General features: G+C 42.7%; 1 protein-coding gene and 1 long non-coding RNA gene across 2 annotated transcripts; both read right to left on the bottom strand.

Annotated features, from left to right (window-relative positions):
• Positions 1-37,396: 37,396 nt before the first annotated feature.
• LOC101464896 (nuclear assembly factor 1 homolog (S. cerevisiae)) lies at positions 37,397-59,241 on the bottom strand. Its single transcript, XM_024802931.2, has 9 exons — positions 59,089-59,241; positions 50,907-51,157; positions 50,711-50,834; positions 44,195-44,288; positions 43,997-44,079; positions 41,016-41,176; positions 40,396-40,447; positions 39,570-39,654; positions 37,397-38,295 (listed from the first exon to the last, which is right to left on the bottom strand). The coding sequence occupies exons 2-9, from the start codon at positions 51,152-51,154 to the stop codon at positions 37,946-37,948; spliced, it is 1,197 nt and encodes a 398-aa protein (XP_024658699.2). The 5' UTR covers positions 51,155-51,157; positions 59,089-59,241; the 3' UTR covers positions 37,397-37,945.
• A 3,012-nt stretch (positions 59,242-62,253) lies between these two features.
• LOC143419125 (uncharacterized) lies at positions 62,254-67,378 on the bottom strand. The gene is made up of 3 exons (XR_013099106.1): positions 67,049-67,378; positions 66,744-66,797; positions 62,254-62,472 (listed from the first exon to the last, which is right to left on the bottom strand). It is a non-coding gene; the product is annotated as an uncharacterized LOC143419125 (long non-coding RNA).
• Between the last annotated feature and the right edge of the window lie 4,711 nt (positions 67,379-72,089).

Raw genomic sequence — 72,089 nt, 5'->3', positions numbered from 1 at the left:
GGGGTGCAGGAGCCAACCCTGATGCGCGGCCTGTGAAATGCGACCCAGGGGTACTTTGGGACCCCCGGGGTCTGGGGCTTCCCCGAAGGGGAGCACAAGGGTTAATAATAATACACACCGTTACAGATCCGAGTGAATGACTTTATTTTCTCTGGAAATACTTCACATATATCAGACATTTTAGGATGATTCATACAGCTGTACGGTTAGTAGAGATAACTGACTGACATAAGTAATCTGATTACATAAGTAATCTGATTACATAAGTAATCTGATTACTTACTTATACTTAATAATAATACACACAGTTACAGATGCGAGTGAATGACTATTTTCTCTGGAAATACTTCACATATATCAGACATTTTAGGATGATTCATACAGCTATACGGTTAGTAGAGATGACTGACTGACATAAGTAATCTGATTACATAAGTAATCTGATTACATAAGTAATCTGATTACATAAGTAATCTGAATACCTACTTATACTTAATAATAATACACACAGTTACAGATGCGAGTGAATGACTTTATTTTCTCTGGAAATACTTCACATATATGAGACATTTTAGGATGATTCATACAGATATATGGTTAGTAGAGATAACTGACTGACATAAGTAATCTGATTACATAAGTAATGTGATTACATAAGTAATCTGATTACTTATACTTAGTAATAATACACACCGTTACAGATGCGAGTGAATGACTTTATTTTCTCTGGAAATACTTCACATATATCAGACATTTTAGGATGATTCATACAGATATACGGTTAGTAGAGATAACTGACTGACATAAGTAATCTGATTACATAAGTAATCTGATTACATAAGTAATCGGATTACTTACTTATACTTAATAATAATACACACAGTTACAGATCCGAGTGAATGACTTTATTTTCTCTGGAAATACTTCACATATATCAGACATTTTAGGATGATTCATACAGATATACGGTTAGTAGAGATAACTGACTGACATAAGTAATCTGATTGCATAAGTAATCTGATTACTTACTTATACTTAATAATAATGCAGACAGTTACAGATGCGAGTGAATGACTTTATTTTCTAGGGAAATACTTCACATATATCAGACATTTTAGGATGATTCATACAGATATACAGTTAGTAGAGATAACTGACTGACATAAGTAATCTGATTACATAAGTAATCTGATTACATATGAAATGTGATGACATAAGTAATCTGATTCCTTACTTATACTATAATACACACCGTCACAGATCCGAGTGAATGACTTCATTTTCTCTGGAAATACTTCACATATATCAGACATTTTCGGATGATTCATAAAGATATACGGTTAGTAGAGATAACTGGCTGACATAAGTAATCTGATTACATAAGTAATCTGATTCCTTACTTATACTTAATAATAATACACACAGTTACAGATCCGAGTGAATGACTTTATTTTCTCCGGAAATACTTCACATATATCAGACATTTTAGGATGATTCATACAGCTATACGGTTAGTAGAGATAACTGACTGACATGAGTAATGTGATTACATAAGTAATCTGATTACATAAGTAATCGGATTACTTACTTATACTTAATAATAATACACACAGTTACAGATCCTAGTGAATGAATTTATTTACTCTGGAAATACTTCACATATATCAGACATTTTAGGATAATTCATACAGATATACGGTTAGTAGAGATAACTGACTGACATAAGTAATCTGATTACATAAGTAATGTGATTACATAAGTAATGTGATTACATAAGCAATGTGATTACATAAGTAATCTGATTCCTTACTTATACTTAATAATAATACACACAGTTACAGATCCGAGTGAATGACTTTATTTTCTCCGGAAATACTTCACATATATCAGACATTTTAGGATGATTCATACAGATATACGGTTAGTAGAGATAACTGACTGACATAAGTAATCTGATTGCATAAGTAATCTGATTACTTACTTATACTTAATAATAATACAGACAGTTACAGATGCGAGTGAATGACTTTATTTTTTCTGGAAATACTTCACATATATCAGACATTTTAGGATGATTCATACAGATATACGGTTAGTAGAGATAACTGACTGACATAAGTAATCTGATAACATAAGTAATCTGATAACATAAGTAATCTGAATACTTACTTATACTTAATAATAATACACACAGTTACAGATCCGAGTGAATGACTTTATTTTCTCTGGAAATACTTCACATATATCAGACATTTTAGGATGATTCATACAGATATACGGTTAGTAGAGATAACTGACTGACATAAGTAATCTGATTGCATAAGTAATCTGATTACTTACTTATACTTAATAATAATACAGACAGTTACAGATGCGAGTGAATGAATTTATTTTCTCTGGAAATACTTCACATATATCAGACATTTTAGGATGATTCATACAGATATACGGTTAGTAGAGATAACTGACTGACATAAGTAATCTGATTACATAAGTAATCTGATTACATATGTAATGTGATGACATAAGTAATCTGATTCCTTACTTATACTTAATAATAATACACACCGTCACAGATCCGAGTGAATGACTTCATTTTCTTTGGAAATACTTGACATATATCAGACATGTTAGGATGATTTATACAGATATACAGTTAGTAGAGATAACTGACTGACTGACATAAGTAATCTGATTGCATAAGTAATCTGATTACTTACTTATACTTAATAATAATACACACCGTTACAGATGCGAGTGAATGACTTTATTTTCTCTGGAAATACTTCACATACAGTATATCAGACATTTTAGGATGATTCATACAGATATACGTTAGTAGAGATAACTGACTGACATAAGTAATCTGATTACATAAGTAATCTGATTACTTACTTATACTTAATAATAATACACACAGTTACAGATCCGAGTGAATGACTTTATTTTCTCCGGAAATACTTCACATATATCAGACATTTTAGGATGATTCATACAGCTATACGGTTAGTAGAGATAACTGACTGACATGAGTAATGTGATTACATAAGTAATGTGATTACATAAGTAATCTGATTAATTACTTATACTTAATAATAATACACACAGTTACAGATCCGAGTGAATGAATTTATTTTCTCTGGAAATACTTCACATATATCAGACATTTTAGGATAATTCATACAGATATACGGTTAGTAGAGATAACTGACTGACATAAGTAATCTGATTACATAAGTAATCTGATTACATAAGTAATGTGATTACATAAGCAATGTGATTACATAAGTAATCTGATTCCTTACTTATACTTAATAATAATACACACAGTTACAGATCCGAGTGAATGACTTTATTTTCTCTGGAAATACTTCACATATTGTAGATATTTTAGGATGATTCATACAGATATACGGTTAGTAGAGATAACTGACTGACATAAGTAATCTGATTACATAAGTAATCTGATTACATAAGTAATCTGATTCCTTACTTATACTTAGTAATAATACACACCGTTACAGATGCGAGTGAATGACTTTATTTTCTCTGGAAATACTTCACATATATCAGACATTTTAGGATGATTCATACAGATATACGGTTAGTAGAGATAACTGACTGACATAAGTAATCTGATTACATAAGTAATCTGATTACATAAGTAATCGGATTACTTACTTATACTTAATAATAATACACACAGTTACAGATCCGAGTGAATGACTTTATTTTCTCTGGAAATACTTCACATATATCAGACATTTTAGGATGATTCATACAGATATACGGTTAGTAGAGATAACTGACTGACATAAGTAATCTGATTGCATAAGTAATCTGATTACTTACTTATACTTAATAATAATGCAGACAGTTACAGATGCGAGTGAATGACTTTATTTTCTAGGGAAATACTTCACATATATCAGACATTTTAGGATGATTCATACAGATATACAGTTAGTAGAGATAACTGACTGACATAAGTAATCTGATTACATAAGTAATCTGATTACATATGAAATGTGATGACATAAGTAATCTGATTCCTTACTTATACTATAATACACACCGTCACAGATCCGAGTGAATGACTTCATTTTCTCTGGAAATACTTGACATATATCAGACATTTTAGGATGATTTATACAGATATACAGTTAGTAGAGATAACTGACTGACATAAGTAATCTGATTACATAAGTAATCTGATTACTTACTTATACTTACTAATAATAAACACCGTTACAGATCCGAGTGAATGACTTTATTTTCTCTGGAAATACTTCACATATATCAGACATTTTAGGATGATTCATACAGATATACGGTTAGTAGAGTTAACTGACTGACATAAGTAATGTGATTACATAAGTAATCTGATTACTTACTTATACTTAATAATAATACACACAGTTACAGATCCGAGTGAATGACTATTTTCTCTGGAAATACTTCACATATATCAGACATTTTAGGATGATTCATACAGATATACGGTTAGTAGAGATAACGGACTGACATAAGTAATCTGATTACATAAGTAATCGGATTACTTACTTATACTTAATAATAAAACACACAGTTACAGATCCGAGTGAATGACTTTATTTTCTCTGGAAATACTTCACATATTTTAGACATTTTAGGATGATTCATACAGATATACGGTTAGTAGAGATAACTGACTGACATAAGTAGTGTGATTACATGAGTAATGTGATTACATAAGTAATCTGATTACTTGCTTATACTTAATAACAATACACACCGTCACAGATCCGAGTGAATGACTTCATTTTGTCTGGAAATACTTGACATATATCAGACATTTTAGGATGATTTATACAGATATACAGTTAGTAGAGATAACTGACTGACATAAGTAATCTGATTACATAAGTAATCTGATTACTTACTTATACTTAGTAATAATACACACCGTTACAGATGCGAGTGAATGACTTTATTTTCTCTGGAAAAAACTTCACATATATCAGACATTTTAGGATGATTCATACAGATATATGGTTAGTAGAGATAACTGACTGATATAAGTTATCTGACTACATAAGCAATCTGATTACATAAATAATCTGATTACATAGTTAATCTGATTACATAAGTAATCTGATTACTTACTTATACTTAACAATAATACAGACAGTTACACATGCGAGTGAATGACTTTATTTTCTCTGGAAATACTTCACATATATCAGACATTTCAGGATGATTCATACAGATATACGGTTAGTAGAGATAACTGACTGACATAAGTAATCTGATTACATAAGTAATCTGATTACATAAGTAATCTGATTACTTACTTATACTTAATAATAACACAGACAGTTACAGATGCGAGTGAATGACTTTATTTTCTCTGGAAATACTTCACATATATCAGACATTTCAGGATGATTCATACAGATATACGGTTAGTAGAGATAACTGACTGACATAAGTAATCTGATTACATAAGTAATCTGATTACACAAGTAATCTGATTACATAAGTAATCTGATTCCTTACACACAGTTACAGATCCGTGTGAATGACTTTATTTTCTCTGGAAATACTTCACATATATCAGACATTTTAGGATGATTCATACAGATATACGGTTAGTAGAGATAACTGACTGACATAAGTAATCTGATTACATAAGTAATCTGATTACTTACTTATACTTAGTAATAATAAACACCGTTACAGATCCGAGTGAATGACTTTACAGGGCTCTAGAGTGCGACCAATTTGGTCGCAAATGCGACCAAATTTTTCAGTGGTGCGACTAAAAATAAATATTTGGTCGCACAGGTGCGAACAACTGCTCCGGTAACAAAAAAAAAATCTCTGTAACTCTCCGTGTGGTCAACAACAGACACACATTATGCCCCTATCGTGGACTAAACCAATCAGAGATAGTCAGGGGCGGGACCTCTCTGATTGGCCGTGGTCCAGTTGAAAGTGCAGGTGGAAGAGAGAGGTGAGTAGCTTGAATAAAGCGATATCAATTCATTAACGGATTCCACACAAAGACCTAAACACGGAGCGGACCCAACACATCAGAATCAGCTTCGTCTTTCTCGGCTTTCTCACCCGACGGCCCGAACACGGACACGCTGTCGGAGCTTAGCGATTCTTCGGGTCCGCGCTGTGTTTACGTCTTTTTGCGCTGATTCTGAGCTGCAGGTTTTGCCTCTCTCCAACCAAAATTCACCGAGCCAGCAGCAAAAGAAGCAGCAAAAGAAGCAGCAAACTGCGCTTCACATTTGATCAATGTCGTCATGAATTCCCTCTGACTTTTGCTGTTTTGCTTCCACCACGATAAAAATCACACTTCCTGCACAGCTCTCTCTCTCTCTGTACTTCAGGAACAGTTTCCCGTCTCAAATCTGTTTTCTGCATTATTCATTCGCTTATTACCCACCAGTCTAGCGTTGTTTACAGCGCTTTTTCTTTTTTCACTTAAATGACCTCGGACAAGAAAGCCTAATTTCTGCTGTTCAATACTGAAGAAATTTAAATTTCTTAAAATTATGCAAAATTGCAGAATATTGCAGAATATTTTTAAGGTTATCTGCTATAAAAAGCCAGACCAGGAAAATCTCCTTCATGTTTTCCTGTGTTTTATTCTCAGTTACTTTCACACAAAGGCCTCTGCTGTGATGTTCACAATTCTGATGAAGTCAGTACTGATAAATGATCAGAATTATAATATTTCTGACTGTCTGAGGCTAAGTTGAATCAAATCAGGACTTTGAGAACCGGAATTGAATGGATTATAGAAATCAGTGATGATACTCAGCCCTAGTGAGCAGCCTAGGCCTGAGAGAAGTGGATGTAGCTGTGGGTAATAAGAAAAGATGAAAAGAACTATTGATAACTTTTTTGTTAAGTTAAGGCCTGATCTGTCTGAAATTCATAGCCAGTGCTCTGACACGGTGCCATCAATATTTGAATGCTGAAAAAGCACAGTGTATCCAGAAAACACATTATATGCTGCAATAAATGCACTGCCCAAGTGTCCCCTCTCCCCACGGCCTTTCAGCAGCAGACAGCAGCAAACAGGTCGTCAGAGGAGGCCAAGATGATGATTAAGTTTAACATTTTCTACAATATTGACAAAGCACTTTAAGCACAAGTTTGTTAGTTAATAATTTAGAAATTAATATTGTCTGTATGGACTCCCCCCCCCCCAAAGAAAGTGCACATGTAAAACTGCGGTGTTAAGCGATGCGGTTGAAAAATTTGAGTGCGCCTAACTTTTGTGCCGGTACGCCTAAATTTTTAAAGTTAGGCGTACCGGTGCGCCCATGTCAAAAAGTTAGTCTAGAGCCCTGCTTTATTTTCTCTGGAAATACTTCACATATATCAGACATTTTAGGATGATTCATACAGATATACGGTTAGTAGAGATAACTGACTGACATAAGTAATCTGATTACATAAGTAATGCGATTACATAAGTAATCTGATTCCTTACTTATACTTAATAATAATACACACAGTTACAGATCCGAGTGAATGACTTTATTTTCTCTGGAAATACTTCACATATTTTAGACATTTTAGGATGATTCATACAGATATACGGTTAGTAGAGATAACTGACTGACATAAGTAATCTGATTACATAAGTAATCTGATTTCTTACTTATACTTAATAATAACACAGACAGTTACAGATGGGAGTGAATGACTTTATTTTCTCTGGAAATACTTCACATATATCAGACATTTCAGGATGATTCATACAGATATACGGTTAGTAGAGATAACTGACTGACATAAGTAATCTGATTACATAAGTAATCTGATTACTTACTTATACTTAACCCTTGTGCATCCTGGACCAAAAAAAAAAAAAGAAGGGGTGGGGGGGTGGGGGGGGTCACGCAGACCCCGGCAGCGCGGACCCAGGTCTCGTCGCGAAACAGGGCGCCGGTTCGCAGTGGGGGCAGATGGGGGTCAGGCGGACCCCCGGCTGTAGCGGGTCTCGTCACAGCGTCGGACAAAGGCACCTAATTGGTTGTAACCCTCCATCGATCGCGTAAGTTACGATGGCAAACCTTGGGGTCTGGAGGGACCCCAAAGCGCCAGGGCAACAACTCTCAACTTCACATCATCATCATCGTCTCCTCGAGAGTGTTCGCGTACACCAGCCTCAGTGAGGACCTCGGACTCTCCGTTCGTCCTCGAACTCCTTCCTCCTTCTTCCCCATTCTCCTGCTCCCGGTAGGCGAGCGCTTAGCCGGATGGTTACGCGTAAACAGGACCGCGGGCGCTCCGTGCTCCGTGGGTACTCTGTGACCCCTTAGTGATCATGATGGGGTATTTCGCCACCCCACACAACATTCGTAAATTACGATGGCATATACAGGGGTCTCGAGGGACCCGAACCACTGGAGCAAACATCTCTCAACTTCACATAATCATCATCATCATCATCGTCTCCTTCCTCCTCCTTGGTCCTTCTACCCTGCGCTTGCAAACGCTCAGCTTTACAGAGGGTAGTCTTCACGTAAACCGGCCCTCTCCTCAGTTCTCAGTTCTGGGCCTCGCTGTTGGACGCTTGGCTTTACAGAGGGCAGAGTTCGCGTAAACCGCCCTCCTTGAGGGCCTCAGACTCTCCCTGCCGCCTTCCTACCTCCTTCTGCTCCATTCTCCTGCTCCTCGCAGGCAAGCGCTTAGCCGGGTGGGCCCCAAGTTACGCGTAAACCGGCCTTCGCGAGGAATGTGGGTGCTCTCTACTCCGTGGGTACACTGTGACCCCTTAGTAATGGCAATGGGGTATTTCGCAACCCCAATACACATTCGTAAGTTACGATGGCAAACACTGGGGTCTGGAGGGACCCCGAACCGTCGGAGGAAACAACTCTCAACTTCACATCATCATCATCGTCGTCTCCTTCTCGGCAGTGTTCGCGTAAACGGGCCTAAGTGAGGACCTCGGATTCTCCCTGCCTCCTAGTCCTCCTTCGTCCTTCGTCCTTCTCCTCGGTTCTGCTGCTCCTCGCGGGTGAGTGCTTAGCCTTATGGGCCTCGGGTTACGCGTAAACCGGCCTTCGCGAGGACCGGGGATGCTCTCTACTCCATGATTACTATGGGGTGAAAGTGTACCCACGATGAGGTATTTCGCAACCCCAATGCACATTCGTAAGTTACGATGGCAAACACTGGGGTCTGGAGGGACCCCGAACCGCCGGAGGAAACAACTCTCAACTTCACGTCATCATCATCATCGTCTCCTTTTCGGCAGTGTTCGCGTAAATGAGCCACAGTGAGGACTTCGGACTCTCCCTGCCTCAGCGTCCTCCTTCGTCGTTCTGCTCCGTTCTCCTGCTCCTCGCAGGCGAGCGCTTAGCCGGATGGGCCCCAGGTTATGCGAAAACAGGCCTCCGTGAGGACCTCGGACTCTCCCTGCCTCCTAGTCCTCCTTCCTCCTTCTGCTCCGTTCTCCTGCTCCTCGCAGGTGAGTGCTTAGCCTTATGGGCCTCAGGTTACGCGTAAACCGGCCTTCCCGAGGACCGGGGATGCTCTCTACTACACGATTACTATGGGGTCAAAGTGTACCCACGATGAAGTATTTCGCAACCCCAATGCACATTCGTAAGTTACAATGGCAAACACTGGGGTCTGGAGGGACCCCGAACCGCCGGAGCAAACAACTCTCAACTTCACATCATCATAATCATCATCATCATCATCAATGTCTCCTTCTCGGCAGTGTTCGCGTAAACCGGCCTAAGTGAGGACTTCGGACTCTCCCTGCCTCCCCGTCCTGCGACCTCCTTCTGCTCCGTTCTCCTGCTCCTCACAGTTGAGCACTTTGCTGGATGGGCCTTGGGTTACGCGTAAATGGGCCTAAGTGAGGACCTCGGGCTCTCCGTTGCTCCTCGTCTTCCTCTCTCCTTCTCCATCGTTCTCCTGCACCTCGCTAGTGAAAGAGCAGCTGCGTGGCCTGCCTATTATGCGAACACCGCCCTCCAGTTGGACCTCAGGCTTTCCGTGCCTCCTCGTCCTCCTTGCTCCCTCTACATCCTTGTCACGCTCCTCGCTAGAGTACGCTTAGGTTTGCAGAGGGTGGGTTTCGCGAACACCCCCTTCAGTGAAGACCTTGGGATCTCCGTTGCTCCCCGTCTTCCTTGCCCCCTCTATATTGCTTTCAAGTGCCTCGCTAGTGAAAGAGCAGCTGCTTGGCCTGCCTATTACGCAAACACTGCCCTCCCTTGGGACTTCAGAAACTCCTTGCCTCCTCCTCATCCTTGCTCCCTCTACATCGTTCTCATGCTCCTCGCTAGCGTACACTTAGGTCTCCTGAGGGCCGGTTTCGCGAACACCCCCTTCGGTGAGGACCTCGGGATCTCCGTTGCTCCTCGTCCTCCTTGCTCCTTCTCTACCGTTGTCATGTGCCTCGCTAATGAAAGAGAAGCTGTTTGGCCTTCCTATGACGCGAACACCGCCCTCCAGTTGGACCTAGGGCTCTCCGCGCCTCCTCGTCCTCCTTGCTCCCTCTCCATCATTCTCAAGTGCCTCGCTAGTGAAAGAGCAGCCGTTTGGCCTGCCCATTATGTGAACACGGCCCTCCGTTTATGCTCCTCACGAGCGTACGCTTAGGTCTGCGGATGGCCGGTTTCACGAACACCGCCCTCTAGTTGGACCTCGGGCTCTCCGTTGCTCCTCATCCTCCTTGCTCCCTCTACATCGTTCTCAAGCGCCTCGCTAGTGAAAGAGAAGCTGTTTGGCCTGCCTATTACGCGAACACCGCCCTCCAGTTGGACCTCGGGGCTCTCCATGCCTCCTCCTCCTTCTTTCTCCCTCTACATCGTTCTCAAGCGTCTCGGTAGCATACGCTTAGGTCTGCGGAGGGCGGGTTACGTGAACACAGCCCTCCGTTTGGACCTCAGACCCTCGCTCTCACGGGCCCCGCTGGCGAGCCCTTATCTTTGGGGAGGGTGGGTTTTGCGAACACCACCGTCTGTGAGGAACCCAGTACCACACACACACACACACACGAGGCAGTGAGGAGTAGGAGGAGGTTGTTGCTATGCCTGCGTCGCGAAGCCAGGGCTCATTGTGTGTGCGCCCGGAGCAGCCACGGGGGAAACACATGGGACAACCAACCAGTTTGGGGCCATGGTTTATTCAACGTGTATTTTCAGTGTGGTTTAACTTGCTAATCTGATCTGAAATACTTTCCTTGAATGTGCCTTAATTTCACCTCTTTTTTCTTTCTTATTTTCTTAGCTTACTGAAAATGTTGGCGACCAAAGGCCGGATCCAGGGATGTGTGCTGCTTGTGCTACTGGCGTTATGTGGGCAAACTGCTCGCTGTCAACATCGATACAAAGGTAAAGTGCAATCCCAGGGTTGTGTGCTGCTTGTGGTACTTGCTTTATGTGGACAAACTGCTTGCTGTCAACATCAATACAAAGATAACAAAAGAAAAGCCTAGCGTAACGTAGTGTTTTATGGGTTTTTATTTCTGGAATGATTCAAATGTTACCATCATTTCCCCAACCCCGCAGGCTCTGCGACCCGTGAAGAACTGAGACTCCTTCTGGTCGGTAAAACAGGATCGGGAAAGAGTGCGTCTGGAAACACCATCCTGGTGGATGCGATCGCTTTCAAAGAAGACGTTTTGCCCGAGTCTGTCACCGACGGCTGTCTCAGAAAAGAGGCAGAGGGCAAAGATGGAAGAAATATCGCTGTGATCGACACTCCGGGGCTGTCTTCTGGATGAAATAGATGAAATGGTGGATTTCAGTGGAGTAAACCACTACACCGACGAGATGTATAAGGCGGCCCAGAAGAAACTCGAAGGAGAAAGGCTGAAGGGGAGAAAGGAGGAAGAACAAAGAAAAAGGGAAGAAGAGGAGAGGATCGAATTGAAGGAGCGGTGTAAATTCTTCGGCCTCCCTTCCTTGGGATTATTTGGCGCAGGAGCGTACTTTACATCTTATGTTCTCATGGGGCTCGGTGGAGCCCTTGGATATTCTCAATTAAATTGTACACTGTCAGTGTTCGCTTAGCTAAACCCACCCCATTTCTCCTTGTTAAACTATGAAGGCTGAGTTTCATTTCACTTGTTTTCTAGGATTTCTAGTTCCAACGCAGTCTATGTACTTACTTACTTACTTAGTTACTTACCGGTAGTTACTGAATGTTTGCCTATGCTGTAGCTGTTCTATGAAGTCGCTATAAAACAACAAAAAAAATAGAAAAAGATGGACTCTGCACCCCTGCATCGCGACGAGGAGGACCGTTCCTCGGACGGCTCAACTGACAGTTCCTCGGAAGAGGGGGAGATACTGTCCGACGCGGAGTGTGATGCGGCGGCGGGCGAGCGGCAAGACGCCAAGCTTGACGGTTGGGCGTCTTCTTTACTCGTCGATACCGTGAAAACTGCGGTGCATCACCTACTCGACCTAGTGATCAACGAGTACCGCACCGAAGCGTGCAACGGGTGCAAGACCAATCACCCCAGCCAGAGACAACACGAGTGTCTGCGAGTCTTGGAGGATGACTTTTACGCTGAACATTATTACAGCATCAGGAAAAGACTCCTCACGCCTCGTTTCATTCCTTCCATTCAACGTCTCCTGATCGCCCGCAACATGGAAGCGGACGACGCCAAGGTCGGCACCGTGGCGGAGACGCTGTTGCATGAGCTGAAATCGGCGAGGAAAATCTTCGACGCCATCACCGAGGCCTACGACAAACTGGTGGGAGAGGATGTGGTGAAAATCAGCCAGCTGCGGCTGGTCACAGAGTGTTACAAAGGAGATTGCTGAGATACATTTGTCACGAAAGGCTGATTCTTTCAATGCACGCATCCTACGGTGACATTTTTATCATGTATTCACAGCCACCGAGCGCCTGAAACACGGACAGTTTGTTGATATTGTAATCAAAAATACAGCCCCGGGGGGAGGGGGGGGGGGGGGCGTTTTAAAAATGCACCTCCCCTTTTGCGCATGTCCCTAAATGGTATGGCCTGGATAGGTCATCATTTCCCTCTGTGGCTGCCACTCCCGTTTCAATTTTTCTCCTAGTTTCGGGCAGGCTCTATGACGTTCGTCCACAGGAGGCGCTGTACAGCACCGAGCACCTGAAACACGGACAGTTTGTTGATATTTTTTCATGTAAACCTTTTTTTTTTTCATGTAAACCTGTTCTTGACATATCTACTGAGATTCGTTTGTCTTGAAAGGCTGAGTCAACCCCGTTGTTGACTTTTATTTTGCCTTCCAGATTGCCTCAGTTGTATCGTGAGTGTAATTTCAAATAAAATAAAATAAAACTCAGAAGCGTCTGTGTGTTGTATTCTTCTTCTTCTTCTTATTATTATTATTATTATCATCATCATTATTATCATTATTATCATTATTATCATTATTATCATTATTGTGATTATGCTTCATTTTCATGTACTGGGGTATCAATGACCCCCACGCTGCCGCAGCAGCTTCTGTGCATGGCCCCCAAGTGCTACATTTTCTTTCCCGATCCCCTGACGAAACCCATTAGAATCGCTCTGGGGCACTCGACGACCCCAAATGATCGTTCTGTTTTTTTTTCTTCATTTTCATTCACCTGTCTCTACTGAGGGTGGGGTACTCTGGGACCCCCGGGGTCTGGGGCTGCCCCGAAGGGGAGCACAAGGGTTAACAGCGGCCTCCCATGGACGAACGTGATAGAGCCTGCCTGAAACTAGGAGAAAAATTGAAACGGGAGTGGCATTCAGGGAGGGAAACGTGGGTGTACGGGGCGCGGGAGCCAACCCTGATGCGCGGCCTGTGAAATGCGACCCAAGGGTACTCTGGGACCCCCGGGGTCCGGAGCTGCCCCGAAGGGGAGCACAAGGGTTAAAAATAAAAAGTCCACTGACTGTTTTGGTATTGACATGATATTAGTTAAAAGTATTATAGAATATATAGTGCAACCTTTCGCATACATTTGTAATCTGTCCTTTCAAACTGGTGTATTTCCCTCACAAATGAAAATAGCAAAAGTTATTCCAATCCATAAAAACGGAGAGAGATGTCAGTTTACCAATTACAGGCCAATATCACTACTCCCACAGTTCTCAAAAATTTTAGAAAAGTTATTTGTTAATAGACTTGATAAATATATTGAGAAGCACACTGTTAGCCTTTGCAGTAATTTCCATAGCTTAGTACTGCAAAATCAACAGTAAAAAACTCTAAAGGATGTTTGCAGTTTAGTACTGTAATTTGCATGTAATTGTGGGAAAATTCCATGAGATTACATTATTTTTACGGTAACTCACCGTACTCAAGGAAACAGCTGTAAAATACAGCAAATGTAACAATTGGTGATGTTACTGAGATTATACTATTACACCATCCGGATTTCTGTTGTTTTCTACTGTAGATCTAAGAGTAATTACTTAAATCCTCATTCAGAGTGTATTACTATAAAATGTGATTCACTGTGAAAGTAGTATAACATATAAACTACAATATACAGCATATTTTTAACTTAAGGAGTAAGTTGCAGCCACACTAAAATTTAATTCCTTGAACTGAATGGAACCTCATATATTAATAAATGTATTTGTTTATTCAAACAATGTGAAACATTATTAATACTATTAATTAATAGTATACTTGTAAGGTTAGTATTGTGCTAGAGTCGAGTATATTTTAATTATACTCTTGTAGACATTATGACATTATGCTAGTACAATTATGGTGAACAAAAAGTACATTTAAAAGTTAATTTCAAGAATACCGTTATGTACTAAAACGGGGGCCAATATAGTCCCAAGAAGCATTATTAGTATACGTACTAGGTAAGGTATACTTGGGAAATATAATTGAAGTATACTTGTTTTTTGTATGGCCAGCAACAAAAACTAATGGCTACATTTAGAGTAATGTTTAAAAATGACTTCATTTAGCAGGGTGTTCCTTTTTTCTCTTCTTATTCTTTCCTATACTGGACCTTCATTTATTTTGTATAAGGTGGTACTTTTTAAGACACCTCTGCCTAACTACAGTGAACTGACCTAATAATATGCTCTGGTCGTCATTTTAAACAAGTTAAGGTGTCACATTCATGAAACCTACACCACTAACCAGCATCAGTCCTACAACTTCACTCTCAAAATTAATAAATTCTGGGACAAGCAGAAACTGTATTTTTGGCGGTGCATTTTGTTGCAGGCCAGACTGCTATTAAATGCACTCTCCTAAAGAAATAATTCCTTTGTAGCATCACTTCGTCTTGGTTCAGAAGAGATGTCCTGATATACGTGATAATGTGACACATTATCACAGTTTAATGCGTTTGGTTGTGTTTTTAAAGCGATTGTTACGTTTTTAAAGCTTTTTAATGCGACAGGTGCGATAGCCGACACCACCTTCACCTGATGTACAATGTGACGTATGACGCACACGTGAAGTGAAGTATTGAAATTATTTTATGTTGCATAATGACAACATGTTGCCCTGGGACCACTGTGAAGCGAAAGGTTGTTCACATTAACCCTCATGTCACAACTTTCCTCCAGGCTTACTGAATTTGAGTGGAGAACTTCAAATTAGGTAACTGTTTTTGCCATTTTTAGTGATTTTCTTGTATAATTTAAGTGACCAATGTGTTGTTACCCATGTCTCCACAGATGATCCATGGCTCATGCTTTCTGGACATTTACACAAAACGAGCAACAATGAAGACAAGCTCTCTTGCCATCTTGCAAGACGCTGTCTCTGTCCAATAGGTTTTTTGAGTGCAACAGTTTTGATTTTTTTTCCTTCTTTTACCCGTTTGTTAAAAATTATTTCAGCTACTTACACTTTAATTGTCACATGTATTGGCTCACCCTACAAATCAATGAACTCAGTCCACAAAGCAAGATCAGGGTTCAGTGCAGGTCAGTCAAGTTCCTTCACACCACACACGCTCATCCATGTCGTGGACCCTGCTTTGTGCATTGATTTGGTGGTGTGAGCCAGTATTTTGGACAAAGTGTATATAAAGGCAGAAGTGTGGGGCTTGATATTATATTCATTATAATTCAGTTTATTTCTATGGTGCCAACAAAATGAATGCCAAGGCACTTCACATTGTAGGTTTAAGACCCTACAAAATATAACTAAGAAAACCCAACACTTGAGCATATGTTGTCTGCCATGATATGGATATGACATAATATCGTTATTGTTTGTACAACCATCTGAGAAAATAATGGATTACATGGTTTAGTAAAAACAAGTGCTTCCTCAATGAAAATATGTTTTCAGTTCTTTTCAGTTTTTGATTTTGGAAATGTGTATTTCAGCAGGGAAGAATCAGAATTGAAATAAAGTGGTGCAAAGCACATGAATTATATTTTGTGTGTGTGTGTGTCTGTCTGTCTATCCATCCATCCATCCAATTTTTTTGGAACCCTCCAGTCTCTTACAGTATGTTACTGTTAACTGAAATTACGGTAAATTCCGACCTGTTAAACAGTAAATGACCGCCTGTTGACGGTATCCTCTAGTAGAGATGAATATTTTTGGTACTGATGATGCGTGATAACGGTAAGTTACTGGTTAATATATTGCAGTTTATCACCTTGCAGCGGGCTTACAGTGACATACCGTGAATAAACGGTAGTATACCAATTTCTTAATCACAGTATGATGTTACTTTGTTGACGTAATTTACGACATAACGGTATCTCACTGGCGTCACTGTCGCCAGTGAGATACCGTAAAAAGGGCTACGGTGCGTTACCATAATTTGTCCAAGAGTATTATACCACACCAGCAAAAAACGGTATCATCCTGCAGAACGGTAAGCTACCGTAACACAGCTTCACAGTATGACGCTGGCAACAGTGACGCCAGTACGACATTCAGGTTCAGAAGTCATGACGCTGAGGACACAGTCATCTTTATTGCTGTTAGGATTGTTAACTGCTTCATGGATGCTGTAACCTGCCGAATCAGCCAGGTCACAGTCAGACAAGAAGTCTTTATTCACAGCAGCCCTTGAAACACTCTCCTTTGACTTGAGGTCTTTGGCTATGGGGCTAGACACAATGTCAGAAACTGAGTCAGTGGTACTCACGACTGGATGGCTGATGGAAGTTAAAGCCTCAGATGGCAATAACTGAGGGACCTCCTTAGGCTGAGGCTCAGAGTGCCGGTGTTGTGCCAAAAAGTGATTGTCTGCCAAAAACTGATTTCCAGTGTTTCTGTGTATTTTTTATGTGTAATATCTTTACGTATGTTCGTAAATAGACTTCGGTGAACAGGGGATACAAAGGGGTTACATAAAGAATTAAAACATTATCTGTTTTTTAAGTATCTTTACAACTTGTACTTACATTATAACCAATCCGGTCCTTTATCCCCACTTAAAATATTTTTACAGAACTATTGTAATATTTGCTGCCATTTCTGCTGTCCTGTTGGGCAACTTACTCTTACAAAATACATTTTTAATGTTAATGAGATTTTTTTTACTGCATAAATAAAGGTTATATAAAAGTCGCTGCCAAAAACTGATTGCGGCTTGTATCTTGCTACACGAATGTTGTTTGTGCCTCAAGATGACTTTATGTCATCCATAAGGGATGCATTTGACATATGTTTAACATATTATAGCCCAACAAGTTACTTATAGCACTTTAAATATGAGCAATCGCTTTTTGGCAAATACCGGAAATCAGTTTTTGGCAGACAATCACTTTTTGGCACAACACCGGCGGCGAGAGTGCCACTTCTTTCTATCTGTGGAAGCGGGCGGGGTGAGCGGTGGAAGTCCCTGGCAGCTCCGGGGACCCCCAAGAGCCAGTCGAGTTCCCCGGAAAGAGCGCTGGTCATGATCAGGAGCAAGCCACGGCTCCCTCCTGAACTCTTCCTCTAGCTGTGCGCCTCCGGCGTGCTGCTGCTCCTCGAGATCGACATCCAGGACCCCCACAGCGTCCTCGTGATGCTCCGTGGAGGGCGAGACAGGACGTAGCAGTGCGCGATGGCGGCGAGAACGCCGCTTTCTCCTTGAAGCGGCTGTGGACAAAACCTGACTGTCCATGGCGACCGGCTCCTCGTCTTCCAACCACATCCATGCTAGAAAGGCAGCAGGAGACGAGTAGTCCGATCGAGGCGGCGAGGGTGGGCGGCAGGTGCGAGGCGGGGCGGTTGGCGAGAACTCCACCTCGGGGATGAGCCAGGGCTTCCAACGGAGCTCGTCCTCGCGATACGCCCGTAATACCTGCTGCCGCTCCTCCTCACCAAAGTCAATAGCAGCTGGCATCTCCTTGAGCCGCGTAGTGCAGTCAGGCGGTGGCGAGGATGCGGAAGCCGATGGAGCGTGAGCCGAGAGTGTGTCGGCGGTGAGCCTCACCGTACCGATTCTGACCGCTTCTGGCTCACGAGACAGCGGGGAAACAGAGCTACCGCATGACTCTGGCAACGGCTCACGCATACAGGACAGCTGCTGTCGCGGGCGGAGTTGGAGAGTGGAGGCGAGAAAGTCTATGATGAGGGGATGCAGCGCCTCCCATAACCAGGGGAATACGGACACGCATACCCCTACTTGGCGGGCTAGCTCATCCCGTTCCTCCTCCCCGGAACACCGCAGCCACTTGCCGCATAGCGACTCCACTGTCCGAATGATCTCCTGCTCTTGTGTCGCTGGGTCCGGCATGGTCGTGTCGTACTGTCACGATCTGAGGAGGCAGACCGTGCGGTGGTGTGTGTGGTGGACCCAGGTGCGAACACACGAGAGTAGACTGGAGTAAACTTAACTGAAAGCGAGCCTTTATTGTGGCTGGTGACAAGGAGTGCAGATAAGGCAGAAACGCAGTGACAAACTAAACTATGACTAAACTAGGAAAGTAAAACTAGGAAAAAACTATGAAGACACAGGAAACCATAACTATGAATACTAAGACTGGCTGTGACAACATGGAGGGTGGGAACACAGATGACGCGACACAGACTACATGAAACACAGAGACTAAATACACATGAGGGATGATCAGGGGAAGTGGCCACACATGGGAGCACAGCTGACACACATGAACCTAACGACAGGACAGGTGAAACTAAATACACTGACATTGAATACAGACTTTCAAAGTAAAACAGGAAACATGGAGATTAGACATGACATGAACTAAACATAACCATGCAGACATGACTCATGACAGGTAGACGCACGAACCAGGGAGACTGAGTACAGTGGAAGATGACAGAAGCGACAGCATGAACTTGACAACACAAGACACACAGACATAAACACATGAAGGGCAAGGGAGGCTTAATACAAGGGTAATATAATTACAAATGAGCTGGAATAACTTAATGAACCTAAACGAACAATAAACATCAAAATAGACTAAACACAAAACACTGGGTCGCACGACCCAGGACCATGACAATAATTGATGATAAGCTGAGTTGGAAGTCTCATATAAACCACGTGAAAACAAAAATGTCAAAAAACATTGCTATTCTCTATAAAACAAAGCATGTCCTGAACAAAAAATCATTATACACACTTTATTGTACTCTGTTGCTTCCATATATGACTTACTGTCTGGAGATATGGGCTAATGCATATAAAACGAACACTCTTCCTATTTTCAAGTTACAAAAAAGAGCTATAAGAATTATAAACCAATCAAACTATATAGAACCAACTAACATTTTGTTTATTAATCTGAATACCCTGAAATTTTATGATTTAGTTGAATATAAAATGGCACAGATAAAGCACAAAATAACTTTCTTTGCCCCAGTACTCAGAAGCTGTTCAAAGTCAGAGAGAGTCAATATGACTTAAGGGGAACAGATTAAAAAAAAAAAAACAAGATAAGGACGAGTATAAAGCAGAGATGTGTTTCTGTTAGAGGAGTTAACCTGTGGAATAGTTATGACAGTGATTTAAAAAGGTGTAGTTCATTTTCCTTGTTTAAAAATATGTTTAAAAATAGAGTATTAGAAAAATATATATATCAAGAATGAAAAGAGCAAAAAAAAAAAAAACCCCAAAAAAACCCCAAAAATTCTTGATTCTTTTGCTTTGATGTAGTTACTTGCGTTCTCACTCCCGAGGCGTAACATGTCGACGTTTTGTCACGTCCCGCGGCGTTCCTGAGGAACGCGAAAGGAGACCTTCGGCGTTCTTATGGTACGCGGCGGGTTATGGCTGGAATCCAGTGCAATGACGCTCCCGCGGTAGTAGACGTTCCAGACCTGTATTCCAGCCCTGACCATAACCTTATTCCTGACCTTAACCAGGACTTTAATGATGTTAAATAGCGTGTTTCTAAGCGATTTGAAGAAAAAGAGCGAACATGTGTAGGTTCAGTCCAGACGGTTCTCATATTTCCTCTTTTTCCGAGGTCGTCATTTAGGAACGTGGTGGGTAGCCGAAAACGTAATATGGTGACGATTTGTCACCTAGCGTAAAATGTTACGCTTTGGGAGTGAGAACGGGTTGACTTATCTAAGGTGGAAAGTTGTTTTTTTTTTCTTTCTTATTTGTGTGTTTGTTTTGTTTTTGCTTTGATTTATTATTTGCTTCGAGCCCTGTGTACAGGAGCTGCATGCAAAAAGATCTTTTGTTAAGAGGGTTGGCGTAATAAGCAAATGTTTCAGCCAATACCTTTTGATTAGCCTTGTCTCATGCTTTCTTGCTTTGTGGTAGATCTTTGTTCTGTCTTCACTGAGATATTTGAATGCTAATCAATAAAATAAAAATAAAATAAAAGCAAAAGCTTGGAGAAGCTGGTATTGCTAGCCAGTCTCCCATTCAAGTACTAACCAAGGGCAACCCTACTTAGCTTCATGAGATTAGGCGTGCTCAGGGTGGCCATAAGCTACTGGCCCCAGCACAAAGTGTCAATTTATAGAATCAAGTGGTGAAGTGGCCAGTACTTGAAATGACTGAAAGATTTATTAGGCTGTGTTTTGAGTTTTGTTAAAAAACGAATGACTTCATATAGGAAAAATATATCTCAAAAATAAATTCAAATATTGTGCATAGTTTTTGTTTTATACAGTTGTCAGTAGACAACTTTCTTCGTTATTACATTCTTTGGTCACTCATTCATCCTGTGTTCAAACTACACCCCACTGCAGTGGCTCCACCACATGAAATCAAGCAAAGACTTTACAATTTCATAAAAAGACATTAGATTGAGTAAACTGTGATTGGCAAACACAGAGAAAAAGTAATAGAAAATATTAATCTGTATTTGAATTAAAAATGGAGTATGTTAAAATGAATGGTCATGTGAGAATGTGCTAAAAACAAAGGAGATTCAATCCTGGGGGCCCACAGTTAGAAACTCCAGCAAGTAACGCCAGAGGACCCACCATCACCTGAAAACTAGTCCAAATTTGCTTTGGACTCCATTTTTTCTTATCGGAGGAGGCAGGGTTGACATTTAAGAGAGAAAGGTATTTAGTTAGAACGGAATGAGTCTAATCACAGATTTCAGTGTGTTTTATAAGCTGTGTGTTTTTGCTGCACTATCATTGTTCATCCATTCATCTGTTTTCTTCCACATTTTCCACTGAAGACCATGGCCACAGACTTCGAGGTGCTGATTCTCATACCCACCACTTCACATGGCTGCGAACTCCTCCTGGGCCCGCTGGTGGCAACCACCTGATGAAACCAACAGAATCACATTGTCTGCGAAAAGCAGACCATTTGGATAACGACTTGGTTACGCCTAGAAATTCTGTCCAAAACCATTATGAATAGAATTGGGAAGCCGTGGCAGTGTCCAACACCCACTTATTGTGCCAATAAGCCAATAAGCCAACCAAGCTCTTGCAATGGGTTGTATAAGGTCCGAATGCCTCTTAACAATGGGAAAGATACCCCAACATCCTGAAACTCAAAGTGACACGGTTAAATGCCTTCTCTAAGTCCACAAAACACATGTTTACTGTTTGGGGAAACTTCCATGTACCCTCAAATATCCTCGCAAGGGTGAAGAGCAGTGTTCTTTGACTGGGAAGAATTGTAGAGGTATGTCAACCAATCACTATAACATCCAGAGGCTCTCAGGGTGAACTGGCAGTTGTTGTAAAGAAAGTTGCTTAAACACATGACATCGTCACCACCTAACCACCTCTCATGGAGATGGAAGTTGATCTTGTGGTGCTGGGTCCTCTGCCAAACATTCCCAGCACACTCTCAATATATGTTTAGGTGTGCCAGGTCTGTTCAGCATCCTCACCTCCCACCACCGGGGGGTGATCAATTTTTAACTCTGGTTCTCTCTTCACCCAAGAGTCCAGAACATATGGCCTCCACCTGGAGACTAAATTGTCCTACTGGGATAATTTAATGCTCATTTGGGCAACAACAGTGAGAGCTGGATGGGCGTGATAAGGAGAAACATCATTTCCTTGTTTGTTCGGTTTTTTGTTTTTTTTACTTAAAACTCATTGTTGCAGCCAGTGTTGGGAAGGTTACTTTTAAAATGTATTCCAGTACAGATTACAGAATACATGCCCCAAAATGTATTTTGTAACGCATTCCGTTACATTACTCAATGAGAGTAACGTATTCTGAATACTTTGGATTACTTAATATATTATCATGCTTTTTATAGCTACATGAATGTATTATTGCTGTGTGATTTATTACTATTACTGAAGGTTACTCGCCATTTTTGCAGCGATCTCATATTAAAACTATTTCGCACTTATATGAAATAGGTCCACGGGACCTCTGGCTAATACGTCGGGTTCCGTGTCAGGCTCTGAAAACTAGCTTTACTTTGTTGTCTGGGTCAACTTTGCTAGCGAGAGACAGAGAGAGGTGTTGAGTCTGCGCTTCCACAGGCCCTGCTAATTTACAGACTTATTCTTGTGAAGGGCGAAGACAAGACAGAACATCTTCAACCGATCTTTTACTCGCTAGCGAGGGAAGGCTGATCAGAACCAGGCCCGCGGAGCTCAACGCTCCTCACCTGTCTCCAGCCCAACTCCTTCAAAGAGCAGCCCTCCTTGTAAGCCTTTTATTGAAAAGCTGTTACAATACACAGTAGTTTACACAAGCACCTCCCCTTGTAAAAACCCCCTTGGTTACAAAGACAAGGCACTGTGTGTGTGTGTATGTGTGTGCACGTCTAAGCACGTGTATGTGTGTGTCTCTCTGTGTGCGTGACTTCCTGACCACAGCTGTTTTTAACAACATCCTTGGTCAAAAGAGGGTAATCTCCCCCACACCCAATATATGGCTCAATCCCTGTATTGGTTCACCATGCACAACACAGGTGAAGCCATAAAAGGACAGGGAGCTTACCAAACATCAAACAGAACCTTCACATGGGATGTGTCTGTGATAAAACACTACAGTCTCCCCCCAAAACCTCGACAGGCTGGGGAGGGGGACAAAGGAATGTCTTTGATCACACAATTTGAAACTATGTAGAAATGGTAAGCATATAAATGACAACATTTAACAATTCACTTTAACAAGAGGCATTGAAAGACTGCTCCAACGGAACTTATTGTTTCGGTGGAAAACACGAACACAGTGTACAGTCAAGTCTTAATAGCTTACAACTGGGCTCGTCAGGCACTCTTTTTGGCTGCAGTGGTTATTATTATATTATATATTATTATATATTATTATTATATTATTATATTATTATATTATATTATATTATTATATTATTATATTTGCATGCTTTGCATGTTTTTTCATCAACTGTAAACCTTTTTATTCACCACGGGAGTTTTCTTCCTTCATGCTGGTCGGAGTTTACATCCCTCCACAGGCCAACGCAAACAACGCACTGTGCGAGCTGGCTGACCAGATTACTACCCTGGAGAGGAAATTCCTGGATTCCTTTACAATTATTCTTGGGGATTTTAACAGAGCAAACCTAAACTACGAACTCCCTAAATACAGACAGCATATAGACTGCCCCACCAGGGACAACATCATACTGGATCACTGCTACACCACTCTAAAAGATGCCTATCGCTCTGTGCCCCGGGCAGCCTGTGCCTTAATTTTATCCCACAACTTAGACATTCACATTACTCACACTCTCATTACACATACATATAGGATCTTGGGAGTGGGCACGATACACGGAATCCAAAGTACCATCAGGGTGTACACCTCACCCCTGGCGTCGTCGCCCACCTTTCAATTTTAAATACACGTAGACATTGAGGGCCAGCAGGAGGGACCATGCGTTTACCTGCTGCTCTCTGGCAGGTAGCTCCATGCCCTCCTGGGTTTTAAATGCACCTTAGAACACACATGCATCAACACTACAATGAGCGGGCGGAGGGAGGTTTGGAGTCTTCTCTCACCCCCATTCTCTGCGGCCTGCTGGAGCGGGGGGGCTAGGAGGAGGAGTTGGCCGTCCGACTGCGGTCTGGAGTGTGGGGCCTCCCTGCTGCTGCGGAGTCGGGGCGGTCTGCCTCCCCCCACCCCAGGGAAAAGGGTAACACCACCTGGGTCTGGGTGCAGTTCCCCCCTCCAGGGGCAAGGGTACCTAGACCCGGTTTGTAGAGTACGCTTGGGGAGTGTGATCGTGTGTACAGCGTCTCTTTATGTCTGTCTCCACGTTGGTTGAGTGTGGAGTAAGTGCATATGAGAGCATGAGGGTGGGATGGATGTTTGTATCTGTGTGTGCCTGTATGTCTGTGTCTATATGTCAGGTTGGGTGTCAGGCGCCACCTCTCTGGGGACATCTCAGGCCCTCCAAGGTATGGAGGCCTATCTCCACCACCACTTCCCCTGCCAGTGGCGGACTCCCTCAGACATCGGTGCGTTGGTGGTTCTTTGTGTCCGGGGATGGGCGTCCAGGTACACACCGGCTCACTCCTTGGCGGCCGCTTATCGGGGCCTGGAGCCTGGGGCTTGCTCGGGCCACTTCGGAGGTGGGGTGCCCCCGGCCTCTCGGCCGGGGGCTCGGTCACTCAGGCGCAGCTGGCTGCCGGCGGAGCTCACGGGCGCGTCACTGCAACCCCCCCTGGCTTCTGCTCCGCTGCTGCTGAGTGAGCCCTCATCTGGGACTCTCCTCAGCTCTTTCTGGGACAGTGGCGCGGCTGCCCCTCTGTTGGTCTTCCTTGGTCTCTTGTGTTCTGGGGGCCTCTGGATGTCTGGAGTTTTGATCTCCTCCATACCTGCTTCATACCCTGGAGGACGGGGCTGTGGCCCCCCCACACCCTCTAGCAGATCATTACATGAAGGAACCTTTTAAAAACTAGCGCGTCCATGCTCACAGGTGTACACACGGGTGATCACACCCACAAACTACACCCTTTTTGGCTCCTACCTCAAAGCACACTGTTCTGTTGATCTTATGTGCTGCACAATAATGTTTAATATTTAGTATTTACTGTCATATTCCCATATATCATTGTGATGTTGTTTATTCTATTACTCTTATTCTCTTCTGCTTGTTTTCTTTTTTCTTTCTCAGCAGGTGATCCAGGTGATTGATATATGCATTTTTTTTTTTTGCTGCCCATTCTGTTGGTTTTTGTCTTTTGCCCTTCTCCCCCGTCCCTCTTCTCAGCTGTTTCTCTTTCCCTCTTTCTTTCTCCCCTTCTTTCCCCCAGTCAAGTCTGTCCCGTATTCAGTAAGTGAAAATAAAATAAACAATAAAAGGTGAATCAAATGGACCATTACGGCAAGCCTGGGATGGTCAATTTGGTAAAGTAAATCCATTGGGCATCTTTCTTTGCCTTTAGACAACAATTCTGATGCAAAAGAGCCAAACGGGACAGGCAAAAAAAAAAAAAAATGTTGGGTTGCAGGAGCAGCAGACTGAGCACAGACACTCACGCCTCCCTCTCCTCAAGAAACACGCACCGTTATCATCCCTTACACTGCACATGATATTCCCACTCCTCACGCTTTAGCACCTCTCACTACAGATGCCAGTGGAAAAGGTGAGAAAGAGATATAAGAGCAGATGAAACAGAAAGTCAACACACTCAGACATCCTCGCCTTGTTTTAAAACATAAAAACACATTAGGAAAAGACACACCTGTACCTTCTTGATTACAGCTCCTCCTGCAGCCTCCTCACTCTGTCCACTAAATACATATTAGAGGTTGTGACATCTTTCAACTTGGAGTGGGAACAGGCACGAATCAGAGAAAGGAGAACGGTGACTTGTCTTTTATTGCTATAGTGATTGTGGATTCTTGTAGTTACACTTCCTTTGTTCTTCTTTAATTCCATATTACTGTTGTGTTGTGTAGAGTTTTATCTTTATGTCTTGTCTTTGTTTTCTCCTATTTTTACAAATAAATCTGGGAAATAAAATTCTTAATCTCTTCAAAGTGGTAGAGCAGCTCACTCAGAGGGTGTACTCGTTAGAAGCCCAAAATACTGGAGCTCTACTCTGAGCACCTTCTGAGACTGAGCCCAGAAACCCTTTAGAGAAAGTTTATTTCCACTGCTTCATTCATTGATATTTTTGTCTGTATCCAACAACATGTGGCCATTTGTGAAGGTGGTGACTACAATCACCGACCCTGTGTTGGATACATAAACCCACCGTTTATGTATCCAGCTATGAATGCAAGAGGTAAGAGGTCATGTTGATGTTGGCAGCACGTGACCAATCAGAGACAGGGATACGTAGATAACCTGGACAAGAAAACTGAACATATTTTGCTGGAAATACTTTAGGACCCAGGGGATTAAAGGGAGAGAGTGTAAAGCAGTGGGTGCTCACTGAAAACAGTAACATTTTAGCTAAAGTGTGAAGATTATAAATGAAATAAAAGGTTATAAAAAGACACTTATATCTGTCCAATGGTGCTTCTTATTTTTCTTTTCATGTCATCTTCTCTCTAAGCAACACAGCTACTGGAAACAGTTCTGCTTATTTATTAGTTCAAATATTGTACAGAAATATTTGTTATGAAATGTAGATAGTTTTCATGCAAATTATTGATAGAGCTTTAAAAACAGTTTTGTAGTCATATTTATCTTTTAGTTTTTTTCTAAATGATATTTCTCATGTTTGATAAGATTCATTACAAAACTTGAAACATTCCAGTGCTTTCCACTGTTTGCTCTGATGTAGCTGAGGTGTTAACATAGTTTAACAAACACAATGAAGTTAATGAGTAAATAACGATCATACTTTCAAAAGAAAAGAAGAAAAAAAAAAGCTTTGGGACATTCTGATCACTGCATGGTCCATCTTATTCCAGTTTATAGGCAAAAACTCAAACGTGCCAAGCCTGTAGTCAAAACTGTGAAGAAGTGGACTAACGCAGCAAAGCAGGAACTGCAGGACTGTTTTGACTCCACTGATTGGACTGTTTTTGAAGCATCATCTGAGAAACTAGATGAGCTCACGGACACTGTGACATCATACATCAGCTTCTGTGAAGACGCGTGTGTGCCAGCAAAGACCTTTTGCACATACAACAACAATAAACCATGGTTCACTCCTAAACTCCAACATCTTCGTAAGGCCAAGGAGGACGCCTACAGAAGTGGTGACAGGGTCCTGTACAAGCAAGCCAGGAACACACTGACCAAGGAGATCAAAGCAGCTAAAAGGATCTACTCCCAGAAGCTGGAAGAACGGCTCTCAGCCAACGACCCTGCGTCAGTGTGGAGGGGCCTGCAGGAAACCACCAGCTACAGACGCCCCCCACCCACTATTGAAGCAAACAAAGACCTGGCCAACGAGTTAAACACTTTCTATTGCAGGTTTGAGACGGACAGACTCCCACGCCCCACCCTCCCCTCCCCAGGGACATTGCTTCAGACATTGACCCCCAACACACCTTCCACCTCTCCCCCCTTCACCCTGCCCCTCCCCAATCAAGACTCAACGACCACCCCCACCCTCCCCAATCCAGACTCAACGACCACCACCACCCTCTCCAACCCAGACTCAACGACCTCCACCACACCTCTCACCCCCCTTTCCTCCTCCCTGAAACTAAGAATACACACTCAGGATGTGAGCCGACTATTCCAGAAACAGACGCCCAGGAAAGCCCCCGGACCAGACGGCGTCTCACCCTCCTGCCTCAAAACCTGTGCTGAACAGCTGGCTCCCATCTTTACTCGCATCTTCAACAGATTCCTGGAGCTGTGTGAAGTTCCCTCCTGCTTCAAACGCTCCACCATCATCCCTGTTCCCAAGAAACCCACCATCACATGACTGAATGACTACAGACCTGTCGCCTTGACGTCTGTGGTCATGAAATCCTTCGAACGACTGGTGTTAGCCCATCTGAAAGACATTACAGGCCACCAGCTGGACCCTCTGCAGTTTGCCTACCGGGCAAACAGGTCAGTGGATGATGCAGTGAACACGGGGCTGCATTACATCCTGCAACACCTTGACTGCCCGGGAACTTATGCCAGGGTCCTGTTGCCAGGGTCCTGTTTGTGGACTTTAGTTCGGCTTTTAACACCATTGTGCCTGAACTTCTTTCCTCCAAACTCTCCCAGCTCAGCGTGTCACCAGCTACCTGTCAGTGGATCACCAGCTTCCTGACAGACAGAAAGCAACAAGTGAGGCTGGGGGAGATCACCTCTGAAACCCGGTCCCTCAGTATTGGTGCCCTCAAGGATGTGTCCTCTCACCACTACTGTTCTCCCTCTACACTAACGACTGCACCTCCAAGAACTCTGCTGTCAAACTCCTAAAGTTTGCAGATGACACCACTGTCATTGGCCTCATTCAAGATGGTGATGAGTCTGCATACCGGCAGGAAGTTGAGCGGCTGGTACTCTGGTGCAGTCAGCACAATCTGGAGCTGAACACTCTTAAAACTGTAGAGATGACAGTGGACTTCAGGAGACATCCCTCAACTCTGCTCCCCCTCACCATATCAGACAGCCCTGTGTCAACTGTGAAGATCTTCAAGTTCCTGGGTACAACCATCTCCCAGGACCTGAAGTGGGAGACCAACATCAACTCCATCCTCAAAAAGACCCAGCAGAGGATGTACTTCCTGAGACAACTGGGGAAGTACAGTCTTCCACAGGAGCTGCTGATCCAGTTCTACACTGCGGTCATTGAGTCTGTCCTGTGCTCCTCCATCACAGTCTGGTATGGAGCAGCCACTAAACAGGACAGGAACAGACTGCAGCGGACTGTACGGGCAGCACAAAGGATCATCGGCACCCCCCTGCCCTCCATCCAGGATCTGTACCTCTCAAGAACCAGGAAACGGGGAGGGAAAATCATCACAGACCCCTCACACCCTGCACACAGACTTTTTGATCTGCTGCCCTCTGGCAGACGGTACAGAAGCCTGCAGACCAGGACCACCCGACACAGGAACAGTTTCTTTCCCCTCGCCATCTCCCTTCTTAACAGTTGACCTGTCACACTGCCAGGCTGCAACTGCACCTTATGTACATTTTGTAGTATTAATTCCACCTCATTCATTTCTGTATTTTATGTATATAAGTTTAGATTCGTTATTTATAGTTGGTTTACACACCTTTGTGTATGTACAGTGGGGCAAAAAAGTATTTAGTCAGCCACCGATTGTGCAAGTTCCCCCACTTAAAATGATGACAGAGGTCAGTAATTTGCACCAGAGGTACACTTCAACTGTGAGAGACAGAATGTGAAAAAAAAATCCAGGAATTCACATGGTAGGATTTGTAAAGAATTTATTCGTAAATTAGGGTGGAAAATAAGTATTTGGTCACCTCAAACAAGGAAAATCTCTGGCTCTCACAGACCTGTAACGTCTTCTGTAAGAAGCTTTTCTGTCCCCCACTCGTTACCTGTATGAATGGCACCTGTTTGAACTCATCATCTGTATAAAAGACACCTGTCCACAGCCTCAAACAGTCAGACTCCAAACTCCGCCATGGCCAAGACCAAAGAGCTTTCGAAGGACACCAGGAAAAGTATTGTAGACCTGCACCAGACTGGGAAGAGTGAATCTACAATAGGCAAGCAGCTTGGTGTGAAAAAATCAACTGTGGGAGCAATCATCAGAAAATGGAAGACATACAAGACCACTGATAATCTCCCTCGATCTGGGGCTCCACGCAAGATCTCATCCCGTGGGGTCAAAATGATCATGAGAACGGTGAGCAAAGATCCCAGAACCACACGGGGGGACCTGGTGAATGACCTGCAGAGAGCTGGGACCAAAGTAACAAAGGTCACCATCAGTAACACACTACAACGGCAGGGAATCAAATCCCGCAGTGCCAGACGTGTTCCGCTGCTGAAGCCAGTGCATGTCCAGGCCCGTCTGAAGTTTGCCAGAGAGCACATGGATGATACAGCAGAGGATTGGGAGAATGTCATGTGGTCAGATGAAACCAAAGTAGAACTTTTTGGTATAAACTCAACTCGTCGTGTTTGGAGGACGAAGAATACTGAGTTGCATCCCAAGAACACCATACCTACTGTGAAGCATGGGGGTGGAAACATCATGCTATGGGGCTGTTTTTCTGCCAAGGGGACAGGACGACTGATCCGTGTTAAGGACAGAATGAATGGGGCCATGTATCGTGAGATTTTGAGCCAAAACCTCCTTCCATCAGTGAGAACTTTGAAGATGAAACGAGGCTGGGTCTTCCAACATGACAATGATCCAAAACACACCGCCCGGGCAACAAAGGAGTGGCTCCGTAAGAAGCATTTGAAAGTCCTGGAGTGGCCTAGCCAGTCTCCAGACCTCAACCCCATAGAAAATCTGTGGCGGGAGTTGGAAGTCCATGTTGCTCGGCGACAGCCCCAAAACATCACTGCTCTCGAGAAGATCTGCATGGAGGAATGGGCCAAAATACCAGCTACTGTGTGTGCAAACCTGGTAAAGACCTATAGTAAACGTTTGACCTCTGTTATTGCCAACAAAGGTTATGTTACAAAGTATTGAGTTGTATTTTTGTTATTGACCAAATACTTATTTTCCACCCTGATTTACCAATAAATTCTTTACAAATCCTACCATGTGGATTCATGGATTTTTTTTTTCACATTCTGTCTCTCACAGTTGAAGTGTACCTCTGGTGCAAATTACTGACCTCTGTCGTCATTTTAGGTGGGGGAACTTGCACAATCGGTGGCTGACTAAATACTTTTTTGCCCCACTGTATGTGTAATGTGTATATATAGACACGTGTGTGTGTGGTGTGTGTGTGTGTGTGTGTGTGTGTGAGATTTACATTACTGTGCTTGAGAGCCACCATCTACCGGAACCAAATTCCCTGTATGTGTCTGCACATATACTTGGCCAATAAACACGATTCTGATTCTGATTCCAGCTCCCGTTTCTGCTCGGTGACAACTCGTACTTTTCCACTCTCCTTTTTCTCCCTCCCTCACTCACAGACACAGAGGCTGTGTCCCAATTCAGGGTCTGCACGCTTGAAGTACGCATTTTAAGTGCGATTACGTCACCGCCACGCGACGACAGCTGTCCCAATTCGAAGTGTACTTCAAATGCATACTTCAAATGCATACTCCAAATGCGGTGTCGATTTCCCCAAATATCAAGCGTGGTCCCGTGCACGCTTCGTGGTCCCATATGTCCTACAATTCATAGCGTGGCGGTGGGTGTGGATAATTTTGCTGCAAAATACGGCAGACGTCAGAAGGGAGCGGCCGAAGAGTGAACTGTCAAAAGTAAGTACTGAATATAATGTCACTTATTTATGTGCGAATGTTTAATAACGAAGAACATTAAAACATTACTGTTGGCCACATGTCGGCAAAGTTGTGTGACATTAGTGATGTTTGTACTTTCAGCGTTAACTTGGTTTTAAAGCGTCTACTTCTAAATATATATATATATAGTCGACCTTAATCTTACAGAGAATGTGATGATTTTATGGATAATTAAAGTCAGTCATATATCCACAAACACAACAAGCTGAAAGTCAGTGATGCTGCTCGGTTTGCAGTCCTGAATATCACAGCACAAGCAGGATTCACTGCACTGTTAATGTTAGCTATGTTATATTGCTGCCTCTGTTCGGTGGTGTCGAGCCAAACGGACTTTAACGTGTGTTTGAACGAGCTGACGGTTCACTCGTTAAGCTGAAAGAAAGATGCTTTAATCACAGCAGTCACACATGTGTCCACTGCACCATCTGGGAACTCTTCTTGTTTAGCACTCGTAATAACACAAACACTAAATCCTCCTGTTTGTAGCAGTGTGTACACCTGAGACTGTCACCTGTCTGTCTGTCCTGCACTCTCTCTCTGTTTCTTTCTCTCTGATTGTGGAATAAAAGTATGAACATGTGTTTATAAGTTACACTTGTGTTTGAATCCTGCAGCTTATCACACATTTGATTTCCTTGTGTGACGACTGCAAGTGTCCAGAGTGAGGACAGACTGAGGGACACACTGCTGCACATCATCTGTGAGGCTTTGCAGCCCTGATGATCCACCAGGACAAACTCAGCAGTGTGTGAGGAAGAGGAGGAGGAAGAGCCAGCAGCAGCTGACAGATGGAGAGAATAGACAGACTGTTCCCTGTTTGTGAAGGACTGCTAGAAAAGTTTAACATAACTAATTGTCTGTCCTGAATCAGTCTTATTAGGTAATGTTCAAATAATGTTATCATCCCAGTGTTTCCAGTGTGGGAGAAAGTACTCAGGGCCTTCAAGTTACACACTATGAAAGGCAGCAACAAGATTAATATTCAGAAACCTAAAGTATGTATCAGCAGCAGAATGGAGCTAAAAATAAATGTTGGTTTCAGTTCTATGAAGCTTTGAGTATTTTGGATCAGTAGCTGCTGTGTTTGTTGCATCATATTGCTGTAACTGTTTATATGCTTTATATATTCTGAGCTAAGTTGATCTATAGTGTTACATCATATTCTATAAGGATGTTATGTGTTTGTATACTTTCTGCCCAGTTTGACCCATTTAGCAGACGTCAGCCTGTTTAAGGCTCTGATATCTATTCTGTATGACTTAAAGCAGTTATGACATGGTCTGATTTTCACACCCAATAAAGGAATATTCAATATATCAGTCTACTCTTCATTCTATCAGACACAGTTTTCACAGCTCGTACATTTTCCTTTTTACACACATATGTAAGCACTGCGCCAAATGTAATAATGGCAACATATTAACCGAACAATATTTGTCTCTTATGTATAATACATCTGTATATACACTTTTGAGTGAAGATTTAAGGTGATAGGAAATATAAATAACTGCAACTTGAATCTTTCAAGTTCAAGCTCACTGCTGTTATATATATATATATATATATATATATATATATATATATATATATATATATATATATATATATGTGGAGTTTGCATGTTCTCCCCGTGTTTGCGTGGGTTCTCTCCGGGTACTCCGGCTTCCTCCCACCGTCCAAAGACATGCAACTTGTGGGGATAGGTTAATTGGATAATCCAAATTGCCACTAGGTGTGAATGTGAGTGTGAATGGTTGTCTGTCTCTGTGTGTTGGCCCTGCGACAGACTGGCGACCTGTCCAGGGTGTACCCTGCCTCTCGCCCTATGACAGCTGGGATAGGCTCCAGCGCCCCCCGCGACCCTGAAAAGGATAAGCGGAAGCGAATGGATGGATATATATATATATATATATATTTCCAGTCATGTGGTCTCAGCCTCAGATACTCAACTAATCAAAGCGATGTCAAATTCAAATTCAAATTTTATTTGTCACGTACACAGTCATACACAGTACGATATGTAGTGAAATGCTTGGACAACTGCTCGTGACCTAAAGAAAACAAAAAAAAGGAAAAGGCTATGAATAAGATAGGAAATAAATATGAAAAATTAAAAAGGGTAAATTTAACTAGGAAGGAATAAAATATAAATTAAGGTTAAAAATGAAATAACTGTACAACACAAATTAGAATGAAGGGTAAATTTAACTGGGAAAGAATAAGATAAAATATATAAATTAAAGTTGAAAATAAAATAACTGTACAACAAAATACACAATACACAATATAGAACTATATAAGAATGTATGAAGAAATCTAAATATAAATAAATATATACACAATAACAGCAGCTGTACAAGTATTAACCGGAAATGAAGAATATAGTGACCAGTGTTGTGCAAAAACAAAGTCCAGAAAGTCCAGTGTGTGTGTAAGAACCATATGTGTGGGTCAGTACTGTGTGGTGGTGTGATTGAGAGACCGTATCGCCTGCGGGAAGAAGCTCCTCCTCAGTCTCTCTGTGTTGGTCTTCAGGAAGCGGAATCGCTTTCCTGACCTCAACAGAGAGAACAGTCTGTTGTTGGGATGGCTGAGGTCCTTCACCATCTTCCTGGCCTTGGTCCAGCACCGCCTGCTGTAGATTGAGTGCAGGTCAAGGAGCTCGGAGCGGATGGTGCGCTCAGCTGACCGCACAACCCTCTGTAGAGCTCGTCTGTCCTGCATGGTGCTGTTCCCGAACCAGGTTAAGATGTTTCCCGCCAGGATGCTCTCTATGGTGCACGAGTAAAAGTTCCTGAGCACCTTGGAGGGCAGTTGGAAGTCTCTCAAGCGTCTGAGGTGGTAGAGACGCTGACGGGCCTTTTTCACCACGGTGTTGATGTGACAGGACCATGACAGGTCCTGCGTGATGTGAACTCCGAGGTATTTGAAGCTGTCCACTCTCTCCACTGGGCACTCGTTGATGACGGGGGTCTGGTAGTTCCTCTCCTGCTTAGTGCTGAAGTCCACTATCAGCTCCTTTGTCTTACTGACGTTTAGAAGGAGGTTGTTCCTCTGGCACCAGTTCTCCAGATTCCTAATCTCCTTCAGGTAGGCCGTCTCGTTGTTATCAGAGATCAGGCCCACCACGACGGTGTCGTCAGCAAACTTGATGATGGTGGTGGAGCTGGTAGTGGCCACACAGTCATATGTGTACAAAGAGTACAGCAGGGGGCTCAGAACACACCCCTGGGGGGCTCCAGTGCTGAGAGTGGTGGAGGCTGAGACATGTCCGCCCATCCTTACTGCCTGTGGTCTGCCAGTTAGGAAGTTGGAGATCCACTGACACATAGATGAGCTGAGTCCCAGATGCTCCAGCTTGGTGGTGAGTGTGGAGGGAATTATGGTGTTAAATGCAGAGCTGTAGTCTATGAAGAGCATTTTAACATAATTCCCCCTTCTAGTGTCCAAGTGAGTGAGTGATGTGTGGAGGAGATGAGAGATGGCATCGTCTGTGGAACGATTTGGACGGTAAGCGAACTGTAGTGGGTCCAGTGTGTCTGGTAGTGAAGAAATGATGAAGTCTCTGACCAGGCGTTCAAAGCACTTCATCACTACTGAGGTGAGGGCTACAGGGCGATAGTCATTGAGAGAAGCAGGGTGGGGTTTCTTCAGGACAGGAACAATGATGGACTCTTTGAAGCATGTGGGGATCACCAACTGAGATAAAGAGATGTTGAATATCTCAGTGAACACAGGAGCTAGCTGGTATATGTGCAGTCTCTGAGGATACGACCTGGGATGCCGTCTGGTCCTGCTGCTTTCCTGGTGTTCACTCTCTTGAAGGCTCTCCTTACTTCATGCTCGAAGATGACGAGCACGTTTCCAGTGCTGGCAGTATCTTCCTGTCTGCAGCCGTTAGCGCCGCTAACACTAGCATTGTTGGAGTCCTTAGCTGCAGCCTCGAAGCGAGCATAGAAAGTGTTCAGCTCGTCTGCCAGAGTCACGGCCGCGTTCGTCATACCGGTTGTTGGTGCTTTATTTCATCCCCCGCACCTGCTTTTTTATTTACATTAGTACATGGGGATCTGCCTGGCCTGGGAGCCACTGCCAGTCCCCTTGGAGACCCACCCCAAATTGCAGCATCTGTTCACGTTTCTTTATCCACCACCATCAATCGTAACTGAGAATGTAGGCCCAGCTAGTGAAATATGTCTTTAGCACATTCTCACGTGAGCATTTATTTTAACAAAATCCCCTTTTATTTCAGCTACATAGGAATACTTTCCTTCATTTTAAAATTCTGTTTTTGTCAGTTTACTCAATATGTTAGAAAGTGGGCAACAAAATGGCTTCAGTGCAAGAAAGAAACTAGTTCTAATAGTGACCAGTAGAAAAACGCCACAATCGCACTTAAAAAAGGGTACACAAGATTTATTGTTATTTCATTGCAGAGTAGTGGGCTGGGCACTCCTTGCTGCAGTACACAGCATGTGCTGAGTTTCTATTTGCGTTTGTGAGTTTTGTCTGGGTCTGAAGTGAACTGGGATGTCGTGCTTGGAGAAAATTCTCTCAATAAACCTGCTGGATAAGAGATGACAATGTTGTTCTGTATACTTTATTAAGTCCCATAGGGAAATTACCCTCTGCATTTAACCCAGTGAAACAGTGGGCAGCCACCAATCCAGCACCCCAGGAGTAGTGTGTACTCAGATAGCAAGACGACATTGAATTGATGTTGATTTTTCATCCGAGGTATCCAAGGTTCATCCAAGTACCACAAGTGCTCACGAGTACCGCAGGGTAGCCGTTCACTGGATTCAAACCTCCAATCTTCTGATCAGAGGTTGCCGACCCCTGTTCTACAGTATTCCAATTTCAGCTGATAGGTACTGGTCTGTGTGTGGGGGATTCTGGTAAACTTCAGTGTTGAGACTTCCAGCCTCCTCAATGAGCACAGCACATTTCACCACAGGCAGACGGATAGGCCATGGAGTGAAGCGGACAGCATACGCGCTCACTCTGCTCAATCCAACAACGTGCTTTAATGAACCAGGTTTATTAAGGCACAATGGCAACATAACACAGTAGAACAACTTAGAATTTTTTTGATGAATGGGTGTAGTCCCTAAAGGTTATGATTACATCTTGTATCTAGAACAAAAACAGACAGTAGTGAGGTTTAACCTGTGTTTCAGTCTGAACGGTAAAGTGTATATAAAGATGGCTTGCCAGCTCCCCAGAAATGAAAGAGTCTCAAAAACGGCTACTGCCACTTGCACTGGCTTATTCCTACTATACTGGCTTAGGTTTTCCACTAACTGACAAAATTGCTTTAGGTGGGGTTTGATGGAACAGAGTACACATAAGGAACAATAAAAAAACAAAAACTATAGACCTAGATATGTGAAGTTACTTTTCTCTTTTTCTGCAGAGGTTTGTGTTTAGTTCGTTTTTGTTCAGAATCTAAAAACATATGCAATTTTTCCTGTGGCTTCATATAATGCGTGTACCAAGAATAGTGCACACATCAGAATTTAAGTCATGTTAATGTCTTCTCACACATCCACTAAAGCTGGGGTATTGAATTAAATTTTCAGGTCTACTTCAACAAAACTTCCCCAAATAAAGGTTCGAAATACTATAAAGTTATACATCCACTGTAGTTAAATGTAGTATGCGTGGAAGCACTATAACAGCAGTATCAGTGTCTTTATATAGTCAACAATAGGCTGGAAAATAAAATGACCAAAGCACAATTCGACTGTATTTTTGCAATGTTTATTAATAATCATCATCACACTGAGCTGATCGCACTCTAATAATAAAATGTTCATTTTTCATTTCAAGTAAAATGAGGTTTGCATTAAAAATACAAGCTTTTAAAAAAAAGTCCTGAAATAAAGTGCTTAATCTGAGCAATTTCAGTGTACATGCAGCTTTACGCAGCTCTTTGACACTAAAACGAGCTGCTGGTAGTCAGTTAAGTTCCAGTTTAGTCCACCACCTGTCTAACAACATGGAAAGACTAAAGAAAGTTGCTGATGATGAAAACATGCTGCGTTTCAGAGTACACCAGTTTGCTTTTTGGCCCCTGCTTGAAAATTAATGGCAGATTTTTTTTTAGAATATAAAAATATCATTTTCATGTGATGTGATCTTTCATGATCTTACAGGATGGTGAACACAATGCATGTGGTTGTGTCACAAATAACAGACATAAAAGTGGCAAAGTACACAACTCTATTACCTACAGTAAGTATGCTTTATTTTACAATCAGAGACAAGACACTGCTGATAGTTTTTGCAAGTTGTCACTGAGGTGGAGGAGGTGGAGGAGGAGGAGGGGGAGGGCGGGGAAAGTCAGAAAAGGGGGCAGAGTTTGGCAGCCAGAAAGGAGTGGAGAAAGCAGGATTGAAGAAAGTTGGAGGAGGAGGAGGAGGAGGAGGGGGGTAGAGAGGGAAGTTAGAGGGAGGAAAATGGTGAGGAGGTGGAGGATAAGGACAGGGAGTAGGGATGAACATAGGGGGGAAATTTGTGTGTCGTGGTGGCTCTGTCTGTCTAAATGAGTGCTGGTGGTGGAAAGAAGGCCTTGTATGTCTTGGTGGGAAGCCCCTTCCATCATGCTTATGTTGCCGCTGCGAAGGGTTCTGAGTACGATTGTCTAGAAAAGAGGGGGAAAACAAGAAATGGTATTTAAAGATGGATGGTATCACCTTCTATTTGTAACACTTTAATCTTCAAAACCTGAAAACCTGCATATAAACTTGTGCTTCTACAGCAGGGGTCAGCAACCTTTAAGACCCAAAGAGCCATTTGGAACAGGTTTCCACGCAAAAGAAAACACTGGGAGCCACAAATACTTTTTGACATCTAAAATTAAGATAATACTGTATATATTGCTTTTTACTTTTATGCTTTGTGTGAACAACTAAGGTGTGTTGCTTATGAAATCCATGAACTGCTACAGAGAAAATTACATTTTATTTATGTAATTAATACATTTTTAACTCTTAAAGAAATATAACAAAAGGAAAGACGCTGAACTAAAATGATCCAAGTAGCAAACAAAAACTGTTATATCGCCTTTGGGCTTTTGGAGCCTTGACCTGACTTTTAAAAATATAATAAAAAAAAAAATAGCACTATGCTGCAAAAAAATGTATTCTGCCTAAATATGTATTTTACCTGGTTAATGTGTGTGGCGGGGTGTGGTCTGCAGCACCGCTGCAGGGGAGGCGGACGCACCTGAGCGGCACCCGCAATCACGCCTCGCCACCTTAACGTCTGTGCTCTCTATGCTGTTGTTGGTATATGTCGGGCTGTGAGCTGAAAAGCTACAGCCGGCTGTGTGCGTACAGCAACAGTGTGTGAAAAGTGATCAATAAAGAGATGCTGAAAAGCGTGTTCATGCAAACATCGTCGGGTCTGCCGCGATATGTTTACAATGGGGCTGTACTTTCATCTTTACGCAGGACTGTAAGCTGTCATCTGTGAGGCGTGAGCAGTGTTTGTTTTTAACATAGTTCACGGTGGAGAACAGCTGCTGACAATGTGGATCCGAAGATCTTGAAAGTCTCGATAAATGCACGGCGTTTTGGCGGGTACACCGGCTTCCGCGAGTGTGACGTTTATTTTGAGCGATGAAAAAATAATAAAATATAATTTTATTTTTATATTACAATGTCACAACGATCTTCCAATTTAGAGCTACAAGTTAAAAAAAAAACTAACATAAATAAAATACACTTCAGCTAAATACTTATAATTTATTTTCCCAAACCACGCGGAGCCGCACTATAAGGACTAAAGAGATGCATGCGGCTCCGGAGCCGCAGGTTGCCGACCCCTGTTCTACAGTATTCTAATTTCAGCGGATGTCATTATCCATGCTATACATCACATAGAAGAACTGGAGATGTGTTTTTATGGGAGTACCTGTGTGGCTAGTGTCCTTCTTTTTGGCATTTTTCAGTTTCCTCTTTGCTTCCTGCTCTTTCTCATCATCACTATAGTCTAGAGCCTAATAGGCGGAGAGAGAGGAAAAATATATTAATTATAAAAATCTGAGACAGAAGTCATAAAGAAGGAATCCTGAAAGAGGAATCCTATCGAGATAGGTAAGCCTGTGGGCCTTCGGAGGCAGCCGACGGGTATGGACAGACCAAGCGGAAAGCAGCTCGGGCAGTGGCTGAACCAAAAACTCGAGTGTGGGAGCAACTCGGGAGGGGAAAAGTGCTCTACATGCACAGTGTATAGTGTGGGCGACTGAGGATATTGTCAGCCGGTGGAGGGAATACTTCCTTAATCCCACTGACACGTCTTCCATAGAGGAAGCAACTCTGGGGATGAGGGGGACAACACGGGGGCAGTTAAACAACTCCTTGGTGGCAGGGCCCCTGGGGTGGATGAAGTTTCTGAAGGCTCTTGATGTTGTGGGGCTGTCTTTGTTGACAAACCTCTACAATGCTGTGAGAAGATAAGGGGCAGTATTTCTGGACTGGCAGACCGGGGTAGTGGTTCCCATCTTTAAGAACGGGGGCTGTAGGGTGAGCTCCAACTATAGAGGGATCACACTCCTCAACAAAACTGTGGTATGCAATGATGGAGTATAACAACCAAAGCCAAGAATAAAGTGATAAAACAAATTTAAAAAGAAGTCCACAAAGAGTTGGGCAGCAAGTAGCACTAGTATCCACTCAGCAAACCCAAAACATCTGTGTGAATATGACTCAATGAACAATGGACGTTGTTGGATACATACCTCTTCTGGCGGTTCTTGGTCATTTTTCCAGGATGCATCTGATCCCTGTAATCTGCACACAAATATTTTCATTTGAACATAACAAACAAACACACAGACATGAGCTTAGCCTAACAGATTCCATTCACTGAATCAAAAGTAGCTTACACACAGTCAACACAGAAAACTAAATATCTATATGCCCCTGTACACCACTGAAATGGATTGGAAGCAAAGGAATCCAAATGTGACTGTATTGCAGAGTTGGACCTTCGTGATGGTGCCGGAGACAGCCAGCTCTGTGTTTCAGTGCACTCTGATAAACTGCCATACAACCAGAACTTCTTAGACCAGAGATGAGCTCATGAACATCAGAGCTACATCTCCTGATGACTTATTTATATCATTCATCACCTCATCTGCTGATATTGTGACCATTTTGGTTCACAAAGTGAGACATGGTAGGTGAGCAACAGCCTCTCTTGTCAAACACAGAGGGCAAGAACCATATTGCAGGTGCTGACTCTCATACCAGCCGTTTCATACTCTCCAGTGCATATTAGAAGACATGATTATGAACCAACAGAACCACATCAGTAGTGTACTGAGACCAATACTTATGGTGCTAATGGTGTACTTACAGTCTTAGCTGCTGTGTGAGGATGTATCCCGTGTACTCCTTGATGGCTGGTGCATAATAAAGGGTAGTACCCTCTTTCAGCCCTTTACTGATAATCTGATCCACAGAATTAAAACGTAAAACATACATTGGGCTGGACACCGGGCCAAATACCTCAAACACCTGAAACAAAGAAACAGTGCAACACTGTCATATCATTGGGTGTAAAGGCCTTTACAAAACTGAAACATTAAGTACATTTCAGATTATACAAAGAGGCCTTTTTCAGGAAACACAAAACCAGTTAACAATTTTGTTGTTCTGCAGCAATGGAGGTTGATCAAGCTTCTACAGCTATTCCTATTTTTCTGGATTACTTCCAACCCCTTCTGTCTGCATAAAAGCAGTGCTGGAACACACTGTGGTACCATACCCTCCTGAGCATCAGTTGAACTGTATTGTACTGCAGAAAGTAGTGTGTTGTTACACAAATTGTGAGAAAAAGACAATTAACAATGGAAGAGAGACACACCATCATGTCACTTATCAATGTTGGTTTGTCCTACAGAGAAACTGTCGTAGTAAGCAAGTCTCAGTTTCAACTGTGAAGACAAGACTTCAAGCTGCAGGGAGGATGAGTTGAAGCAAGAAACCCATTGCATCAGAATAAGACAAAGAGGCTTGTCTGGGCCATGGCACACCACCACTGGACTACTGAAGACTGGAGGAAGGCATTATGGACTGATGAATCAAAATTTGAAATCTTCGGTTCATCATGCAGGATCTTTGTACGCCGTCGAGTCGGTGAAAGGATGGTTCCACAGTGTGTGGCATCGACTGTCAGACATGCAGGAGGAAGTGTGATGGTCTGGGGTTGTTTTGCTGGATCCAGGTTCGGTGACCAGATTGAGGTACCTGGAACCAAAACAGCTACCACAGCATTCTGCAGCATCATGCAGTACCCTCTGGTATGCGTCTAGTTGGTCAGGGGTTCATCCTACAGCAAGATAATCACCCAAAACATAAGTCCAAGCTAGGGCTGTGCGATATGACCAAAATCTCATATCCCAATATAAGACATCTATCGTCCCGATAACGATATAAATCACAAAAATTTAAAATTTTCTGTAAATTCTGTGAATCTCGGGCAGCTCGACTTGCGTGAAGTGTTTCCAGCTGGGCGTCCTGTAGCTGGAGTCGAGTGTTTTAACGATGCATGAAACGATACATTTTTAGTCATAAGTTGTAACAGCCGCCGTTTTCTTTGTGAGTATTTATTACACGGCGTGCTGCGGGGAAAAAGCCTGTTCTAACGTTTGAGTCTAAGGTTTATTTTTTAGCACCCGACGGCTCTTTTTTTGCTTCTCATCCATAAACTCTCTGCATACTCTTTCACGTGATTCAGTTTATTTTGAAAAGTCTCAACAGGATCTTGAGCTTTATTGTGAAAGGTTTATGTGGAAAATAAACAAGCGGACACGCAATGGTTTTACCGTCGTTGTTGCTAACGACAACGCATAAAAATAGGCGCTTGTCTGTCCGTAGTGTGGTTATATTAAATATAAGAGAAAGAGAGAACTTTAAGAAATTTATATAGCCACTACAGTGACCATCAAAACGATGAGAAAATATATTGCTGTAAACAGTTTATTTTGCGACACCACGAAACAAACGATAGCGTAAAATAAAACGATAGACGTTTTTATATCGTCATCCGATATATATCGTTATATCGAACAGCCCTAGTCCAAACTATACCAGAACTACCTCAGGAAAAAAAGAACAAGATGGTAAGCTTGAAAACATGGAGTGGCAGCACAGTCTCCAGACTTAAACCCATCGAGCTGGTTTGGGATGAACTGGACGGAAGAGTGAAAGCAAAGCAACCTACAAGGTCCACATTTATGGGAACTTCTGCAACAGATATGGGAACAACTTTCTGAAGAATATTTGATTCCTATTGTAGAAAGAATGCCACGGGTGTGTTCAGCTGTTCTATCTGCCCAAGGGGACTACTTTGATGAGTCAAAAGTTTAGAATACATTTTGGTCTATGAATTGATTCCATGATTTCTTCTTATTTGTACTATGCTTTCATTTCAGAGTGCAATAAGACATTAAACTGCATAATTTTCAATTTAAAAAAAAAAAAAGAAAAAAGAAAAATTGAGGTTTTCTACATGCAACCTGTAATGTATCAACTCCTCCACTTGGGGCAATAGGCATTCCATCCTTTTCCGGCTGAGAGCCATGGTCTCAAACTTGAAGGTGCTAATTCCAACTCCCGCTGCTTCATACTTGACCACAAACTGCTCCAATGCAAACTGGGTCACCACCTGATGAAGCTAACATCATCTGCAAATTTTCAATTAAAAAAAAAAAAAAAGAAAGAAAAAATTGGGGTGTACTAAAAGTTTTAACTGGTAGTGTACATACACAGAGCTTTTGCAGAAAATTAATTCTACAAAATTAAAAAAAAAAAAAAAAAAAAAAAAAAAAAAAAGGTTTCTGGGTTCAACCCACTTTCAAGCAGGGATAATTTCACGGTTTGATCAAGGAGTTGAAGCTGTATCACGGCCTCTTTTGTACGTATTTCAGGATGTCAGTGAGGCAGTTTGAGCTCGTTAGCAGAGACGGGGACCATACCCGAGGAGGCCGAGAGCCGATTATGAGCTGTTCTGCGACACAACAATCAAATGTTCCGTCATACTGAACACTTTGATTGCATCAGCACTGGAAAAAGTTGTGAGTGGTCATATATGTTTATATGCACCTGAAGCGCCGTAAAAATTAAACCTGATGTAAAAATAAATGCTGCAAATTTTTCATGTGTAATTATGTGTTTGGTGTGAACGGCTGCATTAAGAATAGTTGAGTCTGAAAAATATTTTTAAATGCACAAAACGTTTGCACGCATTTTACTCGTCCAGTGTGTAAAGGCCTTAAAACCACACAGGCAACTTATTGCATTCTACAAAAGAGAAGCTTCTGTTGGCATCCTTACCTTGGCTGCAGCCTCCCGATCAGACTTGAAGATAATGCTGCCATCATTAAGAGGGGGCGTGTCTTTCAGGGACTGGATAATAACTGCAGTGACAGAAGCAGTGGTAAAAGACAAAGTTGAAACACAAGCCAAAACTGTTCCTGCTCTTCCTCTGGTAGACACTAATGTAGCCTTAAAACAATCTGTGCCTATATTTACCAAGCTGCTGTATAATATTCGACACGGTGCCCAGTGGCTGCAATTCTGCTTCTTCTGGTAAGGTAATACATACTTCCTCCACTGCCGGAAGTTCCTGCACACAAACAACATGACATTTAGACATAAGGCTGAAGGGCGTACAGAATTCAGGACACCCCCCCCCCCAAAAAAAAACCCCCCAAAAACAAAACACATGGTGGCAAAGTGTGGACAATAAGACGCTAATAGTGGTTCTTGTTGGTTGGTAGAGCTGGGCGATATGAGATTTTTTCATATCACGATATGTTTTTTTCATTTCAGGCGATAACGATATCTATTACGATATAAGCCAAATAACTATATTTGTAAGATTTAAATGTGCCGTTGCTCACAAGTAAAATGTGAAATAATCAGCAGCTTGTTTTTATTTAAATATTTATTTCCCATAATAAGTTCAACAGGGTAGATGTACTTAAGGAACATGAGACTTTTTCAGATAAATAAAGGCAAATATTGCAAACTACACAAAAGGCAGCCACTAAAGCGTTTAAGTTTCAAAATAGGACAAACGAAACAGACTACTAAATTGTCAATTCCACTTAGAAACAAAATATTAATTCTAAAAATAAATCTTAGTTTGTTTTACAGAAGAACAGACAAAACTGACTAACTTTTGTCAATATCAAATAAACTGAGAACTAAAAGGAAATTCTCAATCTCTCCTTGTTGTATAGCTGAGCTTTTCAAACAGTTTTAACAGTTACTTTAGTCTGACAAAAGCCGAATGACGAATTAGCGCTTCCAGTCAGAGACTGAGGCTACGTCCACACGTACACGGGTATTTTTGAAAACGGAGATTTTCCAATTTCGTTTTAAAAAATAATCCCGTCCACACATAAAGGCAGAAATGAAGGAAAACGCTGCTATTAAAATGCCAAAGCAGCAGGTGGCGCTAGATTCCTAACCGTGCCTAAATGTTGGCCAATCAGAAGTCTAGAAGCCTCGGTGGGAAAAAGTAAACAAAGCTGGGGCATAGAAGCAGAACCGAGTCGTATGTGTGGAGGGACAGTAACTGTGTGTATATGTAAGCATTTAAACACTGCAGAGAGTAGAATTAACAGTAACAGTATTGTAGAAATTCATTTCACCGAAACAATAACGTGGCGCAGTGTGACGCATGCACCAGTTTATTGTATTTCCAGACTTGCTTTCGGCACAATTTACAGTGCACACTACTCTGTTTTTTGTCAGACTTGAAATAGCCGAAATACCTTCACACTACGGAACTTCTATGGCTCTTCCGTTTGACAATCTCTCCGGCATTGGAACCATCATCTGTTTTCTCTTCGGTCACGCTCGGTTGATTTTTCTAGTCGGCACACTCATTTCCTCCATTACGCGCTGGCTGCTTCCCAAACAAACACACGTGCGGCTTGGCACTTGTGCTGTACGTAACAAGTCACACGACGTGACGCTGCGGCTGTGATTGGTTCGGCTCTGCGCTACTTAATTTGGATTGGCTGACCTTTTTTTTTTTTTTTTTTTTTTTTGAGGACAAGAGCGGCGAGGTCTATCGCGATAGCTTAATTTCTCTATCGAGTAAAAGTTATATCGCGATACATATCGTTATCGTTCTATCGCCCAGCTCTATTGGTTGGAATGTAATAACTAACAATGCTCAATGTGGCATTAATGCTGTTGGTATTTTTACTTCACATCACATGACATCATTACAGGAACAATCACATATAAAATCTAGACATTTTATTACTTCCCATGAGTAATTTTTATTCATTTAATTCTTATTAAGCATTTCTGCCAAAATGTTGGTATCAGACTTAGTAACGAGTCACTCATTATCCTGTTAACGCAGGCCATCTCTGCTTGGGAGGTTAATGTAGCTCTAGTTCCCCATGATAAGTATACTGTGTGAGGCAAATGATGAAAGATTTACCTCTTATTGTAATTACTGATCATAAATGCAGGGATTTTATCCAAACAAGTAAAATCTTTTTAAGTGCTTTGTCAGTCTAGAACCCAACTTCCGGCGCCCCCCGTGTGCGGCAGCCTGTTACAGCAGCTCTGCTCATTCTGAGTTTCTTTCTTTCTTATCTTTTTTCTCGTAATTTTTTTATAACTAACGTATTAGTAATTAGACTCTGCAACCATGTTCTACCGTTTTGTGCTAGTCCTGGTCGTTTTTCTCAGTTTATTTCTACTTTTTTCACCCGTGTCTGGGGACCCAGAGCAGAGATCCTTTGTTTACAGTAAGGATCAGCTGTTAGCGCTGAGTCCTGCAGCGGTACTGCCGGCGGACAGACCCGATATTCCCAGCGAGCTGAGGAGGAAAAGACGGGGGTGTCGTGCTGGGAAGGAGCGCCGTCGCCCGAGAAGGAGACGTTATCGACCATCTCTTCCTTCTGTAATTATTGGAAACGTAAGATCTTTGCCCAATAAGATGGATGAGCTCATGTCGCTAACCTGGTCACAGAGGGAGTACCGGCAATGTAGCATCATGATGCTAACGGAGTCGTGGCTAACATCGCTAACTCCGGACACAAGCGTGACACTACCGGGATTCCAGCTGCTGCGAGCGGACAGGACCAGAGACAGCGGTAAGAGGAAAGGAGGGGGACTGGCAGTTTTTGTGAACGACAGATGGTGTAACCCTGGGCACATCACTGTAAAAGAGCAACTCTGCAGCAGAGACATTGAGCTGTTAGCCGTTAGCATGCGTCCGTACTACCTGCCCCGGGAGTTCTCGCATGTTATCGCGATAACAGCGTATGTCCCCCCCTCGGCCAACGCGGATGCAGCCTGTGACTCTCTCCACTCTGTGGTCAGCAGACTGCAAACACAATCACCGAGAGCCCTTCTCATAATATCAGGGGACTTCAATCATGCCTCACTGGACTCCACACTGCCCACCTTCACCCAGTATGTGACCTGCCCAACCAGAGTCAATAAAACACTGGACTTACTGTATGCCAATGCAGAAGAGGCATACAGTTCATCACCTCTCCCTCCCCTGGGCAGATCTGATCACAACCTGGTGCACCTTGTCCCTGTGTATGAGCCCTTAGTGCGCAGGGAGCCACCAGCCACCCGCACAGTACAGAGATGGTCAGAGGAGAGCGAGGAGGCTCTTAAGGATTGTTTTGAGTCGACTGTGTGGGAGGTGATTTGTGATGACCACGGTGAGGACATCGACAGCCTTACTACATGCATTACTGACTATATAAACTTCTGTGTGGATAACACTGTACCTACCAGGACTGTACGGTGTTTCTCCAACAACAAACCTTGGATTACCCCAGAAATTAAAGCTGTCCTCAAGCAGAAGAGGAGGGCCTTCAAATCCAGAGACAAAGAGGAGTTGAAAAGGGTGCAGAGAGAGCTGAGGGGACTGATAAGGAATGGGAAGGAGAGCTACAGGCAGAAGATGGAGAACCAGCTTCAACAAAACAACGTTGGTGAAGTCTGGAAAGGCCTCAGAACCATCTCAGGCCACAAACAGCAGAACTCTCTGCCTGGGAGGGATGTGAGATGGGCAAATGAACTGAATCATTTCTTCAACAGATTTGACTCAGCCATGAGGCAGTCTGCAACATCGGCTGCAGACTCACCCACCCCCACTGCTGCTGTTCCACCTCAGACACTTCACACCTCCTCTATTCACCCTGCTCACTCCCCCCCACCCCCAACAACAGCATCCAATACACACTCAACACAAGGCTCCAGCCTGTCTCTCTCAACCACCCAGGTTAGGAGGGAACTGAGGAGGATTAATGGCAAGAAGGCAGCGGGTCCAGATGGCATCAGCTCGAGGGTCGTCAGGTCCTGCGCGGACCAACTGTGTGGGGTGATGGAGCACCTCTTCAACCTGAGCCTGAGGTTGGGAAGAGTCCCACAGCTCTGGAAAACCTCCTGTGTTGTACCAGTGCCAAAGACTTCACGCCCCAAGGACCTCAACAGCTACAGGCCGGTGGCTCTGACATCCCACCTGATGAAGACCCTGGAGCGGTTGGTCCTGGCTCAGCTTCGGCGCCTAATAAGCTCATCACTGGACCCACTTCAGTTTGCCTACCAGCCTGGCATTGGAGCGGATGATGCCGTCATTCACCTCCTACATCGTTCCCTCGCTCACCTGGAGACCGCTGGAAGCACTGTGAGAATCATGTTCTTTGATTTCTCCAGTGCCTTCAACACTATTCTTCCCTCGGTTCTAAAGGACAAGCTGGTGAACTCTGGAGTGGACCATCACCTCACTACCTGGATCCTGGACTACCTCACCGACCGACCACAGTATGTGAGGACTCAGGGCTGTGTGTCGGACAGGGTCGTCTGCAGTACGGGGGCCCCACAGGGAACGGTTCTGGCTCCGTTCCTCTTCACCATCTACACTGCAGACTTCTCCCACAATTCCACCCAGTGCTTCCTGCAGAAGTTCTCTGATGACTCTGCAATAGTCGGCCTCATCACTGATGGGGACGACAAGGAGTACAGAGGTCTGACCCAAGACTTTGTGGACTGGTGCCAGCAGAACTACCTCCAGATCAACGCCAGTAAAACCAAGGAACTGGTGGTAGACTTCCGCAGGCACAAGCATTCTCCACTGCAACCACTGAACATCCAAGGTATGGACATTGAGGCTGTGGACAGCTACAGGTACCTTGGTGTTCATCTGAACAATAGACTGGACTGGACTCATAACTCAGACGCCCTCTACAGGAAAGGGCAGAGCAGGCTGTACCTGCTGCGGAGACTCAGGTCGTTTGTAGTGGAGGGCCCACTCCTGAAGACCTTCTATGACTCTGTTGTGGCTTCTGCTATCTTTTATGGCGTGGTCTGCTGGGGCGGCAGCATCTCTGCTGGGGACAGGAAGAGACTGAACAGGGTGATCCGAAGGGCCAGCTCTGTTCTAGGATGCCCTCTGGACCCAGTGGAGGTGGTGAGTGACAGGAGAACGGCGGCTAAGCTGCCATCCCTGATGGACAACATCTCCCACCCCATGCAGCAGACTGTGACAGCACTGAGCAGCTCCTTCAGTGGGAGACTGCGGCACCCACGGTGTGGGACGGAGAGATTTCGCAGGTCTTTCCTCCCCACTGCTGTCAGACTCCATAATAAAGACTTTAACTGATCAAGCACACACATCCATACATATGCAATAATACCAAGTGCAATAATCCTTTCTGTCATCGTTGTATTTTTACTCAGTTGTATATAGTATTTGTATTTATATTCTATTTTTATCTTATTGTATATTTATTTTATTTTATTCTACTGTATATAGTATTTTATTTTATTCTATTCTATACAGTTGTGTACTGTATTTATTCTTATTGTATTCTAATTTTTGCCTCATAACTTTTGCACTGTCCACTTCCTGCTGTGACAAAACAAATTTCCCACGTGTGGGACTAATAAAGGTTATCTTATCTTATGTGCATGACCCAATGCTGTGTTTTGCCCCTTGACTGCCTCGACTTGACCTATGTTCAGTTTCTGTCGTTTGAGGGTCTCTCTGGATTCAGTTTTGCATTTAATAACTGAAAAACATGCTCTGTCCTGCCACTGAAAAACAGACCTGAGCTGCTGTTGCGATGTGTTTTGGGTCATTATCCATTTGCACTGTGAAGTACAAACGAATGTACCCTCTTAGCTGTCTTTAATTCGTACTTTGTTGAGGTACATTTTAAAACTTAAAGGTTAAGTCTTTTGATTTATCTATATTTAAATAACCTCCAGAAACAAATGTTATTTTCAACCATATCATTCAAAAAAAACAAAAAAAAACAACAACAACAAAAAAAAAAACATGTTGAATGGTTAATTTGAATCAGTAGGCACTATATGGTATATTGGTATATAGCCAAAGCTATTATTATTAGATTTTCTTCACATTGCCCAGCCCTAACACAAACCATTACCGTCCCTTCAGTGTTACAATTAATATTAGACTACAGTGGTCCCTCGCTATAATGCTGTTCACCTTTCGCAGATTTTTTTTTGGTGCAATTTTGCATGCTTTTTTTTTTAAAACAGCACATTTTGTTCTGCATCCTGATTGGCTGTAGACCATTGTCAATCAATCTCATGCCATGTCTCCTTGTACAGTACAGAATGTGTGCAGCTTGCCAAATTTACATAAATCTTTGATCGCTCGCAGTGTGACTCTGAAGTGCTGTACTGTACGTTTTTTAAGTTTTATCCCCATCAAACACACGAATGTCGACGAAACGTCGTCATCTGCCGGTTCCTTTGGTTTCATTCTATAACACTGAACTTATTTTTCTACGAAGGTTTGAACTTTGAGAGCGAAGTGTGAAAAATTTCATGCCTGTCTGAGAAAAGTGTATAAAGTGTGTAGTGTGGGGTTTTACAGCCTTAAAACATCTATAATAATTGTGAAAAATAAAGTTGGCTACTTCGCAGATTTCACCTATTGTGGGTTATTTTTAGAACGTAACTCCCGCGGTAAAAGAGGGACCGCTGTTTTAACAAGAACACACATACATACAATTACAGACTGACCTCGAGCAGAATCTCATCTCGCGTTTTGATGGGTGCTGGTTGGCTGAAACCTTCATCAACTTCTTCCACAGCCGCAGGTGCAGAGGGAGAAGAGAAGGATGAAGATGATGAGGAAGAGCTGTCACTGAGGACAGGAAAAGAGCATTAGCGACACCCGTCTTTGTTTTACCACGCTGACAGCTGTGCGTTTTCATACCTGTCCGAGTCCTCAGAATCCTCGCTGCTCTTATGCGTGTCTAAAGACACGGTTGCTGCTATTGAGTGCCTTTGTGCATCTGCCCTTTCTTCTTCTAAAAGTGTTTGTGTGTTTGACACCATCTCAGCATTGTCAGAGGTCACCAGGACATCTTCTAGTTGAGATGTTACTGTAACCTCCATATCCTCGTCTTTTACAGCTTCTGCCGGTCCATTTCCCTCTGTTAGGTTCTCATCCATCTGTAACATTATCTTGAAATGTGTTTCAAAATCTGTTACTTTAAATGTCATTTTATTTATACAGCCCCAAACTACAACAACTGCTGCCTCAAGACACTTGATAAATCACTATCTATTGGGGTGATAAGGTACTATAGGGTCTTTAAAATAAGACAGGGACTGATCATTCAAGACAATGTACGCGAGGAGCAGGATTTTACATTTGACTTTGGATTTAACAGGGATATAATTAGGAGGAGTCAGTACGCTCTCTCTTTCTAATCCCTGCCAGTAAGCTGCAGCATTTTGGATCAGCTGAAAATTTTTCAGGAAGTTTTAAATACAACCTGATAATAACGAATTGGGGGTTAGGATAATAACTGGCTACTAAAACTTTACTGATATAGAAATATTTTGTTAATACCAGGGTTCATACGCCTTTTTCAGGGTCAAATTCAAGCACTTTTTAGGCACCTACAAGGTCCCTTTTCAAGCTAGCTTTTCCAGCACATGCCACCCCCTCAAAAAATAGAATGCATTTGTCAATTCGCATCACCTCAGTAAGACCATGTGAAAATTAAAACAAATCATCCTAGGTGAACTTAAACACCTTTGTTCACCTTTTGTTAAGAAATAGAAAAACGCACCACACAAAAATACTGCAAAAGGAAACAGTTGCCTTATATACACAGTGTATAAACTCAAAATGCACATTTCACTTAAAAATTAAGATGTGACAATGTGAACAAATCAATCATTATGTACAATTCCAATGTATTTTGTATCTCCCTTAAATAAACAAGCAGCCTTAAAGTATGAAATATTCATATACAAATACACATATAAATGTGTGTACTGTCTCAGTGGCTGATTGTGCCCCACAGGCCTCAGTGTGAGCTTGAAGACATTTATGAGTTTTAAGTAGTTTAACCCTTGTATGGTGTTCGGGTCTGTGAGACCCGTTTTCAGTTTTTTTCAAAAGAAAAATTAAACAATTAATTATTTTTTCAACCTGAAATTCATTGGCTTTGGCTTATTTTCTGTGAAGAACATAAATCCGAACTAATTTTCAATGACCTCATACTGTACCTCCCCCCACGCATTTACATTACATACAAGGTGTTCGGGTCCACTGGACCCAGGTCTAATAAAAGTGTTGAAAGTGCAGGTCCTGTGTTCCCACACTCTGTCTTCCTCCTTTCTGGTGCTGCTGATAGTGTTTTCTTCCCCTCCTGCTCCGCACAAAGTTGCAACATTGTTGAAAATTCAACTATCAACACCGTCTGCTCTGACATCCCACACATTTTAACCTCTTTCTTGAGGGATCCAAATTTTATTTTCTCATACCGTGTCCCACCTGCAAATTAGGGGCATAATACTATAAATAAGACTTTGCCAGTGTGGTTCTTTATCACAACTGATCAAGATGGCAAAAGATTATCTGCTGCGAGGGCCATCCAATTGATTTTGGAAGAGAGAGGGGCTTCGGATGATGATGTTGACAAAGAGGTTTCAGAATATTTCACATTTCTGAAAATTCAGAGTCTGACAGTGACTTTGAAGAAGAGGAGGTTGAGCATCATTTAGTAACAAAACGAAGACGAGTACCCCATCAGCAGCCAGCTCCAGGACCAAAAAAAGCCCACCAGACAGCAAGTGAAGAAATATGGATGTCAATAACTGGTGACATTGAATGGTCTTCTTGCCCAAGAAATGAGCCACCCTGCAGAGCTGTTACTGTGATAAGCCAGGGCCAACACGGCTGACAGTTACTCATGTGCAGGACATCAAGTCTTCATTTGAGCTTTTCATCCCAGATTCCATCCAGAAAATTATTCTGGATTGCAGTAATCTAGAAGGAAGGTGTGTTTTTGGAGAGAGGTGGAAGGAGATGGACCAAATTCATCTAAGAACCCCAAAGGCCTACTTTGGGGTTCTCATCCTTGCAGGAGTTTTCAGGTCCAAAGGGGAATCCACAGAATCCCTGTGGGATGCAGAAACCGGCACGAACCTTTCCATGCATCAATGTCTCTGGAAAACTTCCACAAAATTTCCAGGATTATTCGTTTTGATAACCGAGACAACAGACCAGCTCAACGGCAGAGAGACAAGCTAGCTGCCATCAGGACAGTGTGGGATAAGTGTGTGCACCACCTCCCCCTGTTTTACAACCCTGGGCCTAATATCACCATTGATGAGCAGCTGATCCCATTTAGTTGTGAAACATATTGCTTCACGTGTAAATGTGTTGTGTCTTTCCACTCACTCCACTTGATTATAACTGATTTATTTTTTTTATAACATTTTATTAAAAAAAAACAAAAACAAACGAGAAGCACATTAATTCATAAATGTGATCTAACAAAGGTAAAGGGAAAAAAATAATCATGTTTGCTGTTCATATGGTTTGTAATTGGGATGAAGTAAACATCTGTTGAGTAATTTAACATAAAATTGTTTGATAGTGTTAATTTGGAAAGCCAAAACTCTAGCGGGTCCACCAGACCCATGAACACTGGCTGAGTAACAAAAATACGAACACCACACAAGGGTTAATGTGCAGGTGCTGAAGATAAACACATTTTGAATGAAAGCCGGGGAACTTTGGTAGCACAGAAACAAGTGGCTATTCTTTGTGACCATATGGATCACTCATATTACCATTATTTCAAATACTCCAAAAAGCTGGGGGTCCAGGATATAATTGGCTGTTTTTGACTACTTTCATTTGGCCTCTATATTTCACCTTTAAAAACTGTTTATCTTGCCAATCTGTTATTTTCTCATTTTGACAAACTGTATCAGCACAATTTATCTAAATTCAGATAAAATTTAAAATATGAGTAGAAAGTGATATTTTTGACTGTAAAAACCACAGGCATGTTTACACTGTAATCTGCCTTTGGTGGCTTTTTTGCATATCTCTCTCTCTCTCTCTCCCCCCTCAAACAACCAAATGCCACATGTTGCCATATCATTTTTTTGATTGGTCGACATGGTACATTTTTCCACCAGTAGGGAAGGAGTGTTTTTTTCTTTTTTCACCAATGACTGTTGTCTTTCACTCACAAGCAAAGCGTGTTTGCTTGCACTCTCCTTAGAAAACGCAGTTTTTACAGTTTCTTCCCGGAGTAAATGCCACTGTTTTATTAAAAACAAAAAACATCGGTTTTACCTGGCCTATCAACACAATTTAAACACTGGCATATAGTTTGAAGTCTGCACGTTCGACCCAAGTTGAAATGGAGACTCTGGGTCCATCGACCCCAGAGGGTTAATCAGAAAGCCTTAAGTTAGCTAGTGATGTATCAGGCTAATGTTTAAAGCTTTCACTTGAGCAAAGTAACTCATATCACTGCTAAGTAATGTTAGCTAAGTTCACAGCATATTCCATAATAGCGCTGCCATACTGCATCACACTCAGTGCATTTCAAACATTTCTCCAGCGAGTTTGATAGCTAGCAAAATAATAATCATAATTTTTTAAAAACAGCATGTGTAATGTATATGTCAAGAGATATATTCTTAAACACTTCTTCAGCTGAGAGTCAGAGAGTGGAGACACACAGTTTTAATTGCATGCAAGGGCGGTCACAGAGCACTCGCACAAGAGTGAGGGCTCCGGGACTCGCGCTCTGCCACTGCCCTGGTCTTTATTTATATACAACAGTAGGTGCATTCGTTTATTACATTGGAATGTGGATGTGTGTGTGTGCCAGGAGATGCTTCTCTACCTGGCACGAAGTGAAACTGCTCGTTAAGCTCTTATCTAGCAGGTACTGCTCCTTCCCTGCATAACGGGTCACAGTTAACTATAACAACAGTCTGAATCATAAAAAGGTCATCATGCCGTATTCTATCATTTGCAGACTTATATTATTAAAAGATTACCGTATTTTCACGACCATAAGGCGCACTTAAAAGTCTTAGATTTTCTTCAAAAAGTACGGCGCGCCCTATAGCGCAGTGCGCCCTGTGTGTTGTAAGGAGGACGTAGTAGAGAACACCATGAGAACGCTAAAGGGTGAAGTGTGGGCGCAACCCTGAAAATGGCAACGAGACACGCTTATGAAGCACAGTTTAAACTGAAGGCCATCAGCTACGCGGAGGAACATGGAAATCGAGCAGCGGCGAGAGAATTTAAGATTAACGAATCGATGGTTCGCAAATGGAGGAAGCTAGAAAACAAGCTCCGGCAGGTCAAGAAAACGCAGCTGAGTTTCCGCGGACATAAGGCGAGGTGGCCCGAGTTGGAGGAAAGACTCGAGCGGTGGATCATCGAGCAAAGAACGAGCGGGAGAAGCGTTTCGACGGTCACCATTCGGCTAAAAGCAGTTTCACTTTCACTTTTTATGAAACGGTGCCATTTTTCCATCCGGACCAGGACTACGGTAGCGCAGCAACTTCCAGCGGATTATAAGGAAAAGCTGGCCATCTTCCGCTCCTACTGCAGCAAACACATCGGCGACAAAAACATCCAGCCCAGCCACATCACAAACATGGACGAGGTCCCGCTCACTTTTGACATCCCGGTGAGTCACACTGTGGAGAAGAAGGGGACCAGCACGGTAGCGATACGCACAACGGGGCACGAAAAGTCTTCTTTTACTGTTGTGCTTGGCTGCCATGCTAATGGACAGAAACTGCCGCCTATGGTGATTTTTAAGCGAAAGACTTTGCCTAAAGAGAAGTTTCCAGCAGAAATCATCATTAAGGCAAATGAAAAGGGCTGGATGGATGAGGAAATGATGAAAGAGTGGCTGAGGGAGGTGTATGTAAGGAGACCAGGTGGTTTTTTCCACGCATCACCATCGCTGTTGATCTGTGACTCTATGCGTGCCCATCTCACAGCCGATGTGAAAAAAAACTTGTGAAGCAAATGAACTGTGAGCTTGCTGTCATTCCGGGAGGCCTGACAAAGGAACTCCAACCGCTGGACATCGGTGTGAACCGCCCGTTCAAAGTAAGGCTGCGAGCGGCCTGGGAGCGATGGATGACCGGTGGAGACCACAGTTTCACTAAGAGTGGAAGGCAGCGCCGGGCGAGTTACGCCACAATTTGCGAATGGATTGTAGATGCTTGGGCTAACATGTCTGCTGGCACTGTTGTTCGAGCTTTCGCAAAGGCCGGCATCGTTTCCGAGGAGCCGCACGGCACGGAAAGTGACTCTGACAGTGAAGACAGTGAACCTGGCATGTTTGATGGAGATTTAGCGCAGCTGTTCAATTCAGACACAGAGGATGAGGACTTCGATGGGTTTGATTGATGATAAAAATGTGAGTACCAAACTTTGTTTTGCTCCTGCTTTATTTTTAAATACGCACACTTGTATGCTTGTGTGTTGTTGATGATGACGATTACTGGTAATAAAAATGTGAGTAAGGTACCGAACTCAGGTTTGCTCCCGCTTTATTTTTAAATACGCATACGGTACTTGTATGCGCCCTATGATCCAGTGTGCCTTATGTGTGTGTTAAATACAGTAATGGCACACATAACTGAGACTGCGCCTTTTAGTACAGTGCGTCTTATGGCCGTGAAAATACGGTATACTGACTACTAAGTACAATTTTCTATTGACAGTACACGTACTGGAAAATTATTTACTAGGACTCACCTATCATGCGTCTGGAGAGCGCAAACTCCGCCATTGTTGTTTTCCATCAAACACTCATTAAAACAGCGACCTACAGGTATGTTAGCGCACTCATCCCCGACTGTCCGAGGGAGGGGCGGGGTCACACGTTGAAACAGACGGAGGCGCAAGGCAGCCCAGGTGGGGAAATTTTGCCTCTACATTTTGCGACTCATTTTATTTCTCTATCTGATAAGAAAACTATTCAATCAGGTGTGATAAATACATTTTACAGGGTTTATTTATCGGATAAAATACGTTAAATGTCACCGTTATTATTTGCTGGCCCGGAAACAGCGGGGGTGTCCAAATTCAGAGGCTGCTTCCACCTGAGGACCCGCCCTTCGCGGTCTAAAGAAAGCCGGGTAGTACGTCACGAGCTCCCTCGGTGGAGTGAAACTCTGCCGTCTGCTCCTTGCTATTTAAAATATAACCCGGGCGCTGGCGTAAACTCTCGACCGTCTCACACTTTTTCTGTTTGACGTTTATTCAGCTGTGTGAAAACCCCAGAAGAACCCACCCAAGGGATTAATAAAGTTACATTTAATTTAATCTAATCTAATAACTTTAATCTCAGCCAAACCGATTTACTCACGAACAAATAAAACACTGAAAAAGCCAAACAATAACATTTTTTAAGTTATCAAAGTGACTTATATATCATGTTTAACCTGAGTAGTGAAAGACCGCGGGGGTTTGAAGACGATGTGTCGGTCAGCTCAGATATTTGAAGTTTACACAGCTACATTCTCACCTGAAAATATGTTAAAAGTTTTTTTTTGCGACCCAGAAAGAGAAATAAGAGTAATATTAAAACTAAGTAGCTGCCGCCATTGGTGGAAACTGGAATTCTGCGATATGGTTTTTTAATTTTGTTGTCCAGGTGGAAATTCGGGAGAATGGCGGCTCCGGGGTTCTCCCGGAAAAATCAGGAGGGTTGGCATGTATGGTTGTGGCAACATCACTAACCTTGTCAAACACCTCAAAGTAAATCATATCACAGAATATGAGGCGCGTATGTTGAGACGAACTGAAGAGGAGGAGAGGGACAGGTGCTGCTAGGGCGAGACAGACGTCTCTCACAGAGTCCTTTAGTGCTGCAGGCAGGCAAGGTGTTCAAATAGCCACAACTTCAGTTTTTTTATTTCTATATGATGAACCCTGCATTATTAAGTGATAAGAACAAGTAATCTTATGTCCTGTAATCATTATGACGCTATAATTTGAGATACAATAAATAAAATACGTTTTTGTACAAAGTATCGTATCGGATCAGTATCGTTGATACCACCCTGAATATTACTTGGTATCGGATCGGAAAGGAAATCAGTGGTATCGCACATCACTACTCCAAAGCCTTTCATGTCTGTCACGTGTGCTGGGGGTAAAGCACAGGGTGCCAGTAGTGGACCTGCAAATTCTTTTTTTTGTATTATATGGCAAATGCCAACTGGGCTCCACAGTGCTAAACACTGAGCACAGGACCCACTTGAGGATGTCAGGCCCTGAGGCCACCCTCTTGAGGCTGGTTTCTGACAATCTGGTCAGAGACATTCACACCAGTGGCCTGCTGGAGGTCACTGCTCTGGCAGTGCTCATATTATTCGTCATTCCTCAAAGGAGCAGATACTAGTTAGGGACCTTCTACGGCCCTGTCTAGCTCTGTCTCCTGGAGTTTCCTCCATGCTCTTGAGACTTTACCGGGGGACACAGCAAAGACACATATTGATGTTCCATGATGGAGGATTTGGACTGTGAAACCTGTGTAGGTTCCAAGTATTGCCTGCTGCTACCAGTACTGACACCCTAGCCAAATGCAAAACTAGTCGGACACACTATGAGGTGACTAGTTTGCCCAGATAATTATAAAAAAAACATAATAATAACAACAACTATCTGCAAAACTACGTCCACTTATATAACACAGCCCTTCATTGTCATTGCACGTGTACAACGGCATTATGGAGGCCGAGGTCTCAGGAGACGTGAACTCGGATCGCTGGATTCAAAGTCAACAGCGCTAACCATGACACCAGGTCAGTTTCTGGTCAGTTTCATGAGTACAAAGGTGACCAACGGTCAAAAGTAACCTCCAGGCCACACCAAGCCAAACACACGTTTGCACACGTAAATAAGTGTATTGTTTATGTAAACACGTGTACTGTTTACATGCAGAAGCTAAACATAGCTAACGTGCTATTCGTTAGCCCCGTTTAACTCCCACAGAGGTACTACAGTCAAAAACCAGTATGAAGAACGAAAACTTCCCACAGCAAATTCGACACAAATATTATAAAAAGTGGACCGAGTAGTTTAATGATATTACTACCTGATTACTTGTGGAGCTCCAGAACCACGTTGCAAAAAGTCTCCCGGAGAACCACGCAAGCTAACTTCAGGGAAATGAGCGACACTGTATCCGTTACGTACCTTCAGTTTAAAAGCATTGCGACGAACTGGAACACAATGAGAAGTCATACGGACGTAAATTAGTGCAAACTTCTCAAAGATAAATACTAAAAGCAGGGGTATTGAATAAGTCTTGTGGGGCTCTTAGCGATTTAGGTTTAAGGAATTCAAGTGTTCCCCATTTTATCCCATTTGATAACCTAGCTTTGGGATAGCATTTTATAAAATGCTATTTTATTGTTCCATTGCTGTAATAATAGTTCCATTAAGAATGCCGTCATAAAATGGATATGGTATGAATTGTATCCTTATTTGTACTGTATAGTTAGGTTTAAATAAGTTAAGAAAGTGGTCCAAAGTATTCTTCTATTTTATTTTGAAGGTTAGAATTGCTACATCCGCTGGTTATGTTTGAATTTGACCAGCTACAGCCACATGTTCGTGTGTAACACGTGGGGTTGTATTTTGCTGTGGGTTTTGTATTAAACTACAATTTAAATTCTAAAGTAAAAAGTAGAAGTCAGGTTGGCTCTAAATGGTCTCACAGTATAAAAGCTTTAAAATCTAATATGCAGAAGCACAAATACTCACAGTGCAGAGTCATGTAAATTATTAAACTGGCTATCATAATTGTTGATATATTAATGTGTATATCACTTTAATGGATACTTGTTTTTGTTTTGAGAACTGTAGCTCTTCTGGCTTTTGTCATCATTGTTTGTTTGCTTGTTTAGTAAAATAAGGTTAGGAGATAATTCTGTTCTTTTTTGCAACTATTATTATGTTTTTAATACTAAAACATCAGCTGAGAATATAAAAAATATCTCTTGATGAACACACAGTAAGCTGCACAAAGGAAGTTGGCACAGGGTGTAAGTACAGGTAAGACCACTGGGTGGCACTACAACACTCTTTAATGTGACTGAGCTATGAAAACAAAATACATTACATTTAAGAGAGGCTTTAAGCCTCTTACCAAAATTAAATGCTTTAACTTATATATGATATTTGTTTTTCCATATTTACTTTATTTAAAAAAAAAAAACACTGACATGTTACAACTACAGGTACACCTTTCTGTCAAACTCTGAAATCATTTGACAAGGAGGGGAGCCAACATGACTCACTGATGAGGTGTAGAGTGTCAGTAAAAGATACTTTGTGATTAAGCAAATCTCGTGGTCCAAGAACTGTGTTAAAAGCTTTTGTTCTTTTCCAAAGCATTCCTTGGCAGCAGGGAAACTTAAATACAGCATAAAATAGGGAGATGTTTGCTGGACTCACTCCATCCAGCTCCTCCAGAGCCCCCTCTTGTAAAGGTGGGTGTAATTTATAATTTACAATTTATATTAGTATTGTCTTGTCTTCTTTATTTCTTTATATTTTTCTAACATGCTTACTATGACTGAGGGAGCTCTGCAGACGAATTCCAATGTGCCTTGACTGCTGGTTTTATGCACAAATGGCAAATAAAGAACCTTGCACCTTCCTGAATGCCAAGTTTCAAATATCTCAAAAAAGGACTACCTTTTGACTTGACACACATTTCTAGGTGTACATGAATATATTTGGGAAATGGACTGGTTCTTTTCTACTCTTCTGAGCACTCTTTGTGCATTCACCCCTATTCGCACAAGCACATTTTCTTAGTGCTTTCTAACTAACATTCACACACACATTCATACTCCGATGGATGCATCAAAGAGCAATTTGGGGTTAGTATCTTGCCCAAGGATATTTGGCATGCACAGTAGGGGAAGCCAACCTTCCAATCAGTAGATGTCCTGCTCTACCGCCTGAGCTACAACCACCATCTTGAGCTGGTATTGTTGGCTCTATACATGACTCACCTCACCAGAATTGTGCTTGTGTCTGAATCCAAGTGGATGGCAAATGAAACATCAATATGTCTTATACGACCTCTGCGTCCTATGATATTTCCTATAATAACACTGTGTAAACAATTATTCCCATTGTGTCACAGGACAATACAGTTGGCACACATCATAACTGAAATAAAAATTCATCTGTGCAGTCAAAGAAAACCTTGAACACAGTTCCCACTAAATGACAATTGCTCAGTCAATTCTACATGCACACTGCACAACAAAGCCGGAATGTACAAAAATAAAATGAATGCAGGCTATCAAGGTCATTTAGACATTGTTTGAGAGAAATAGGAATAGAACTCTTGTAGGTCATACTTTATTATTAGCATCACAGAGAAGCTTGTCACCTCAGTCAGTGCTTTTGTTTTGAGCATGTAATGTCGCTTTGGCTCAACTGGCTCACAGCAGAAAAGTCATTCTCACGACTCTTAATGCAGTTCTCAAATCAATAACACATTTCCTCACCCACATCAAGGATTCTTATTGTCTTCACACACACCTTTGCTGTTTCTACACATGCTTCACCACTAAAGATATTTTGTTACTGTATTGATGCACTTCACACTTGAAACTGACAACTCATCAAACAGTTTGTACTTTTGTCAGGCACAGCTCTAGATCGCTCACTTTCTTGAATACTGTCCAGCATTGCATTGCAGTGGAACAAGTGTACCTAATAAAGTGGTTGCTGAAGGTATGCCGCGTGACTTTACTGGACTATACAGTAGTTGGTGCTATGTTCTCAGACTGTATGTATTTTCTTTGTCTTTTCCTGATTCGTGTAATTTCACTAGTATTTGGCTTTTCTCTATTTCAGCAATTTTGTAAAGTTTCACAAAAATCCTTCACATTTATTTTTTGTTTCTGAAAAATGATTACAGTAGGGCTAAGTGCAGTAGATGCCATCATTCGGCATAACCCTCAGCTTTCTCAGTTTGCTAAGGACACTAAGTTGGAGAACACCATAACTGCCTGGAGAGAGCAAGTCAGGGCTGGTGAGCTTACTCTCTCACTCACTAAATCTTCCCCATCGCTGCTTCAGCAAGACACACACTCCCCACCTGCCTCTACGCTGCCACGGACTTCCTCTCCTTCCACACGCCAGCCAGGACCTTGTTCACCTGTCCGTTCGCCTGCCTTTTCCTGGCAGCTATTCAATTCAATTCAATTCAATTCAATTCAATTTTATTTATATAGCGCCAAATCACAGCAAAAGTCGCCTCAAGGCGCTTCATAGATACAGAGAAAAACCCAACAATCATATGACCCCCTATGAGTAAGCACTTTGGCGACAGTGGGAAGGAAAAACTCTCTTTTAACAGGAAGAAACCTCCGGCAGAACCAGGCTCAGGGAGGGGCGGGGCCATCTGCTGCGACCGGTTGGGGTGAGAGAAGGAAGACAGGATAAAGACATGCTGTGGAAGAGAGACAGAGATTAATAACAAATATGATTCAATGCAGAGAGGTCTATTACAGTTTTTTACAGCCGCTAGGACACATGTCTCAATACTTAGGTCACTTTTGCAAAACTCTTCACACAATTCTCCTAACTGACCCTCACCTTGGCAAAGCAGTTCATTTCACATTCAAAATGCACTACAACTACCAAAACACTTCATTCAGGTCTCAAATAAACTCATTCTTCCAGAACACTAGCAAAGGTTGACAGCCGACAAACACACTTTGTCACCCACAAAACAATGACCTAAAAAACACTAACAACATGTAGCATTACACAGTGTTTTCTTGTGTAAAACAAGGACACATCTCTGTTTATAATTTCAATATATGTTACTGGAATGAATCAGACATCATGCAGAATTCGTTAATATTTGTTTATGTATTTTTTTTATTTTTTTGCACTAAGTAATCCCAAAATACAAGAATTTGTATACACATTATCCACAGATACACATACAATAGTAATGCTAATCTACTCGGTCTTCTCCATTTGGCCACAGGTTCTCATCCACATCACATCTTATGTCATCTAGGGCAACACACCTAGGAAAGAATCTTCTGGCTGCCAGAATTGAAGGAGTTGAAAAATTGAAGGAGTAACACCTGTGTAGAGGTTCATCTACAATGAGAATCAGCTGTGGCTGGTTAAACTGCATTTTTAGATTTAAAATATGTTTCAATAAAATATTGCTGTTGAATTTTGCTGTCTTTTCAAGTTTTGCATTGTGTTATTGTTTTGGCCATAAGTTTAACAGTTTTGAAAACAGTATGTAAGCACATGCAAAGTGTCCTGTACGTACAAAGATTTTTGGCAGTTGTTGTGTCTGAGTGAGAAGATGATTCATGAAATTTGAGAGATGTAGTCATTGAATGCATTTTGTGCCAAAACAATGATAACTGATCCTCAGTTTAGCCCACATAGACTTCTGTTGTGCTCACTGTGTGAGGAGTTTTGCAAAAGTGACCTAAGTATTGAGAAATGTGTCCTAGCGTCTGTAAAAAACTGTAATACATAGTGAGTGAGAAAGGTGACTGGAAAGGAAAAACTCAATGCATCATGGGAATCCCCCGGCAGCCTACGTCTATTGCAGCATAACTAAGGGAGGATTCAGGGTCACCTGGTCCAGCCCTAACTATATGCTTTAGCAAAAAGGAAAGTTTGAAGCCTAATCTTGAAAGTAGAGATAGTGTCTGTCAGGGGTGTCACTAGGTTTTAAGGACAGGGGGGGCTTAGCCCCCAAGAGATGCACACGACATGAACGAACGTAGGGAATGAGCACAAAATTTCACAAACAGAAAACAAAGACTGAGAAATTGTTTTCCTACTTTTTTGGACAGATTAAACATCCTAGGCCACCAATAGATCTATTGTTTTATTTCAGTCTGCTTTATAATACAGTACAACAAAAAAACAGAGGAAATGTGTTTGCCGCATCAATAACAAGAAAAAAACTGAAAATAAAAAAGTACATTTTTCTGGCTGCAATCACCAGTTACTTGGTGGGTGGAAGCATCAAAGAATGACGTCTGTTTTTAAGAGTGGCAAATCGGTCAATCACTCTGTTGTGACTCAGATGCTGAAGCGTGTCTTTTTCAATAGACATGACTGCAAGACTGTGAAGTCTTTTCTGACCCATTGTTTGACGCAGCCAGGAGTGCAGCCGACGCAGTGCACTAAAGGACCGTTCGCACGAGCAGCTGCTGACAGGCACTGTTAGGGCAACTTGGATGGTTGCCTTCAGAGAGGGAAACATGTCTGAATCAAGGAGGTTGTACACAGACAACATATTTTTGGGTGGACATCCAGCCTCTGTTTTCCGGGTAAGAAAGTTTCTGGCCACCAGAACCTCCTCTTTTTTCAGGTCAAGTCTGTAGTGCTTTGCAAGTTCATTCAAGTGTGGTTCACTCAAGAAGTTCTCAGATTTAGGACTGCATGCCTGGATGCCTTTTAGCAGCCCTGCATCTACACTGCAAAATCTTTGATCAAGCTCGCCAACCATCCGATCCACACAAGGGAAAATTAACTCTCTTTTCAATGTGTCTGAGTTGTTCAATTCAGTGCGTGAACCCACAGTTGCCTCCAGGACAAAATCCTCCATTTTCCTCTGTTTGTGCCTTGTCTTGGCACCTGGTTCAGGGATACTGTGGGTGTTACACAGGGCCTTGGTTTTCTCATACAGCTCTGTAGCAAATGCATCTGAGTGTTTGCCCTTAAGTGTGTCACACACAGCTTGTTTGCAGATAAAAGCTTCTGCCAGGTCTAAAGTCTCTTTCTGCAGGAATTTGTGGAGTCCTTCGGTTACAGACAGAATCGACTGAAACATCAGTAGTGCATAGACTGCTGAGAACTTGTAGAGCTTTGCTCTGAGACCAACAGCTATGGGGGATCCAATTGCAGATAGGCACTCCAAAATGGCAGGCAATGTCTCAAGAACTGCACTGATTGATCGCAACTGACATGCCCAGCGAGTGTTTGAAAGTTGCACAAGCTCAGTTTTTGTCAATCCAAGCTTTGCCTGAGTCTCCATGAACTTATGATGATTGACTAGGGAGGTGCTGAAGAAAGAATACACACACTCCAACAAGCTGAAAAGCTCCACAGCCTCTGGGACAGCCTTGCAAGTATTGCACAAAACCAGGTTGAGTTGATGAGCATAACAATGCACATAGATAGCCTCAGGATGGAGCCTTCTAAAATGTGCTTGTACACCTCCAGTGGAGCCACTCATAACGGCTGCACCATCATATGTTTGTGCTACACACTTAAGCTCTGCAAGACCATAGTTTTGGATCTGCTGCTGAATCTCATTTGCAATGGACTGGGCATCAAATGATTTTATCTCTGCAAGTGCAAGGAAACGCTCCTTCACTGCCCCCTCTGACACGTACCTGACACAAACAGCTAACTGCTCTGCCTTTTTATCCCTTGCCTCATCCACCATGATGGAATAGACTTTAGACTTTGTCATTTCAGATACAATGACACTAGTAACTTCCTGGGCACAACAGTCAATCATGTCATTCTGGGATGTTGGTGAGATATACTGTGCATTTGATGGGGGATTATGTTTTTGAAGAAAAGGATCAAACTCCTTCAAAAGCTCCATGCACGCAAGAAAATTCCCTCTGTTTGGGCTGTCTTCACCTTCATCATGACCACGAAAAGGGAGTCCCTGTCTCCCTAACATAGAGGTGACTGCAACAATTCGTCTGAGATACTCTCTTCTTTCGACTATCTCACTCACATTTGCAGTTGCTATCATCTGTGCAACGTTTCCCTGTTTGCTAGTTCCCTGGTAGCTTTTCCATGTAACAACACTGTCCTTATGTGTTTGTGCCATCTCATGCTTGCCAAAGATGACTAAAGCTTTCTTCCAGTTCTTGCAACCGTTACTGACCAAACTATCATGTTTGATGTTTTTGCCAAACACTCTACATGGGAAGCAGAAAGCTGCATTCTGGTTGACTGAATATTCTAACCAGTTGTGCTTTTCAAACCAGCTGTGGTTAAATGCTCGCTTCTGTGTACCAAAAGTATCATGTGGATAGCTCTTCAGCTTCACCTGTCTGGGCCCTGTGTCTTTGTCACCTAAATCAAACCCTGTAGTAGAATGAGTTGCTGCAGCTGCTTCATCATTTTCCCTCTCTTGGCCTGTTTGCTCTCCTCTCTCTGTAATAACTTGATCTTCCTCTGTCTCTCGATCTATTTGCTGCAGCTCCTCTGTCTCTCCTTGCTCTCTCTGACTTGAACTTGCCTGTTGACCTTTTTCTCCCTCAGCCACTCCTTCTGCCTCACCCTTCAAGATACATTAAAACATACTGAATTGTAATGTAAATTGCTAATATCATGACTTCTGCTCCCGCTCCACAGTAATTTGTTGCTCCCAAATATTTTGAAGTTACAAACATTATATTTTGAGCACGCATGTGACTAAAATGGTTGCAATTTAAAGCCCTGAAAAATATTACTAAATTACTTGAATTGAAGTAATATTAAAATAGAACCCTCAAAAATATGTGAGTCAGGCTAATTTGACTTATATACATATCTCTCTCTTTGCTCTCTCCACTTTCTAACCTTGACTCTCCTAAATAAAAGCTCAAATTAAACAGGTCTTATATGTTGTACCGTGACTGAAATGTTTCATATTTCATATCCATATTGAGTCCCATAAAATTCTAATCAGACTGTCTCCATCACAAATGACTCCATCCTTTGACTCACCTCTCCAGCAGACGTCTCTCCCCTCTGCCTCTCTGTGCTCCTCTGCCCTGACTCCTACAGGTTAATGGGGATGGAGTGATTATTATTATTTCCACTGATGATAACCATACCTGAATGAGCTCAGCTGGATTTTTCAGAGCTAAAACGAGTGACAGAAATTAACATTATGCTAACAATTTAACTTAGTGCGCTAGCCAGGTTTTTATTTACAAAATGGGGAGCACCTGGTTCATTATTTACATGGGACTCTCTGCTGTTAGCTGGAGCTAACTAATTGTTACTACCAGCCAGTGATGAAGACTTACTTTCTTGAAAAACTTGCGTATATCCATGATTTCTTGCCGTTTGCCACATGCACGCTAGTGTTTCTGCAGGTGTATACGAGCGGAGTGTAAAGTAGCAGTGAAAACGAGGACTGGATTTTCAGTCATGTGGATGTCCCCTGTGAACAACTGGAAGGGATTGGATAACGAAGCACTGACGCTACCTTAACAATGTAAAGCGAAAGGGACCAACCGAGTTATGATCATATTTGTGTGAATAGCGACAGGTTTATATTATTATTTCTTTAAACTCATATTCCTGCATCTTTATATTGAATTTGTCTGCAAGTTCTGTAAAAAAAAAAATCGAATAAGTTAAAAAAAAAAAAAAACAAAAAAAAACCCCCACCAAATTATTTAGGGGGGCTTAAGAATATTTTAGGGAGGCTTCAGCACCCCTAAAATAGGCCTAACGACGCCACTGGTGTCTGTCTCCCGAATCCAAACTGGAAGCTGGTTCCACAGAAGAGGGGCCTGAAAACTGAAGGCTCTGCCTCCCATTCTACTTTTAAATACTCTAGGAACAACAAGTAGGCCTGCAGAGCGAGAGCGAAGTGCTCTAATAGGGTGATATGGTACTACAAGGTCATTAAGATAAGATGGGGCCTGATTATTTAAGACCTTGTAGTGAGGAGCAGGATTTTGAATTCAATTCTGGATTTAACAGGAAGCCAATGAAGGGAAGCCAAAACAGGAGAAATATGCTCTCTCTTTCTAGTCCCTGTCAGGACTCTTGCTGCAGCATTTTGGATTAGCTGAAGGCTTTTCAGGGAGTTTTTAGGACTTCCTGATAATAATGAATTACAGCCGTCCAGCCTGGAAGTAATAAATGCATGAACTAGTTCTTCAGCGTCACTCTGAGACAGGATATTTCTAATTTTAGAGATGTTGCGCAAATGGAAGAAAGCAGTCTTACATATTTGTTTAATATGTGCGTTGAAGGACATGTCCTGGTCAAAAATGACTCCAAGGTTCCTCACAGTGTTACTGGAGGCCAAGGTAATGCCATCCAGAGTAAGAATCTGGTTAGATACCATATTTCTAAGCTTTTCAGGGCCGAGTACAATAACCTCAGTTTTATCTGAATTAAGAAAGTTAGCGCCAATCCAGGTCTTTATGTCTTTAAGACATTCCTGCAGTTTAACTCATTGGTGTGTGTTATCTGGCTTCATCGACAGATAGAGCTTGGTGTCATCTGCATAGCAGTGAAAATGTATAGTATGTCTTCTAATGATACTGCCTAAGGGAAGCATGTATAATATAAACAGAATTGGTCCTAGCACTGAACCCTGTGGAACTCCATAATTAACCTCAGTGTGTGAAGAGGACTCTCCATTTACATGCACAAACTGGAGTCTATTAGATAGATATGATACAAACCACTGCAGCGCAGTACCTGTAATACCTACAGCATGTTCTAATCGCTCTAATAGGATATTATGGTCGACAGTATCGAACGCTGCACTGAGGTCTAGCAGGACAAGCACAGAGATGAGTCCACTGTCAGAGGCCATAAGAAGATCATTTGTAACCTTTACTAAAGCTGTTTCTGTGCTGTGATGAGCTCTGAAACCTGACTGAAACTCTTCAAATAAGCCATTCCTCTGCAGATGATCTGTTAGCTGTTTGACAACTACTCTTTCAAGGATTTTTGATATGAAAGGAAGGTTGAGATTGGCCTATAATTAGCTAAGACTGCTGGGTCTAGAGATGCTTTTTGAGTAAAGGTTTAACTACAGCCACCTTGAAGGCCTGTGGTACATAGCCGATTATTAAAGATAGGTTGATCATATTTAAGATCGAAGAATTAATTAATGGCAGGACTTCTTTGAGCAGTTTTGTAGGAATGGGGTCTAAAAGACACGTTGATGGTTTGGAGGAAGTAATTATTGACGTTAACTCAGAAAGATCAATTGGAGAAAAAGAGTCTAACTTAACATCGATGGTACTAAGAGTAGCTGTAGATAATATTACATCTGTGGGATGATTATTGGTAATTCTTTCTCTAATGATAAAAATTTTATTTGTGAAGAAGTTCATGAAGTCATTACTAGTTAACGTTAAAGGGATGGTTGGCTCAAAAGAGCTCTGACCTTTTGTCAGCCTGGCTACAGTGCTGAAGAGAAACCTGGGGTTGTTCTTATTTTCTTCAATCAGTGATGAATAGTAAGATGTTCTGGCTTTGCGGAGGGCTTTCTTATAAAGCAACAAACTATTTCTCCAGGCTAAATGATGATCCTCTAGATTTGTGACACGCCATTTCCTCTCCAGATTACGAGTCATCTGCTTTAGGCTACGTGTTTGAGAATTATACCACAGAGTCAGGTACTTCTGTTTAGAGACCTTAGTTTTCACAGGAGCTACAGTATCCAGAGTCGTACGTAGTGTTGTTAAAATTATTAACAACAGGGCTATGTGGTCGGAGGATCAGGAGGAGGTCTCCATTTCTCCACCGGTTCCTGTTCCCTCATCCAGAAGGAAACAACGCCACTGTCACTCCTCTCCTCAATTATCTGTTCTGCCACCTGTTGTTCCTGCTGGGGGTTCTGGAGAACCGCTCCAGCCGTCTTCTGTCTCCGCGGGAGGGTCCGAGGAACCGCTTCAGCCACCTGTTCACGCTGGAGGGTCCGAGGAACCGCTTCAGCCGCCTGTTCCCGCTGGAGAGTCCGACGGGCTCATCCTGCTGTCTGTTATTCCCGCGGGGGGTTCTGGAGAACCGCGCCAGCCATCCTCCGTCCTCGCTGAAGGGTCCGAGGAGCCTGTACAGCCTTTCGTCTCCGCTGAAGGGTCCGAGGGGCCCTTTCAGCCTTCCGCCTCCGCTGGAGGGTCCGAGGGGCCCATCCAGCCTCCTTCCTCCGCTGAAGGGTCCGTGGGGCCCGTCCAGCAGCCTGTCTCCGCTGGAGGGTCCGAGGGGCCCGTCCAGCAACCTGCCTCGCCTGCAGCGCCACCACTTGCGGCTCCCACACCGTCGCCTGCAGCGCCATCTTCGTCTGGTCCAGCCTCTGAGTCTTCATCCTCGTCTAGTCCAGCCTGCGAGTCTTCATCCTTGTCTGGTCCCGCCTCTGAGTCTTCATCCTTGTTTGGTCCCGCCTCTGAGTCTTCATCCTCGTCTGGTCCCGCCTCCGAGTCTTCATCCTCGCCTGGTCCGCCTCCAAGTCTTCAGCTTCGCTTGGTCCCGCCTCCGAGTCTTCAGCTTCGCCTGGTCCTGCCTCCGAGTCTTCAGCTTTGCCTGGTCCAGCTTCAGCTACAGCTTCAGCTTCGCCTGGTCCAGCTTCAGCCTCGTCATCCTCGCCTGCAGCAGCCTCTGCTTCAGCCTCTGCATCGTCCGTGTCTTCGCCTTCAGCGTCGCCTGGTCCTGCCTCACCCCGTCTTGCTTCGTCTGCGCCTGAGGTCTCCATGCCGTCTAGTTCTGCCTCCCCTCGCCCTGTCCGGCCTGCACGTCCTCGCCCTGTCCGGCCACCTTACAGGCCATTGGCTGGACATCGTTGCCGTTGTTGCGGCTGGCCTCCGGACCTCCCCTGTCGCCGCCGTTGCCTTCCACGCGGCAGGCCTCCGGACCTGAACTGTTTTGGACTGTTGTGCTGTCAACCTCCGGGCCGGCCCCCTGAACTTTGTAGAAACTGTTTTTCCTGGCCGCCTGTGCCTGTCGTGAGCCTGTTTTTGTTCTGTTGTTTTCCGGGCTCCAGTGTTTGCGCTTTTTTTTGTTTCTGGCTCCTTATGTTTAGTTTGTTTTGGCCAGCCCTTTTGGCGGGAGGGGCGGGGGGGGGGTGAGTTTATTATATTATTTATCATTTCTAGTTTTTGGTTTTTGCCTGTGTTCTGTCTTATGGTTTACGTCTCGGTTCCCTCTGTTGCAGTGCCTGCGTGTGAATCTGTGTCTTTAGTTCAGTCTGTGTTGTTTCCTGTTTTATTTTGAAGGTCCATGTCTGATGTTAATGTATCTGGTTTTTCTTCCCCTGTTTCGTTAGGCCTGATTTGCCCCAGCTGTGTTTCCCTCTTGTTACTCATTCCCTGATTGTATGTATTTAAGCCCTGTGTTTCAGTTTGTTGGTGTTGTGTTCTGCCCTTGTCTAGCTGTGTGTTCTGCCTGCGTAAGTGTATTTTGTATTCCTAGTTTTGTTGCCCTTTTGAGTTCAGCATTAAAGCTGCTTTGAGTTCACGTTCCGCCTCCGAGTGTCTGCACATTGGGTCCTCCTACTACCACTCCTGCCTGCACGTAACAAAGACTTGTATAGGTTGATGGTGACTGGACTGAAACATTTTATTTTGTTTGTTTTTTTGTTAGGTAAAAATCTAGTATATCGAAGTATTCTAAGGTTTTAAAAAAACAAACAAAAAACCATTCCGGGTAGAGTAAATGTCACAATGAAATAACGTACCCTACCCCACATTTACATTCCAGACTTTAAAGACATTAGACTAATGAGGCAGACATTCTTTTTTTATTTTTATTTGCAACATTTCAACATCTGTCTCTTGTGTAAGAATGTTATATTAATGTGACATTCACAATAATATGAACATGACATTAATGTGAATTATTGTCACATTATTGTGAATTAATGTTGGAAACATCTTTTCAGATAAGCACAAGACCTTTCAGAGGAAAATTTCAGACTTATTATATAGTTTCAATGGTTTATGATTTAAGATGTTTTCAAGACTCAAAGTAGGTTTTAGATAGCACAAATAAAAATCTCCTTGACTGCTCTGCCTAGTATTAATCTGTTGACGAGTTAGTGAAGGATGTTTACGTTGAAGAGCCAATTAGGATTTACGGCTCCAGCCACAAACACACATAAACAGTTCCATGTACAGATAACACACTTGTCCTGCAATAATAGAGACTGTGGCTGACACAAATAAAAACTTTAGCTGCAAGTTAAAGTGTAGTGCATCTAGGTCAGAAAAAAACTGATTCTTACAACTTATTCCTTCCAGCAGCTTCTAAGAGTCACAGTAAAAACACAGGAGCATATAATGTTCCATTTCTGACTGTGGAAAAAAACAAAACAGTTTGTTA

The sequence above is a fragment of the Maylandia zebra genome, linkage group LG6, assembly GCF_041146795.1.
Source record: "Maylandia zebra isolate NMK-2024a linkage group LG6, Mzebra_GT3a, whole genome shotgun sequence".
NCBI classification, from domain to species: domain Eukaryota; kingdom Metazoa; phylum Chordata; class Actinopteri; order Cichliformes; family Cichlidae; genus Maylandia; species Maylandia zebra.
This window is presented reverse-complemented; position numbering and strand designations above follow the sequence as displayed.

Coding starts and splice junctions, on each gene's coding strand:
- LOC101464896 (XM_024802931.2), bottom strand. CDS start 51,154: ATGTTACAGATGGATGAGAACCTAACAGAGGGAAATGGACCGGCAGAA. Junction 50,835..50,906: donor GATTCTGAGGACTCGGACAG/GTATGAAAACGC, acceptor TCCTGTCCTCAG/TGACAGCTCTTCCTCATCAT. Junction 41,177..43,996: donor ATCGGGAGGCTGCAGCCAAG/GTAAGGATGCCA, acceptor TCTTTGTTTCAG/GTGTTTGAGGTATTTGGCCC.